Raw genomic sequence first — 72,089 nt, forward strand, 5'->3', positions numbered from 1 at the left:
TCAGCTACACCATTCAGCTGTGGTGTCCTGGGAGGTGTCAATTGTGAGACAATCCCACACTCCTTAAGATAGTCGAGGAACTCAGTACTAAGATACTCACCACCTCGATCGGATCGAAGCATCTTAATGTTCCTGCCCAATTGATTTTCTACTTCCTGTTTAAACTCTTTAAACCTTTCAAAAGTTTCTGACTTATGTTTGATTAAGTAGACATAACCATATCTACTAAAATCATCAATAAAAGTCACATAATAGCGATTAGCGTCCCTTGTGGCGGTTTTGAATGGTCCACATACATCAGAATGTATAAGGTCCAACAAACCCTCACCCCTTGCACAAGTACCAGTGAAGGGTGATTTTTTCATTTTTCCAAGTAGACAAGACTCACAACTATCATCCGACTTGAGGTCGAACGACTCCAAGACTCCATCCTTTTGGAGCTGGCCTATGCGTTTCTTGCTTACATGTTCAAGACGACAATGCCACAAAGATGCTTTATCCAAGCTAGTAGAAGAATCAATACACAATACATTATTCCCTAAATTATCTACAACCGATACAGCTTCATACACACCATTACAAGGTAATGCTTTAAAATAAAGAATATTATTAAAGAAAGCATTAATACTACCAACTTCATTATCAAAAGAAAAGGTAAAACCTTGTTTGTACAAAGCATGAAAGGAAATAATATTCCTCGCCATTTCAGACGAGTACATACATTTATTCAAATCTAACTTTAACCCACTATCTAGCAACAAAGTATAAACTCCAATCTTGGTAACATGTGCAACCTTCTTGTTCCCCATGATTAAGTTTATCTTTCCGTGCTCCACATCCTCACTTCTTCTTAGGCCCTGCAAGTCACAACAGATGTGAATACCACAACCTGTATCAAGAACCCAAGAATTAGAATATGGTGAGTTATTAGACAATATAGTGTAAATACCTGCATGGGATGGTTTCACTTTCCCATCCTTGACATCTTGCAAGTACTTTGGGCAGTTTCGCTTCCAGTGCCCATTATTTTGACAGTAGAAGCATTCAGCATCCTTAGGGATGGCAGAAGGAGTGATAGAACCACCTTTGGTTCCAGATGAGGAGCCTTCAAGGGACTTTCCCTTGGTACCCTTCGAAGGGTGCTTCCTCTTTTTCCCTTTGCCTTGCCTGATACCCAAAACAGGGGTAGTGGTAGGAGTAGGAGTAGCAACCGACTTACTCTTAAGACCACTTTCGGCAGTCTTCAGAAGTCCTTTAAGCTTACTGAGTGTGACTTCCTCCTTGTTCATGTGGTATGTCATACGAAATTGATCATAACACGATGGCAAGGAGTGCAAAATGATATCAATTGCCAACTCCTCAGGGAAGTTCACATTCAGTTTCATTAGACGGTCCATATACCTTTGCATTTTCTGCATGTGGCTCGTGATTGGTTCGCTATCCTTCATACTGGTAGTGATCATGGAGGAGATTATTTCATACCGCTCTTGACGAGCACTCTGATGGTACCTTTCCATCAGATCCTGATGCATCTCAAAAGGGTAATAGTCCTCATAGGACTTTTAGAGTTCAGCTGTCATGGTGGCCATCATGATGCATGCCACCTTGGTGGCATCTCTTTCATGTGCCTGATACTCAGCGACCTCCTCAGGAGTAGCAGTGGACTCATCAAGCTCCTTTAGCTCCTTATCGAGGAAATATTCCTTGTCCTCGTAACGAGTAACCATCCTGATGTTCCGGATCCAATCCATAAAGTTGGAACCATCAAAGATGACCCTCCCACAAAGGTTCATGAGGGAAAAGGAGCCAGTAGGGTTAGAGCCCGAAGCTTTGTTGTCGGAAGACATCTGAAAAGAAGAAAACAAGTTTAGATTAGATATATCGAATCCTTAATAATACACCCAAATGTAATATTAAGGCTAGGATCCAACACAATATATTATAACTTAGAAGAGGGATGTCGTAATCTAAGCTATAATATATTTGAAGGTAGGTGAATGACGATTCACCAATTTCCACCATGAAAACGAAATGAATTATTAGGTTTAATTGGTTTTGAAATTCCTAGATTCCTTTGAGATTCATTGAACTTTTCAATGGCATGTTTCAATCTCGATTGTGCCCTTCAAGTTTTGTGACTGGGATGCCGAGGATCACAAAACAAGGTGTGAATAACCATGCAAATTCACTTGGTACCCTTAATATTATCACCAAATCAATGTGCCGGTTAACCACACACGCTCCACCGATCTATGATAAACATTAAGTCACCCTTCGTGATCCTTACTAGTCCAAGTTAGTGTGCCGGTTAACCACACACGCTCCACCAACGACTTGGTAAGGTACAAAGTGTGAATTTCATGGGTTAGCACCATATTCACATTTTCCTAAAGTAACTAAGATTGGGAATTTATATAAGGTTTAGTTACTTTATAATATTCATCATACTTTTAATGAGAATTTATAAGTCCTTGTCCTACCCGTTCGGCTAACGACCCTCCACCAGTCAAGCAAGCGGTGGGTGAGAGTGGACACCCATTAAGTTGCCATTTTATAGGCAACAACCTTATACCCACCTTATAGACTGGCTTCGTGAATGAGGCGTACTAGCGGTAAGACGACTTTGATCTTATACATATATATAATAATTAACCATTAATGTTATAAATAGTATAAGGGTTGAATTTTAACTTTTAAAACTCTAAGGGTTTGGAATTAAAGTATATTAAAGTGTGTGTAACTTTACAAATTCCAAAACTTGAGGACAAGTTTTGAAACTATTCAAAACTTTTCATTTCATAACTTATGAATTAAAGGTTCATAAAAATGAAGACTCTTCATTTCCATGTAACTTATGTGTTTTAAGTGTATGTTTAAAAGAAGTGACCTTTGGATATCCATAACTTGAGGACAAATTATGGACTCCATTAAAACACATAAATGATCAAGAATTAATCCTAAACAATTCAGCAAATAATTCCTATCATCTTCTAAATTCATAAGAACATGAACATGATCATCAAAGTTTCAAGAATTATATGAACACATACAAAGCATGAAATTTTGATATAAGCTATTGTAAATGGATTAGAACAACCATTACACCAACTAAAACAAGTTTTAAACCACCAAAACAGTTTAGGGTAATGTTTCTAGTCCATTTCCAGCAGCAAAAGTCGAAAATCTGCATTCTGAGGCTCCTACTCGCCGAGTGCACGAACCTACTCACCGAGTAGGATGAGTTTACACATGAACTCGGCGAGTCCCCCCATGGACTCGGCGAGTTCATCAGGCAGACAGCAAAAATTCGACTTTTTTTCACTATTTTGCATCAAGTATCAAACAAACAAGCCTAGGCTTTGATACCACTGTTGAGTTTTGAGCATTCTAACACTTCCTAAGTGTACATGCAACCCTATTAAACCTTGGATCTATGTTTGTCTAAGATACATGCAAAATATTATTTTCCAAGGTTTATAACCTATCTAGCATGGCATGGGGTACTTTTAACCATAAAAGAACTAGATGAATTACATACCTTTTGTTGATTGTTGATTCCTTGGAGTTTGAGAGCCAAGCACCAATAATGTGAATGCCTCAAATGGAAATCACAAATCACCACAAACTTGGAAAATGTATGAGAGAGTATACTAACTCTTGATTTTGGCCACCACACTTACACACACACTTAGTGTCTTTTTCATGCAACATAAGCTTGTTTATATAGTGTACATGGTTAGGGTGAAACCTTAATAACCCATGTCTTTTCCTCTTCCAAGGATCCATGGGTAAAAGCTCCATGGATCATCCATGGACTTCCATATAAGCTTAGCCCATTCCAAATGAGTGTTGGCCCACACCATATAAATATAGTAGCCCATGATTTAATTAGTCTTCCTTTTAATCACTAAATTAATTCATAATTAATTCAAGATTAAAACTAATTAAGTAACATGACTTTATATTAATATATTATAACTTATAATATATTAATAAATCGTAAGTATACAACTCTCATAAAATTATCCATAACAAGTTCGGGTGAAGTGCAACCCAAATGGACCATGCCGGGTCGGGTCAAGTATATACCAAATAAGTTATGGACTTAGACACCTTATCCAACACGTATCATCTACACTTTTCTCAAATCATGCGACTCCAACTGGTAGTTCACCCGTCAAACTCCTTGGGATCTAAGCTCAATTTTCCTCGCAAGGTACACTCCATCGAAGCTCAACTGACATAGCCCTCTGGCCCCACATTTTACCATATCCTTTCTCAGTCTGAACACCCATCGTCGGATAACTGGTAAATATGGAAATACACTCTGCCACGAATCATGGTACCCGAACCATATTATCTCCCCTTAAACTGCTATTTAGAACCTCTGGGATTCTCCATGTTTCGAGTATGTGTCCTCTGCTTTCAGTAGTACGGGCCCATACTACCTGTCACATCTACCCATACTTTCCACACGGATCGTCCCAGATTTCCTAAGTAGCTGCTCAACCTTCTCGATCACCAATCCCGTTACACATGGTCTCTCTCCAGCAAATACTCTCCTCTATCAACGTACTCATTCGACTAAAGTATCTCCCTAGGCTCTTCCTAGGTTCTTACACTTCTCTGCCATCAGCTGCTGAAGAACTCCTTATGATGCCAACCATCTACCTCCTGAATATCGTCATATTCACTTAGTAACTGACTCCCATCATCAATAGTTCCACAAAGCACGAAGCAAGCAGCATCCGGGCATCGAATAACCTCCAGCGGCACATAAAACCACTCTAGCATACAACTCCACTTGCTCTATCCACAACTCAAAAGGCATTACCAATCTCAGGCAACCCTACCTCTCGTGGGTATCTAACTACTCTCTCAGTAGATTCCTCAAATGCACATCCAGGTGTCTCCCCTAGATTACTCCTCTACTTGAAGTTCTCTCTAAAATATTCATGCTAGATACTCCTACTCAGCATATACTCAGGGCGAATAACAGATAGCAACAACTCCTAGGCTAATGCATTACAAATCAGGAAACTTTAGCCCTAAAATATGAAATACCTAGCCTATCCTCTAGCATGCATCCCTAATATCTCATGAATATCTCATAACACAAACAAGTAAGGGTATTTTGGGAAATCACCATTCGGGCTCTGGCTAATTGTACACACTGCTCTGTCTCGTTTTCTCTTTAAACTCTTACTCGTTTTTAGTAAAATCATTTCTTTTCTGAAAAATTTCTCAAATCCTCAGTTTGAGTTCGGACATACCCGAGAGTACATCCGAATCCCTCAAACGAAGGCTCTGATACCAACTTGTAACACCGTTAATTTTCAAACAAAAATTTCATTTTAAAATCACATAAATCTCATTAACACATTTCACAAAATCCCCAATTGTCAAATTATCGAAAACACATATTCATAATTGTTTGAATAAAATCCAGGATCCTCAAAAACATAACTCCATCCTGTATGTACAATCAAGTCGGCGCCTTTCCGTGATCCTGAGAAGTACCTGAAACACATATCACACAACACGGTAAGCACAAAGCTTTGTGAGTTCCCCAAAATACCACATACACAGATATTAAGCCTCTCATGGCTATAACTCGGCATGGACCCTCCGGTCATGCGTCTCTGTGAGGACCCTCCAGTCTCACGGATCGGTGTGGACCCTCCGGTCATGTGTCTCGGTGAAGACCCTCCGGTCTCACAATTCGGTTTGGACCCTCCGGTCCTATCTCATTAAAACACAAAATAATATAGCACATATCACAAAGACAAAATGCATAATATCACATAACTCAGTATAAATACATAAGACCCTCCGGTCGATAATTCAGGTAAGTATAGTGAGAAGACTCACCTCACAGAGTAAAGCAATGTATCCCACACTCGAGCTGCTGGTCTAATCCCCGCCCCTCCATGGCCTCCAAAATCTACAGTTGACCAAAACCCTAAAGTCAACGGAAGTCAACAGTCAAAACTGATCCAACTCTAAAAGTCAACGGAAGTCAACACCCAAGTCAACAGTCCATGTTGACTCAACTCGCCGAGTACAGCTCATGAACTCGTCGAGTCCCTCAGAACTCAGTAAATCGCAAAAACCCGGTTTTACTCGCCGAGTTGCTAGCCAACTCGTCGAGTCCATGCAGCGTCCAGAAGACCAGGGAACCCCACCTACTCGTCGAGTTGTCCTATCAACTCGTCGAATCCACCCTGAATCCAAAGACGGGTAAAACCCTCTCAACTCGTCGAGTTGTCTCACCAACTCGCCGAGTCTGTAACGCACCCAAATCTTGACAAAGGTCTTTACGTTCATGCATGGCATATAAGGCTCAAAATGCCAAAACAAGCTCCATAAAGGTCTTTATGCTTGAAAACTTACCCAAATCTTGACAAAGCTCGAATCTTTGGGCTCATAGGGACTCATATAGCTCAGATCTGTAGTCTCAACTTCCATGACCAGCTCAACAACTCCAAACCAAAAGATGGATGGGATAAAGCCCTAAAACTCTCTAGAAAGAGATCTAACAAAAGGAATGATCAAGGAGATAGCTTTTTACCTCCAATTGACAGCTAGCACCGAAAGAACACTGGATCCAAAGCTTCTTCTCGTTTCAAACCTTCTTGCTCTTCAATCCTCTTCTAAAAATGCACTTGAACACAAGATATTTATCCTTTCTCTCTCACATAACGACTACAGATCGTCTAGGGTTTCTCTCAGTGTGTCTAAATGGTCAGGGAGGTGGAAATGAGGGCTTAAGGGCCTTTAAATAGGGTGCAAGCCCTAAAATTAGGCTTTTCTCAATACAGACTCAACTCGTCGAGTCCAGCCCTTCGACTCGACGAGTAGGCTTCATAATTCGTGTGGCCAGCACAGCCCCTACACGACGAGTCGGAACCAACCAACTCGTCGAGTAGGTCCCCCAAGGTGCATTATAACTCTTAAATTTCTCATCTAGGATTTGGAGTGTTATAGTCCAAAAGCCAAAACCTTACTTATTAATCCATTAAGACATCATGACACTTTCACAGAAGGAATAAAAGGATCAAGATCACATTTTTATGGATCCTAATAGCTCCATAATGGATAAAGTTTCTAACTTTATCCATTAGAATGGTTCAAACCACAAAAATCCAGACTTTAAGTATCAAAAGGACCAAAAAGTGCATCTTTTCAACTTAATCCATTAAGTCTAAGTCTCCAACCTTCAGATCTAAATCATAATGATGTTTAGATGGATAAAGTTTCCAACTTTAACCATAAGAAGTTCACAAACTTTCAAGATCTAAACTTTATGCAGTAAAATGACCAAAAGCTCATAACATCCAAAACTAGCTAGATCTAACAAATGCATCATCAAGATTTAAACTTTATACCTCTAGAAGATAGATCAAGGTGAATAAGGTTCGGATCTACAAGCTCCAAAGCAACCAACACTTCTCCAAGAAGTTACTTCTTCTCCAAGGTGCATCATGCATACTCCAAAGCACTCAAAAACACCTTCTTTTAGCTCACAAGCCTCAAACTAGGGTTAGGGTTTCATGGAAGGGTGTTGGAGAGGTGGAGGCTGAGAATGGAGTGGGTTTGGGGAAGTTAAGGAGCTTAAATATGGCTCACACCACAAAAATAAGGTTTGGGAACTGATTGTGTACGCCATGCGTACTCCTGGTACGCCCAGCATACTTAGGATGCCCCAGTACACCCAACGTACTCAGCTTAACCCAAAACCGTCCAAATTTCAAACGGTCATAACTTCTTCGTTTCAACTCCGATTTCGACGATCTTTATATCCACGGAAAGGTATTGAGGAGCTCTACAACCCTATATAACTACTTTTGACTTAAAACACATCAAGCTAAAATCCATAATTCATAAAAGAAGTCTGAAACACTACGTTTCCATTTTACCCTTTGACTTCAAAGCACAAACCGAACTATTGGATCACATATTTACATCACCCACATCCAATTGGGCCTAAACCTCTATTCCCTAAAGCCCGAAGCCTTATGATAGTTGATCTTTGGGTTATGGCCCAAAATTATGAAACGACCCGAAACAGGGTGTTACAACTCTCCCCACTTAAATTAGATTTCGTCCTAGAAATCATTCCTTACTATCTCTTCTGCCGAACCAAACGATCTTAACTGAACTCACTGAATCACGAAGATGACTGGGAAAGTCACCTCATTCCGATAACCTTTAACCCTTACTACTGTCGAACCCAAAATAGCGGAAATCACAAGCCTTAACAAAGAATGAACCTCAACTTTTCTCTAAGCCCATGAGTGTCCAACCGCTACGTTCTCTATATGCACGCTCTTAGTTTTGCGATTACTACGACTTTTGGCAAGACTATTTATCCTAAATAGTCTTCTATCAAAATAGTTTATTTACGCGACTGGTCGTTTATACTATAAGGCAAAAATGAGGTGTTACGGAAAGCCTCCTAGTTGCTTATAAGGAAAGGATTTGAATTGGGATTAAATCTATTATTTAATCAATTCAAATCTTGCTCTGTCTGTAAGTTACCTAAAATATAAATAGGATCCCATGGCTTGCAAATTTCGTTCATGACATTCCCTATAGGTATATGAACGAAAATTCCATCATCTCTCCTCTCTCCTCTTCATTCTAGGGTTTCTAGTTTTGGGTGTGAGTCATTAGAGGCATCATCCTTTTGGTGCTAAGCTTTCCAAGACCAACAACTACAATGGATTGAAGTGATTTGTTTACTACAACAAATCAATGGTATGTAACCCTAATTCCATGATTTCGATTATATTAGGGTTCATCTAGTTTTGTTGTTCATTGTATGCTTTCTTCAAAGTGTTATGACATAGATCCTTTAGGTTGCATGTGTCTTTAAGTGTTAAGTGAAATTTCGCAAGCATATTGTTTTGTAACCTATAAAACTCATCAATTGGGTCTTACAAATCCACCATTAACACCTCATTTAAAAATCAAGATAAATGCTTAAATATTCTTATCTCTTGTTTCATAGATTTGTCCCATTGAAGCAATCCATCGTTATTTGACTTCGAACTTCACAACACCTTGCTTCCGCCATCACTAAACCAATCAGAAAATTTTAAAATTTGCGCTAGAAATTTCACCAATTCCCTTCAATACTTACAAAGAGAGAGAAAGAGAGAGAAAGAGATAGAAAGAGAGAGAGAGAGAGAGAGAGAGAGAGAGAGAGAGAGAAAGAAAGAGAGATTGTCCAAAGTCGAGAGAATGTTGCATAAGGAGTATCACTATCCCACCACCGCGAGAGAGATTTTTCGAAGGAGGAAGTGTCGGGGATGAAGTTGTCGGTGAGGATTGTTTACGAAGCAGATGAAAAATGAGGGTGAGGTTTGCATAACTATTAACTAAAAAATAAATAGAAATGATAAAACAAATAAATATTATTTGTATAATTTAAAAATAATTAAATAACAATAAAAATATTAAAAATAACAAAATAACTATGTTATATTAAAACCAAAGGGAAAATGACTCTTGAGGGTAACTAACTCTTGCGTTTGTTTTCATTTGGTCCCTTTCCTTTTTTTTTTGTACTCAATATTCCATCTAACTTGTTGTTTGTGTTCACCATAACCCTTTTGACCAGCTTTTGACCTGTAATAGCCGGTCAAAGTGTTATGGTGCACAAACAACAAGTTCGATGGTATATTAAGTACAAAAAAAAGGAAATGGACCAAATGAGAACAAACTCAAAAGTTGGTTACCCTCCTGAGTCATTTTCCCTTTACTCATTTACAACAAATCCCACGTCATCTCTTGCTGATATTAATGACTTTATGAGATTCATTCTTGCTTCTCTTCAAAACATAACCCACGAAAGAACATTATTCATACATGTACAACTTTGTAATGCACTTGAATATTTATTAGGGGAATCTTGACTAAGCAAGTGCATTTCATGACTACATTTACATTTCCAATCAAATGATTTATCGTATCATGGATTCTAGACAAGTCTACAAAGGAGTGGAATCACAAGTGCTGTGATTTTTTAGTTTACTTAGCTTTAAGATCGAATTCATGGGATAAGATACAACATCAATATGTACAATATCATGCAGCTTTTGCAGACTGTAACACCCAATTCTGAAAGTATTCGTTGTGGTTTCCAGAGGCCAAGGGTATGGACGATTCAGTCTTTTATGGGTCTTGGGTTTTATCCGAAAGGTTTTAGGCTTGGGGGTGTGGCTAGGGGCGTAGGGTTTCTCGCCACCTTTTCGTGGATATAAAGTTCGTCGGAAACGGACTTGGAATGAAGGAATTACGGCACTTTGAAGTTATTGGCATTATTGGTCCTTAATGGAGAAAGATGGCAAGGAAATGATCATGTATGCAAGATGGTAAACGCGAGTGTATACCCAACATAATTTGGGTTACGCCCAGCGTATAAAGGAGAATGGTCGCGGGTGCGGAAGGGCGTACGCCCAGCGTACGCTCAGAGTTCCTAAACCCTAATTTTTAGGGCATGTCACTATATAAAGAACATTATGCTCGAGATATCAGCCTCCCTCTCATCTCTAGACAGCCACAACGAAACCCTAACCTCCTTTGAGTGTCCTTGGAGCTTTGGAGGCCATTAGAGAGCATTTTTTGAGTTGTGAAGCCTTTCTCTAAGCAAGTAAAGAGCATAGCAAGGTGGGGGATCAACGGAGAAACAGTAGATCCAAGATTGTGGTTCCATTTCAGATCACCTTGAGGTATAAAGCTTCCAACTTTCCTCATAGAAGCTTAGATCTTGAGTTATGGAGCTTTGGACCTTTTTAGGTCCAAAGAATGGATCTTTATGAAGCATAAACCATGTTTTAACGAAGTTACCCCTCCGAAACGCTCTTCATATACGTTATGGCCAAAGAACGTTGCAGTCTTTGATAATTTTGCAACTTCAATTTCATTTAACTTTTCGGAGAAAATGACTCAGGAGGGTTACCAACTGTTGAGTTTGTTCTCATTTGGTCCCTTTTCTTTTTTGTGTACTCAATATACCATCAAACTTGTTGTTTGTATTCACCATAACCCTTTGACCGACTATCACAGGTCAAAAGCCGGTCAAAAGGGTTATGGTGAACACAAACAACAAGTTCGATGGTATATTGAATACAAAAAAAGGAAAGTGACCAAATGAAAACAAACCCAACAGTTAGTTACCCTCAAGAGTCATTTTTCCCAAACCAAAATTACCTCCCTTGTGAAAGCAATAGTTAAAAATTGAGACCATCACTTTTTGTAAACCGAATAATTATTGAGAAATTAAATATCCTCCTACTTTTTCTTCCTAATTTTTTTTGGGGATTTTATTAAAATAGCAAGAAGCTAGAAAATAAACATTACAAACTAATAGTAGCAGAAATAGGATTATGAAGCCAAGAGCTCCAGCTAATCTTAGCTTTAGAACACCTATTAGAAATCCAAAAGAAAGACCTGTAAACAACATCATCAAAAAGTAGAGATTTCCTAGGGGTATCTGCTCTAAAAATCAAGGAATTTCTAAAATGTCATATACACCAAAAGCAAGTAGAAACCACAGCATCAAAGGCCTTTCTCTGCACAGGTCTCATGGAAATAACATCCGACCACAAAATAAGAGACTCAACAGAAATTTGGTTGGGAAGCTGTAAACCCCACCAAATAGAAATACGAGACCATAAAACAATCAACTCAACACATCCGGCAAAAATATGGTCAATAGTCTCCATATTATGAGAACAAACGGGACAATTAATCGAATCCAGCATAATACCCCTAAGGGATAAACACTCCCGAGTAGGAATACTGTGAAGCCTAATCCTCCACATAAGAATGTTTATCTTAATCGGAATCCAATTATTCCACCGGGTGGTGGGACCTCCCGAAGTAAGCATAATACCATCCAAATAAATCCAGGCCGAAGAGACAGAGAAACAGTCTGAAGAATCGATATTCCATCCCAACCTATCAGGAACAGATCGAAGCTGACAACCCTGCAATTGAGACATCAAATTATCCCATTGCTCCCTCTCTGCTCCTCCTCTAAGAATACGCCTAAGAGTATTATGATCCCATCTCCTAGATAACCGATCACTAACAGAATCATGTCTAAAATTATCCAAAGAAAAAACTCTAGGAAATATAAAACACAATGGCTCATTACCCAACCAAACATCCTGCCAAAAAGAAGTAGAATTCCCATCCCCAACCCTAATAGGACAAAAGGATTGGAGATCTATATTCGTTTCTCTCAAGTGAATCAACATGCGAAGGACCCCATTCCAAGGGCTACAACCTGAACCCCGAGGGGTAAAGGATCTACAACCACCACTAGAACTAAACGTAGATTTTATGAAACGGACCCACAGAAGATGAGGATTATGGAAAAAATCTATACCACCAACGAAAAACCATGGCTCTATTAAAAGAAAACAAACTCCCAATCCCCACTCCACCATTCTCTCTGGATGCTAAAACTTTATCCTATCTACCCAGTGCATCCTTCTCTCTTCTAAATCTGCTCCCCAAAAAAATCTAGCTCTCAATGCCTCCAAAGAAGCCAAAACCGAGATAGGAGAAAGAAAAATAGACATCATATAACTCCCTAGCGATCCCAAAACAAACTTCACCAAAGTGAGACGACCTCCAACCGAAAGACTCTTAGCTTTCCAACCCGACAATCTACTCCGGAAACGCTCAAGGATATGAGACCAAGCAGCAACACGATTCATCGATTGCCCTACCGGAACACCAAGATGAGAAAAAGGCAACTCAGAGGCAGCACACCTAATTCTTTCTGCAACACTAGAAACCTCAGTAAAAGGAACTCCCACACCAATCAATTTACTTTTAAGCAAATTAATTTTCAGCCCAGACGCCATGTAGAAACACCGAAGAATCCGAATAAGACAATTTACATTCTGTGGATCCCAAGAAGAAATCAACATGACGTCATCCGCGTAAAAAAGATGTGAAATCTCGACCCTTGAGATCGAAATCCCCCTAAAAGCATTAGTTGAACGGGCCGTAACCAAAGCAACATGAAGTCCTTCCATAGCTAAAATGAAAAGAAAAGGAGATAAAGGATCGCCTTGTCGTAAACCACGATGAATTTGAAATTCATCAGTCGGAGAACCGTTAACCAAAACTGAGGCCCTAGCAGTACATAATAACTCCTTAATCCAGCCACACCATATCTCCCCAAATCCCATAATCATCATAATCTCCAAAAGATAGTCCCACGACAAAGTATCATAAGCTTTTTCGAAATCCACCTTAAATAACATCAAAGGATTTCGAGAGGTCTTGCTCCAGGCAGCCACTTCATTTAGAAGAAAGGGACCATCTAAAATTTGTTTACATTTAATGAAAGCAGATTGTTCTATAGTAACGACACTATCAATAACCTCCGCCAATCTATTAGCTAACAGTTTACCAATAATTTTATATTGGCAACCAATTAGACTAATAGGTCTAAAATCTTTTGCAGTCTTGGGGTCTCTATTTTTTGGAATAATAGTGAAAAAAGAGGCATTACACCCCTTTGGAATAGAAGAGTGATGAAAAAAATGTGTTGGGTTCGGTTCAACCCATTTATTAATTGGGTTGAAAATTTCAACCCAACCCAACCTGTTTATTTAAATGGGTTGATATTTCCAACCCAACCCAACCTTTCAGATAAATGGGTTGTCACCGGGTTGACCCGTTTATGTAATTCACAAACCAACCGATTAAATAAATTGGTTAAATTTGGGTTGACCCATTTAAATTAAAAAGAATAAATAAATTAACTAAAGATTACACCACTTAAATTAGTTATAGACTTAAATAAAATTTCAATGTATGACAAAAGAAGAATCACAATTCACATATACAAACAAATTATTCAAATAACATTAAAGATATGTAATTTCTAAGAGATTTTTTAGAGTGGTTAGTGTTGTCGGCGCCAAGCAAAAAGGTAGAAATTAGGATTCTATTTTTTAAAAACATAAATAATAATACAAACATTGTAATTTATAAACTAATGCGTAGATTAATACATGATAATATTTTAATAATTATTAAATTTAATATAAATTAAAGTTAAATGGGTTGGTGGGTTGAAAACGGGTTGATAGTTTTTACCCGACCCAACCTATTTAATTAAATGGGTTAGACGGGTTGACCCATTTAATATAAATGGGTTGAAAATCTCAACCCAACCTGCTAATTTTGGGTTAGGTTCGGGTTGGGTTAGTGGGTTGGGTCAGTTTTTGCCAGCTCTAGCCACTTCATTTAGAAGAAAGGGACCATCTAAAATTTGTCTACCTTTAATGAAAGCAGATTGTTCTATACTAACGACACTATCAATAACCTCCGCCAATCTATTAGCTAACAGTTTACCAATAATTTTATATTGGCAACCAATTAGACTAATAGGTCTAAAATCTTTTACAGCCTTGGGGTCTCTAATTTTTGGAATAATAGTGAAAAAAAAAAGCATTACACCCCTTTGGAATAGAAGAGTGATGAAAAAAATGTGAAATAAACGCCTCAACATCATCTGCTATAAGATCCCAAAAACGCTTAATAAATCCAAAAGTGAAACCATCATCTTCCTACTCATTTGAAATGATGACAAGTGTCCTAAAATATCATTAGTTTTATCTAAATATGACACTAATCACAATTTCATATGGGTAGGAAGATAAGTATGAAGAAAAAGTAGGAGAATATTTAATTTCTTATAATTATTTATGTAATTTTGTAAAAAAAAAATTGGAAGAAGGATATTAGTTGAATAAAGACACCAACTTAAGCCAACTTTCTTACCAATGCATTTAAAGTTTAAACCGCTCAACTACGTAAAGGACATTTTAGTCATTTGCATATGATCTTCAGGGGTACTTTGGTTATTCCACGTCTATACCACTAGGCACCAGTCCACCACATTTAAAACCTCAACCTTCCCTCTCCTGCTTAATTCTTCTGTTACAAGCTCTCAGACATTTCTAGAGAGAGAGAGAGAGAGAAAATGTCGCTGCCGAAGCCGGAACTTGGCGACAAAACCTTTCCGCCGATCTCCAAATGCGAATTCTCCACCGTCAGCCACCGTTCGATTGCCGCCGACCTCGACGGAACTCTGCTGAAGGCGAGTTCCGCGTTTCCCTACTACATGCTCGTCGCGATTGAGGGAGGCAGTCTCCTTCGAGGACTTGTTCTGTTACTATCCTTTCCGATAATTGTAATCGCGTACATATTCATCTCAGAAGCGTTAGCTATCAAGATGTTGATATTCATCTCGTTCTCTGGAATCAAGGTCCGCGACATCGAACTTGCCTCACGCGCCGTCCTACCGCGGTTCTACGCGGCGGATGTGAGGACTGACAGTTTTGAAGTGTTTGATAGGTGTCAGAGGAAGGTTGTTGTGACGGCGAATCCGACGGTGATGGTGGAGGCTTTCGTGAAGGAATATTTGGGAGGGGAGAAGGTGCTTGGAACGGAGATCGAGGTAAATCCGAAAACGAAAAAGGCTACTGGATTTGTGAAGGAGCCTGGTGTTTTGGTCGGGAAATGGAAGAAGTTAGCGATTTTGAAAGAATTTGGTGAAGAGTCGCCTGATATCGGGATTGGTGATCGGAAATCAGATCACGATTTCATGTCTGTTTGCAAGGTTAGTTCAATTTCAGTTTCGATCTCTATATCTATAACGCATATATTGCTTTTGATTTTACTTTGATAACAGCTTACAATTGCAATCAATACACAAATTTGGCTAAAATAACAACATTGAATACGGATTCCTTTGAACTTGATTTTAATTAGTGGTTTGCATTCTAAAATATTAGCTGGAGAAAATGCAATTGTAACAATGACATACCATGAATTTGATTTTAATGCTCAATATAACATAAAGTACTGGATAGAAGCTCTCCCACATGATCTTGTCCTTGTAACATTCACATGGCTTAGATCCATTTAAAAAAAATTGTTATTGAACAAGTCAAAATGAATCCTGGATTTGGTTAGAAGTTTATGTACTTTCATACCAAGTTTATGTTAAAATAGGAATTCGTCATGCTTTTGCAATAGTTTGTTGATAACTAAACAAGAACATGAACATGGAGTTCTTAAAAAGGATCAAAATAAAAATATGCTGGCATTTTGTACATCAAACTTGATTTGATCTAGCAGTAAATGTCAATATAGTCCTAAATGGTAACTGATAACACTAAATTTTCGTTAAAATTTGCTGCTTATAGACACTTTTTTATGTGCTTCCCAATCACTGCATTCAGCCTTTTCATGATATTTATTCCTTTTTGTGAAGAAAATTTTGGAGTTTTACAATAAACCGGTTAAATTTATTACAAATAAATCTTAGAAAAACCACAGTATATTATTTATAATTAATTAATTTGATTGTTTTCCGTATCACGTGAACAAATTTACTTCACAAGACTCTTTAGTATTATTACATATGGTCCCAACTACCTTCATTGTCCATCATGCTTTATAACACAAGGTCCAGTTGTTTATTTATATTTATTTTAATCCTGTCAAAAATTATGTGAGTTTAACTATATGGTAGTATAATAAAGTGCAAAATTGCATTTTGGTCCTTGAGTATATATGATATTTGCAATTTTGGTCCGAAAAGGTTCCCTCTTATATTTTTGTTTTTATTTGAGGTTTTTAACATTTTTTTTTTCTCTTTTCTTGTTGTTCCAAGTAAAATAAAAACCAAATTGCAAAGAGAAAACTTTCTAAACCAAATTAAAAAATCAACTATACTTAAGGTCCAAATTTCTTATTCAATCCTAAAAGGTTTCCTCTCACATTTTTTTTGTTACTGTTCTAAGTAAAATGACTATCTTTGTGATGGTAGGGTATAATTGTATTTTGCAATTTTTGTTTGAAAAATATAGAAGGACCAAAAATGTTTCAAGAACTTTAAATATAAACCAAATTACAAAGAAAAAAACATCTGGAACCAAAATTGAAAAAACCAGCTAGCTATGCTTAGGGTCCAAAATTATAATTTACTGTATAATAAAGTAAAGGTAGAAATAATGTTTACAATAAAGGGTTAATCCTATGAAGTCTTAAATTTCTTGTAATAGACTATAGAGAATTGATTAACAAAAGATGCCTATTTGCCTGTGATATCTGTTTTTTCGGTGCATATTTATGTGTTATCATCCGAACTATACAACACATTAATTAGAATCAATATATTTAGCGTAATGGTTGGTGATCAGACAATCATAAATTAATTTATGATTGTCCCTTCTCCCAAGGGTCATTTATGAAATATAATACAGATTGAGACGTCTTGGTGTTTCACTTTTGTTAGCCGATTGTTAAATTTTATGTTTACCTTATATTATATTTTACTATCGTTACCAAAAATAATTCTGTGTTTAAGAATTTTTTATATTGATCATTTTGATGTCGTATAACAGGTTATACATAAAATTTTATTAAAGTTTAATAGATTTCGTGACAAATTTAGACACTAAAACCATTACACTTGGCAAAATTTTGTATTATAATCATATTAAACAGATTAGGTTATGTTTGTCATTGTATCTGAAAAGCTTTATAATCGAGGTGATAAAAATGAAGTTTGATAATAATAATAATAAAAAAACTAGTTTATAAGCTAATCATATAAAATGACAAAAGAACATTTATGATAATATGTTTCTATAATTAATTAGGGATATATTTAAAAATAATTTAAAAAATCCCTAAAAAGCTAAGTTTTTTTAATAAACTAGCTTATAAACTGTTTTTTGGTTTCTCAAATTTAAAAAATCTCGAAAAATACATTAGTTGGGACTCGTTAAACTCAGTCTAAAATTGACTGATAATTTATTTTATTTTAGTGTTTTTATCGAATTTAGATGGTTTTAAACTGAAATATAATGGTTATACCACAAAGGGTGATGATAACATATAATTGCTTTTATATATTTTACCCGATTTTGAATTAGTCAAAGCCGATTCAAAGTAGGAATGATAGAAAGAATAAATATGATACCAACAAAAAAAAAATTACATAAAGAAATGTAACGTAACAATTTAGCATATATACTATGTCCATATGTAAATTAAATAAAGAATTGAAATACACACAATGTGCAAATATCATATAATACCCATTTTGTCACAACCATGCTATCTTGTTTTAGGGTGTGAAAAATTATGCATTTAATTTACATCTCGTTATGAAAAATTATGTAATTTTATTAAGATGCTTTAATGCAAACATACCCATTTTGTCACAGTCATTTCTCGTGTCTAATTTTATAGATTTAACGAAAAATATTTATTAAATATGATTTAAAAAATATAATTAATGACATAAAAAGATTTTATATATTAATTCTTTTAATTAAACATTTATTTTATTTTATATTTTACAAAATAACCTGTATATTTTTTATTTTTTACATTAAACTTCAATTTTTTTTTTCTAAAAGCCTTATTTGTCCACAATACAGGAGGGGTACATGGTGCCCAAAGACAAGTCCGCCGGAATACTACCACCGGACCGCCTAAAAACCCGGCTAATCTTCCACGACGGCCGCCTAGTCCAACGTCCAACACCTCTGACCGCCCTAATCACCTACATCTGGCTCCCATTCGGATTCATCCTCTCCCTAATCCGCGTCTACTTCAACCTCCCACTCCCGGAGAAAATAGTCCGGTACACCTACGGCATGCTCGGAATCAAACTCATAATCCGCGGCAACCCACCACCAGCACCATCTCCGGGAACCCCAGGCAACCTCTACGTCTGCAACCACCGCACCGCCCTAGACCCCATCATCATCGCCATCGCCCTCGGCCGGAAACCCTTCTGCGTCACCTACAGCGTAAGCAAACTTTCACGTTTCCTATCTCCGATCCCGGCCATCGCCCTGACCCGCGACCGTGAAGCCGACGCCGCCCGGATTAAATCGCTCCTCCAAAAAGGCGATTTAGTCGTCTGCCCGGAGGGGACCACGTGTCGTGAGCCTTTTCTGCTACGATTCTCCGCGTTGTTTGCGGAATTAAGCGATAGGATTGTTCCGGTGGCGATGAATTTGAAACAGAATATGTTTAATGGAACAACGGTTCGTGGGGTGAAATTTTGGGACCCGTATTTTTATTTTATGAACCCGAGGCCGACTTATGAGGTGACGTTTTTGGAACGGTTGCCGGAGGAGATGACGGTGAAGGGCGGTGGTCGGTCGTCGATTGAGGTGGCAAATCATGTTCAGAAGGTTTTGGGGGCGACGTTGGGATTTGAGTGTACGAATTTGACGAGGAAAGATAAGTATGAGTTGCTTGGCGGGAATGATGGGAAGGTGGAATCCATGTATGGGAAAAAGTGATGATTAGATTTCTTTAAATTAAATGGATGGATGCTTCATGTTTCATGTCGTACTTTTATATAACAGATCATTCAAGTAAGATTTTATATAGGAAATGACTATATATTAACATTTGCAAGGTTCATGAGGGTTATTTTAGACAAATGCATGTTATGTTATATATTGGGTTTGTTTATTCTGTGGTGTAACTTAATTGGTGATTTTGCATATCAGATATGACTGAACCTAAAGTCACAGATGAGATAGCCAGAATACCGAAGCAAAAATATTTTATAATGGTCTAAAAGTTATATTGTGATATGATTTACAAACTCAAAATAATTAGACTGAATTTCACCACAATATGAGGCATCCATGAAATTGAAATATATGTCTTAGTTTATTTTTTATATTATTTTTTTTTCAAAATGTTGCCTAAAAGCTTAAATGTATTGTTAGAAAAAAAAATTGTCATGTGCTAATTATTAGTAACTTACAATTTTTGCAATTGTTCAATTCCAATATGAGGCATCCAATAACATTACCACCACAAACATTATACTATATCGTATTATTTTAGGATATATACACTAAAGTCTCAATATTTTTATCGAGTTGACAAAAAAGTCCTAAACTTTATTTTTTTTACAGTAAAGTCCAAATTACTGGCAGTTTTTTGACACTTTTACCATTTTTTCCCGGTTAGCCGGTAATTAGGACTTTTTTGTCAAAAAAATAAAGTTTAGGACTTTCTTGTCAAATCGTCAATTGGGATTTTACTGTCAAAAAAATAAAGTTTAGGACTTTCTTGTCAAATCGTTGAAAATATTGGGACTTTAGTGTATATATCATTTTTTTTGGTTGGAAGTTTAATGGTATGATACTCTTTAAGCATAAGAGTTATTGAAACATTCTCTAATCAGCTAGATCCTATTGAAATCTTTAACGTTTGCTTCTTGTTAAATCGTTTTTTTAATCTCAACAAACCGACATTGAAAAAAATGGAGAATGGAAAGAATGACAATTTCGTTTTTTTTTGGTTTCTTATTTCTCCATTTTTTGGACTGCAAAAAGTCAACACAACCCTGGTTCTTTCTTTCTTTATTAATTATCTCAAGTTTTTTCAATGTCGGTTTGTTGAGATTAAAAAACGATTTAACAAGAAGCAAACGTTAAGGATTTCAATATGATATAGCTGATTAGAGAAGGTTTCACTAACTCTTATGATTAAAGAGTATCATACCATTAAATTTCTAAAAAAAAATGAAATATACACTAAAGTCCCAATATTTTTAACGATTTGACAAGAAAGTCCTAAACTTTATTTTTTTTACAGTAAAGTCCTAATTGACGATTTGACAAGAAAGTCCTAAATTTTATTTTTTTTGACAAAAAAAGTCCTAATTACCGGCTAACCGGGAAAAAAGGGTAAAAGTGTCAAAAACTGACGGTAATTTGGACTTCACTGTCAAAAAAATAAAGTTTATCACTTTCTTGTCAACTCGATGAAAATATTGGGACTTTAGTATATATATCCCTATTATTTTCTCAAAATAGACTGACTCAATAGCGGAAGCCTCACCAAACGACACCACAAATAATTGCTCTCAAAGGTAAACTCAAGTTGTATTCTTGTCGAACAATTCTTGACGAGTTAGACTCGGGGTAATGAAGGGCTGAGAAGACTGTTTATGACAATCATGCAAAGGATGCGATCGATGTAGGGTTTTTTTTTTTGCATCTATTGTGCTAGAACTTCAAAAGGATATAGAGACACTAGAGGCATACGATGTCATGGTAAAGTTAAAGAACATCTAGACCAAACATGTCATGAAAGGTTTGAAACATTTCGTGGCCCACTTATTTATGATGTTAGAGGGTTCTTTTATAACTACTCATGTTCCAAAGATGAAAAGTCATCTCGACCACCTTGAGGCTTGAAGGACTAGGTTTCCCTACTTGAGCCTTACTTGGAAGAGATGTATTAAGTGTCACACCCCGATCCTTGTCGGAATCGATCGAGGCGTGATATATTGTTCAAAGTCTCATGACAACTATGTTATAATATGATTAGATTCAATTAAGTACTAAGTATGCAAACAAGATCCACAACATACAAATACAAATCCAAATATGAACAACATTTATTACATCAAATTTAAATAGTCTTGTGGATTTCTAAGGCACAACCTATTTTTCATCAACTTCATTCTTCAAATCTGCATCATGGGTAAAAACAGGTCAACTACGAGAGTTTGTGAGTAATCTAATTTTAGTAGAGAAAATTGTGAAGTTGAAACCTTTATAATTGGAAATTTGTTTTCTTTTGAAGTCGGCAAACAATTGTATTTGAGATAACGGTTTATAAATCAAAAATTGATTAACAAATGATAACAACAACAATAAGTCCTCACCCTATATATACATATGTATATATATATAAATATATATAGGATGGAGCATCTAATCATCATACACACTCAACCACGTGCGATCAATCACCTTAGCGTCCCAAGGCGGGGTGGTCAACCCAATAGCGCTATTATTGTCCATAACGTACCTCAAGAATACGGGCATAGTCATGGAGATTAGACTAAAAATGGTAATGCACTACAAGTACATGTAGCGTAAACAAACAATAGTTATACAATTAATGACTCACGTATAAATGTCCCAACAATGTCTCAATTGTGATAAAACAATAAAATGAAGTTGGAATATATTAGAACCACATGATACACCCCAAAAGTATTGAAAATTATAAAGTATGGGGTAGATTACTCACTTTAGTCCCAAAACGAAATGCGTGTGTCGTACGATAGACGGTTCGGGTCAAAATGGCGTAGAACCTAATATAATTAATAGTTTTGGTTTAGGAACTGCTAAACGAGAATAGAGTACTAATACAAATAATTAGACACATATTCTTATATTAGATGAATTAACAATAATTCATTTTAATTATAATATTAAGGTATTCATTTGTTAAATGAATTTTAAATTGAATTAATTACTTTGCATAATTAATTTATATTTTCAATTTAGGCCAGATTTTAATAATTTCTTATTAAAATAATAACTTGCCCAATTATAATTATTTACAGATTTTAACAATTATTTATATGAAATAATCATTAAAATGCATTTTTACATGCTTAAATACTTAGGAAAATGGTTTTAAATAGTACACAGTATTGAAAAATTATGAAATTATTAGGAAATCATTATTCCATACAATATTAATTACTGTAAAATTTTTATATTTTTCTGAACTGTTTTAGTATTTATTTAATACTTTAATGATTAAACAACAACAAAATTCGGGAAAAATAATAAATGATTCCCAAAAATTCTGTAAAATTAACCATAGTTTTATAACATGATATAGAGCCCAATGTATAAGTTTCGGAGATTTGTGACTATGGGAAGTATTTTTTATATATTTCATTATTAATTAATCAATAAAATCATAAATAATAGTAAACAGTAATATAAATGCATGAAACTTCATAAATTATGTTTAATCAATATATTGGTCATCCCATAATTTTCTCAGAATTTATTGAATACAAAAAGTATTTTATGTGAATTATTGCCCTACTTTATTGCAATAATTATAGTAATTCAATAAAAATAAGTTATTTTCTGAAAACTTCCAGAACTTCTTATTTTATTGATGGGATTCTGAGAAAAATCAGGTTTATGCATAAAATGAGTTTTAGATATTTTGGTGGATTTAATTTGTTTCTTGTATGAATATGAAACTTTTAACAACATACATTGATGAATGCTTCAAGAGGGATGAAGATTTGAGTATAATAGATTGTTCTTGGCTGGAATATGAGTATTTCTTGGATGAATTTCGAGATTGAGAGTGAGAGAAAGAATAGAGAAGGTTTAAGTGGTGAAGAGAATAATGTGTTGGGAGAAAAAGGAAAGGAAAGTGGATGGGAGGTGTGAGTGGGAGACCATGGGAATAATCTTTTTGCTTTTGGTGGTCTTCATAATTTCCCACTAACACAAGCATCTTTTACATAATTAATATAAGAGTTTTATAAAATTTAATGTAAAGTTTATAAAAATAGAGTTTTATAAAATTTAATGTAAAGTTTATAAAAATGGAGTTTTATAAAAGATGAGTTATTATTTGATTATAACAATCTACTTTGATTTGAAGTTTAATTATAGCATTCAAGTTTGATTCTTTTAAATTTAATTAGAGCATTATACTTTGATTTGATTTTAATATGGTATCATAATTTAATTTGATTATAGTTATAACGTTGTACTATACTATGTTGCTATTAACGTCAATTTATATCGTAGTGTATGAGTTTCGATCCTATTAGCGTCAAGTAATCTTGAGTAGGGTTTGAATGAGATTGCGAGAGGTTTCGTTTGTGATCTTTTTGAGTGTCCGGCTTCGCAACGCAAGGTCCATAGACCCCGTTAAGCCATGATTTAGTGTCCTACACAATCCCGATGATTGTGCAATAGTGTTTTATCGCTTTGGTTCATTGTTTAGCACTGTTAAGGCTAAGGAAAATCAAACACATGAACTTTCCAAATGATGTTTTCTCATTAAAATAGCGAATTATACAGTGATTACATAACGTAAACCCTATCATACAAGGGTTAATGGAGTTGACCGGTTTGACTAGTTGACTTTGTTTGACTTTGACTTGACTGAAATTTGATGGTTGTCACATCATCCCCCCGTTAGAGGGAATTTCGTCCCGAAATTTGCATTTTGATTGGGACTTCAAGAGTTTGGAAAAAGATGTGGAAAACTTTTCGTGGTACAAGAAATTGATTATGGTGAGGAACAACCCTCCTGATGTCACATGATGACCTTGGAAATTTCTTATTGTAACTTGAACTGAGTCAATTTAAAATGAGTTTATTGTTTTGGGATGATAGAGTATTCTATGTGTGCTTTTATACTCTCTGTTTTATCCTTGGTATTACCACTATGAATATTTTATAACGTAGTTAGCGAGTTCCATCATTACGAATGTTTCAACAAATTTTGACGAAATTTGCATTATAAGTCCTACAAGTTCTTTTATAGTCGATTGACGTAAACTAGTCGTATATCATTAAGATTGCAAGGGCATTTTGGATGGGTGACCCCGCCTTAAGCCCACAACCAAACAAGGAACAGGGAATGAGGCGGAATCACACATTCTAAGTCCATAGAATCTTAATGATATATGACCATAATGTTTACACTAGCCCTCATAGATTCCAGGGGCGTAGTATTATTGGGCTAGAAGTAGGAATTGTAGTTCAAAATAAAATAGTTATAGGCCTGCTATCTTCAAACTTGGGCTTTGGCCCCTCCCGATTCCTAATCAGAATGGTCCAATACTCCCAATTCTCCAAGCGACCAAGCGGTATCAAGAAATCAAAATCGATTCATCCCCATTTTCCCAATTCGCTGCCTATCTCGCCTGCTGTTCGTTTGTCGCTGTCTCGCCAAGTCAGTCGCCTGGTCTCACTCTCGCCAATCGTCATCGCCAAGTGCCCAAGTCCCCATTCTCACTTCACAGAAATCAGGTATGTAATCTCGAGACCTAAATCCTGTTCCTGTTCAGATGTTCTTTCTTTTCTGATTGTAAGATTGTTGATTGTTGGTGTTGGCGTATTGCACTGCTGCTGCTGTTTTCTGTCAATTTGTTGCCTATTTATGCGTTACTACTGTCTTACTGAGTTTCCTTTTAATTTGGCTGTCATTTGCGATTTGGCGATTTGCCAATTTGATTTATAAGTTATGAACTTATAGATTTGGTTATTGATTTGGTTATGCTTAACAGCTTGTCAGCTTCAAACAAAACTGAAAAGTGACAACAAAGATTGATTTGGTTATTGTTAAATGAGTTATTGGTTATTGTTCTAATTTTGAATTTGATTTTGTTTTGATTGGATCAATTGTTCCTTCATTTTGATTTTTCTAGATATAATCATGGGAAAGATGAAAACATTGAAAGAGAAATTGTTGTCTGCTTACTAATATATCATTCATAATCTGTTTTTAAAGACATTAAAGGCTGTCGGGCTGAGTTGTAATTCTTTTTCTAGGTGTTTTTGGTGTTTATTTGTAGAAAACAATCTGTTTTTTTTTTTAATTTTAATTTCAGTTTATAATATTTTCGCCCCCCCCCCCCCCCCAAGTTAATTGTTCAAGCTCCGCCACTGATAGATTTACCCTGAGTTGTTTTTTACATAGATGATAAGACTTATTTGGGTTTTGCCGTGTTCTCAAGATTCATGGTTTATATACTTGAATCGATGCTAGTTTTAGTAATAAAAAGAAATTTTGAATTTAAACGTCGAGGTTAGAAGCTTGTACTGATATTTAAGGGGTTAAAAAATAAAATTTTATTAGTTATCTATAGCGACACACAAGTCATAATTTGCATGTGTGAAGACTTGGAGTACTTTCTAATTGGTTCGTGTGTGAAGACTTGGAGTACTTTCTAACTGGTTCATGTGTGAAGACTTGGAGTACTTTCTAATGAAAAGTGTGCTACTGGGGAAATTTGAAACTGGTACGTAGCTTCAAAGTCAAGAATCTGCGGTAGGCATGTGATGTATTAAATGCATGAGGCACATAAGTCATAATTTGCGGCAACATATACGTATATGTGTGTGAATTGAAGAAGAAGGTTACAGTTCAAAGACCATATATATTCATTTCCTCTTTATTTGTTATTAATTACTTCTCCCACTTCACTTATATAAATCATCACATTCTTACCGCAACTTTTAACTTCTCCCTCACAAATGGATCCACCTGCAGATCATCAAAACCCCATAGATGACCTCGATTGGTTTCAGTACTTTGATCATCAAGATCTTTTCAGGTATATATAAACGTCACTCATTACCCCATCTTTCGCACAGAAAAGTGATTTTGTCTATATTGATCAAAACATGGTTTGGATTTGTAGTGATCAAAAAGAGTCTTTCATCGTGTTGGATTTGATTATCTTGAGTTTTTTTTTTTTTTTTTTTTTTTTTGGATTTTTGCAGTGGTGACATGCTCGACCATCATGATTACGAGTTGTCGGAAAAATTGCATGAAGTGCTCGATCAGAACGTTTCCACAGTACTTAACAAAGATCAAAACATCATTTCTAGAAATGAGTTTAACGATTTGGATCCCCTTAAAGACATAAGCTTATGGGATTGTTGGGAGGATGGTAATTTACCATTGGTTAGTTTCAGTGAAGACTGTAAATCCGGTGGTGAGGCTACAGGTAGTTCTAGTGCTGCCACCACTGATCACGGTGGCCGGAAGGTGGCAAATAGATTGAGACCATTGGAGTTTGAAGAGATAGCGAAGTACTTTGAGATGCCGATAATCATGGCAGCAAAGGAACTAGGGATAGGGTTAACATTGTTGAAGAAAAGATGCAGAGAGCTAAACATAAACAGATGGCCTCATAGAAAAACTTAAGAGCCTTCAATCCCTCATTCAAAATGCCAAGGTAAACTACGATAATAACCTTCTATACATTACTCATGCATGTATGCATGCACTTGGTAACCAAAGTTGTTTTGGTATTTTCTAAAATTTTAATTATTAGTTTCTTTATAACATAAACATAGGCCCTAGGCATATGCCACATCGAATCAATTGTTTTACTACGATTTCTGATTTATATTTACATAAACTTAACTCATTGTAAATTTTATGAACTCACACGAAAAATATATTGCATCTACCTAAAAAAAACTAGGAGTTGAGATTAAAGGAGGAGGTAGAGACGTTAGCAGGGCACAAGAAGATGATGGAGAAATTGCCAGGTATGGAATTGACAGAAAGAACAAAGAAGCTTAGGCAAGCTTGCTTCAAAGCTATTTATAAGAAGAGAGGACTTAACAATCCTTAGTCCTTACCTTTTCTTTTAGCCATTTTGTTATAATTAGTGGATTTTAATCTACATTGTATGTGTTTTTCTCTTGATAGATTGATACCCTTTTTAGTTTCATTGTGTTTGTCTATTGATTTTTTTATGCAGAAAATTTTGTATAATTTGGGTATTATAGTTTGTATTATGTATTTAGCTATATTCTAGATTGCCGACACGACTACGCTGACGACTCTATACTAGAGGTCTATATAAATAGACTTATGAATTTAGTAGGAATAACTTGATTATAATCTTGTGATTTGTTCCATGTCTGATCCACTCCTAAGATTCACTCGACATGCCCCCAGTTATGTGTAATTAAAATTTTATTAGACTGTTGATCCTAATGAGTCTACCCTAAGTCCACAACCAAACAAGGAACATGTCAACTATGAGAAACACGCATATGGACTTGTGAGTTATTTGTAAATTGATTAGGGAAATAAAGTTTTTTTTTAGACATTGTTGGGTAAAATAATTGTAAAACACTTGTTGGGCCATGGTTAGGAGTGTTGGGCACCTTTTGGGCTTTCCATGGTTACTAAATGTGAAACATGTAGCACTTGTGTGGGCCCCCACAAAACTAAGTTTTCACATTTCTTTCCCACTTCTAGGCCCATTAGGGAACTTAATAGTCCAATGAGTTGGCCATTTTGGAGTGTATCCTTTCGGATACGTTTGATAAGGTCGGGTATTTTGATGGCTCACAAGTAATGTGAATGACGCGCTTTGGCCTATAGGTTTGGGAACTCTCGCCTTTGGTCCCCAGATAAGCAAACTGGTCCCTCGATTGATTGGGATGTATACGAATGCTTACCTAGTCAGGACTTTCGGGCTACCGGCACCTCCCCCTTCCAGTTACTACGCGTCCATTACTATGATCCTACCCAACTAGAGTGGATGACTTTGAATTTCCTATGAGCTCTAAGGAATACATATATGTATATACATTTTGTTAAACAACTTGAGTATGTGTGTGATTTTCAGAGAAAATGGAGAATATTCACAAGTGTATGCACACATATAAGTGTCAGGAGTAATACGTATGCACATAAGGGAGCAATTAACACACAAAGGTATTCCTAGGATTTTCTAAGTGCGAATTGCATGCAGTTGTGTGTGCATTTTATAAACTAGCATACGAGAGGACCCTAGAGGCTATAGACTAGGTCAAGGCAATTAACCTAATTCCCTATAGTCAAGGGCTCTGATACCAATCTGTCACACCCCGATCCTTGTCGGAATCGATCGAGGCGTGATATATTGTTCAAAGTCTCATGACAACTATGTTATAATATGATTAGATTCAATTAAGTACTAAGTATGCAAACAAGATCCACAACATACAAATACAAATCCAAATATGAACAACATTTATTACATCAAATTTAAATAGTCTTGTGGATTTCTAAGGCACAACCTATTTTTCATCAACTTCATTCTTCAAATCTGCATCATGGGTAAAAACAGGTCAACTACGAGAGTTGGTGAGTAATCTAATTTTAGTAGAGAAAATTCTGAAGTTGAAACCTTTATAATTGGAAATTTGTTTTCTTTTGAAGTCGGCAAACAATTGTATTTGAGATAACGGTTTATAAATCAAAAATTGATTAACAAATGATAACAACAACAATAAGTCCTCACCCTATATATACATATGTATATATATATATAAATATATATAGGATGGAGCATCTAATCATCATACACACTCAACCACGTGCGATCAATCACCTTAGCGTCCCAAGGCGGGGTGGTCAACCCAATAGCGCTATTATTGTCCATAACGTACCTCAAGAATACAGGCATAGTCATGGAGATTAGACTAAAAATGGTAATGCACTACAAGTACATGTAGCGTAAACAAACAATAGTTATACAATTAATGACTCACGTATAAATGTCCCAACAATGTCTCAATTGTGATAAAACAATAAAATGAAGTTGGAATATATTAGAACCACATGATACACCCCAAAAGTATTGAAAATTATAAAGTATGGGGTAGATTACTCACTTTAGTCCCAAAACGAAATGTGTGTGTCGTACGATAGACGGTTCGGGTCAAAATGACGTAGAACCTAATATAATTAATAGTTTTGGTTTAGGAACTGCTAAACGAGAATAGAGTACTAATACAAATAATTAGACACATATTCTTATATTAGATGAATTAACAATAATTCATTTTGATTATAATATTAAGGTATTCATTTGTTAAATGAATTTTAAATTGAATTAATTACTTTGCATAATTAATTTATATTTTCAATTTAGGCCAGATTTTAATAATTTCTTATTAAAATAATAACTTGCCCAATTATAATTATTTACAGATTTTAACAATTATTTATATGAAATAATCATTAAAATGCATTTTTACATGCTTAAATACTTAGGAAAATGGTTTTAAATAGTACACAGTATTGAAAAATTATGAAATTATTAGGAAATCATTATTCCATACAATATTAATTACTGTAAATTTTTTATATTTTTCTGAACTGTTTTAGTATTTATTTAATACTTTAATGATTAAACAACAACAAAATTCGGGAAAAATAATAAATGATTCCCAAAAATTCTGTAAAATTAACCATAGTTTTATAACATGATATAGAGCCCAATGTATAAGTTTCGGATATTTGTGACTATGGGAAGTATTTTTTATATATTTCATTATTAATTAATCAATAAAATCATAAATAATAGTAAACAGTAATATAAATGCATGAAACTTCATAAATTATGTTTAATCAATATATTGGTCATCCCATAATTTTCTCAGAATTTATTGAATACAAAAAGTATTTTATGTGAATTATTGCCCTACTTTATTGCAATAATTATAGTAATTCAATAAAAATAAGTTATTTTCTGAAAACTTCCAGAACTTCTTATTTTATTGATGGGATTCTGAGAAAAATCAGGTTTATGCATAAAATGAGTTTTAGATATTTTGGTGGATTTAATTTGTTTCTTGTATGAATATGAAACTTTTAACAACATACCTTGATGAATGCTTCAAGAGGGATGAAGATTTGAGTATAATAGATTGTTCTTGGCTGGAATATGAGTATTTCTTGGATGAATTTCGAGATTGAGAGTGAGAGAAAGAATAGAGAAGGTTTAAGTGGTGAAGAGAATAATGTGTTGGGAGAAAAAGGAAAGGAAAGTGGATGGGAGGTGTGAGTGGGAGACCATGGGAATAATCTTTTTGCTTTTGGTGGTCTTCATAATTTCCCACTAACACAAGCATCTTTTACATAATTAATATAAGAGTTTTATAAAATTTAATGTAAAGTTTATAAAAATAGAGTTTTATAAAATTTAATGTAAAGTTTATAAAAATGGAGTTTTATAAAAGATGAGTTATTATTTGATTATAACAATCTACTTTGATTTGAAGTTTAATTATAGCATTCAAGTTTGATTCTTTTAAATTTAATTAGAGCATTATACTTTGATTTGATTTTAATATGGTATCATAATTTAATTTGATTATAGTTATAACGTTGTACTATACTATGTTGCTATTAACGTCAATTTATATCGTAGTATATGAGTTTCGATCCTATTAGCGTCAAGTAATCTTGAGTAGGGTTTGAATGAGATTGCGAGAGGTTTCGTTTGTGATCTTTTTGAGTGTCCGGCTTCGCAACGCAAGGTCCATAGACCCCGTTAAGCCATGATTTAGTATCCTACACAATCCCGATGATTGTGCAATAGTGTTTTATCGCTTTGGTTCATTGTTTAGCACTGTTAAGGCTAAGGAAAATCAAACACATGAACTTTCCAAATGATGTTTTCTCATTAAAATAGCGAATTATACAGTGATTACATAACGTAAACCCTATCATACAAGGGTTAATGGAGTTGACCGGTTTGACTAGTTGACTTTGTTTGACTTTGACTTGACCGAAATTTGATGGTTGTCACATTAAGGGCCCTTGGTTTGACACTTGGACCTAGCAAAACTCATGGGCCTGCTCAGATATATTGATATTTGTTAATTTTAGTCTGAACCTAATCTCGATCGAGAAACATAAGCATTGAGCATTTGAAGGATGGTATGATTCATGACATATGTTCAACATAGACATCGTGTTTAAAATGATGAATAATCTTAAGCAAACTTTTCATGTTGAATGCATTCATTCATGAAAAACCTTATCCCCCATTTGCTCTTGTCGTCACTAGAATGTTACTATTTTGTGCAAGTTAAGAGTGTAGAATTATGTGCATATGACATAAAAAGATGAACTTAATAGGTCCAAAGAGAAAATAGTCAACAAGTACATGAAAAGACTTTGTGAGGGATTAGTTAGATAATAATTAAGGGGCAAAAGGAGTTAGGATCCTTGGTGTCGCCTATGACAATAAGGGCGTGAACTCCCTAAGCACCTAAGACTCGTATGTTAATTAGCGTGCCGAGAGAGTCTAGAGTTTGGTTCTTCAACAATTATCCAGAGTACCCATCACTAACCATTAATATGGTGGGTGTCACCCCATCATCACATCCAACCACTAAACATATCACTAAAACATCACTACACATCATTTTTTTAATTAAATTTAAATAAAAAATATAATAAAAACATAGATCTTTTTAAAAAACTATTTTTTTCATTCAATAAAAAAACACATTACATTAATTTTAAAAATACATTAATTAAAAAAAAACATGAAAAGAAAAATTACCAAAAAACATAAAAATTCCATACATAATCCCCCTATTCTTATATTTTGTCCGGACAGATTCTTTCGGTGCGTGAAAAATCTCAAAATCTTCGCTCTCATAGTCATCCGCTTTCATTTTCAATATTTCCAAATCGTTTTTCGTTTGAAACGTTGTTTGTGCCTCTTGAAATGATGTTTGCGAATCTAACATTTTTTGTTCCACCCGACTCATCATCGCCGCTTTGCTCTCTTGTAGTTGGACTTATCAATCAAAATTTTCTCCAAAATGATCGATAATGCCAGATCCTAAAGCCGCTTTCTTTGCTTTATTTCTTCCAATCGGCCGATGAAGAGGTTGCTCATTTTCAAGATCTACCAGATCATCATTGATGTCAATGTGTGTTCAGTTGTCCGATCGTTGTGAAGTTCCATCAGGGTTTCTTGAACGTTTCGAACCGGAAGAGGTTTATGAAGTCTCTTTTAACTCTTTCCCTTTTGAAGCATCCTTCAACTTTAGCCAAAGTTTGAGCTATGGAAAAGGTTTGCGGGTTGCCGTTGTTTTTTCATATTGATCAATGGGCACCTTAAACACATCGAAATCATTTGACCCGCTTTTGTGTAGGTTGCTAAGATTGTTGTAAATTCTGCCGAATTCGCCATTTTACCCTTAAATCACGTCACTTCGAACTAATCTGGTCGGGATTTTCACTTTCACTTCCCCTTAACCGTAGAACACGCTTTGAACTTTTTCCCAAAAACAATTAAAGGTTTGACTATCTCCTTCTGTGGTGTCTTGAGTCGAACCCCATGCTTGTGCTAACTTATCTTCTTTCTCTTTTGTCCCTCTTTCACTTTGATTTGTATGAGTGGTTTTAATGGGTTTTTTCCTTTCTTTTTTTTGGTTGGGATGGTGGTCAAGGTTGTGTTTTGGCTACAAAATCAGGTGAATTAGGGGTGAAAAACATAGTTGTGAAGGTTGTGGTTGTAAAGGTTGTTGGTATACGAAAGAGTTTTGAAATTGTTGTGGAAAAGGTTTTTAATAGGGTGAGAAAGCTTGATATGGTTATTGAAAGTTGACTTTGTTGGATAGGAGAATCACTTTGGAGCAAATTCACAAAACTACCATGTGGTGATTCCTAGGTATTTGCAATGAGTTGTTCCAACACAAAAATGTTATTGAGCTTGCGGTTTCGATAGTTTGATGGGGTATTTTGATTGGGATCCATGGTTTTTGGATTTTAAAAAAATACAAATTTGTATATGTAAATAGAAGAAGAGAAAGAATGATCTAAAAAATAAGTTGGTATGTATGATATCTATAGGCAAAACGGCTGATCTTCAGAGTCGGAGCAAATGCATTTTAATTGGTCGTAATTCATCGTTGGCACCACAAATCACCACGAACACGGACCACAACGGACACCCGGAGTGGTATTCATGGCCATGGTTCATAACCAGCTAGACCACGACGATGTTCGTTATGTATATACCGAACGACCTTACAAATCCATAGATTGGTTGTATGTGATCATCTAATTAGTTAGTTGATCACTAATAAAATAATTTTGTTTAAAGATAAAACAAAAAGACCAATAGACTATAGATGTATTATAATCTTCTGCCAGTCCTACAAAGTAGGAACCAAGAGATTTGTTGAAACCACCTTGTTTCATTTTATTTTACTTTGCTTTGAACCAATCCAACAAACCAGGCGAAATCAGATTAACAAAAATAACAGATAAAAATAATAATGAAAGGTAAATTTGTCATTTTAAATCGATTATGGACCAAAATTGCAACAAAAACATATATCATAGCTGACAATCCAAATGAAAAATCCTTTACAAAACCTGCAAACTAGACCAAACCACGAGATAATAAAATTATAATGTTATCATCATATCTTTACACATCATTAACAAGATTCCCACCAAAAAAAAAAAAAAAAATTAAATATTAAATATGACATAAACAAACAAGTGTAGCTTGTTTTGGTTTCTTCGGATTTTCTTATAGAGATTATACGGCCGAAACCAAATTTGCTTCCATTCCATTTTTCGTCATCATCATTGACCTCCAGTTTTAACTATAGCTTAGTGGTCTCTTGTGGTGCTACCTCTAATGGAGAATCCTCTCCTGTTGCCACCTACTATTGATTCTTTAATACGGGATAAAGGCCCCAACATCCTCCCGAATTTCTGTCATGTCAACAATAATCTAATATTATTTATACATCTAATTTCACCACTACATCCTTCTAATCTTAATCTTAATACTTCTAAATTCTAATAGACTTTGTCAAACCAAACTAACATGATATTCTGTTCTAACATGACATGACAGACTGTGTACTTGCATATTGCATGCTTTGGACAAGGACAAAATGTCAATGGGACAAGAATTACAATTTACTTTCATATATTTGTGTATTATATTTATAGCATCATTTCTTCACATTGCAACTTTTTCGTATTATGTATACTACTTTATGAAATCCTCCACATTTTAACACTCCACTTTCATTTTTCTTTTTCTTATTATAAAATCGACTTCTATTTAATATCTCACACCTAACCTATAAATGAATGTTGAATGGAGAAGGCATATGATAAACAAAGGCCTAGATGCAAGAAATGGCAATCTACTTTCATAAACCTGTGTATTATAGCATCAAAGTAAAATACTTTCATTTTTCAAAAAAAAAAATTCTTATTGAGGCGCTATACTTCGAAAATCTATCCATTTATAGCATTGTACTTCCAATTTTTTTTTCTTATTAAAAACAAAAAAATGAAAGTACATTGCTATTTCATGCATTTAGGTTAGATGTTTCAAAGTAAAATGCTCTAAATGGAAGAAATGGAAGTAGGATGCTATAACAAACAAATAAATGAAGGTACATTCCTATGTATTGCAGATTATCATATCACAATTTACACCTAAAAACATAAGGATAAGATGCAAAAAAATAAAAGTAAGAAAGAAAAAGCAATTGCATACCTCATCATACACCCCAGAATGCCACTTATGATGCAAAACTTGCCATCTTTCTTGTTGCCATTGATGACCAATAATCACAAGCCCCATAACTGCAGCAGAAATAAAAATGGACCAAAAAGTATTCGCCTCTTTTGCATGAGAGTACAAAGAAACCGCTTGTTTCTTCCACCATGTTGCATATGGAACCCCAGATCCATCATCATCTTCCATACGTTTAGGAACATTCAAAACATCTGAAGTTGATGAAGAATCAGAAGATTCAACAGAATCCACCAACACTCTATCTTCATCATCTATGTTTGGTTCATAATGAAACGTGGCAGAATTGTAAATACTCTGCTCTTTTTCTAAACCAGGCAAGGTTGTGGCATCTTCAAAATCTGATCTTTTCCCATAAGACTCTGTTAATTTACTTATGTTCCAGTTGTCTTCATCTTTAGCAGATGATTTCTCCCCTTCTTCTTTAATACATTCTGAAACATCACCATCATCATCATCATCATCACCATCACCGATCTCTGTTTTTTCACGTTCGAGTGGTAGATTCTCATGCTGACTTGGCGGGAAGACAAAATGACCAGACACGAACAATGCATCTGAAGTTCCACTTTTATCTGTGTCAACTACTTCACTCTTTTCATCATCTTTAGGGTCTTTGACTTTCACATCAGGGCTTGGAGCAGCTGCATATGTTGATGCTGTTAGTGATACGACTTCCCAATCAGCTCCTCGTGGGGCAGTTTCCTCCCCTTCCTCTTTATCTGCCATCTACCACAAAATAAGATCCTGATTTTGTATATCCAGTAGTCAATGTTAGTAAAAACGAATGAAACAATCCACTTTCTTCATCAAATATAAATCGATTATAACAAACAGCAATATATATCTATCTTCACATAATCTGTAAATCAATGTCTATTGAATTCAAGGTCATCCTTTAACTTTATATTTGCACATGACTGAGGGATAAAAGAGCTTCGTACATGGGGTTACATCTACATGTATTAGACAGAAATCTATTATTAGGTCAAATTCCAAATCTATTCTCAGCTCATATGACAACAACAGCTTACCAACACCCCTAAGTTGGGACCAGAGCACCATCGGACCTACAGGCCGGATGGTGATAATCTGAAACACTGTTAGGTAAGCATTTATTATCAGGTCAATCTTATTTCAGTTGTCTCATCATTCACAACAAGAAGAAAATTCTAAGAGATAAACTGTCAAATAATCGGCGAGTAGATTTCTGGCGGAGAACAAACATAGATCTAATCAATTAAAAATAACCGACATACGAATTCTTCATCGAAGAACGAACAAGTTGAGTCAACTGAAACTAAAAAATTACACAAAACTAACCAAGTTTTTGAACTTCCTCCCTCTAAAAAACGAATATTCCACAAACTAGGTCAAAAACCTAGATCGCATCACATATTTACACACGATTGAAACGCTAGGATCACGATTAAAGTTCGAGATAGCAAAGCCGATCGATGAAAAACTAACTTATTAACTACATAATGATCAGATCGTCGTGAGCAGAGGTGCAGATGTACTTACAATAGAGAGAGCAAGTTTCCGACTGAGAGATCGGAGACGGTGGGGGAGTAACTCCGGTACCGGCGATATGATTGAAAATGCGTTTTTCGTGACAATATATAAGTTGTACACGATGGTAAGGGGTAAAGAGATAAAGTGAAACCGGGTATAGCCGGTAATGTCAAGAAGATAAGAGAATCCGTTTACCGGCGATCGTCGGTTACTAACGTCGTATAGCGGAGATTCAATAATAGAGTGAATTACAAATGTAGTCCCTAGGCTGTACACTAAGATGCAAAATCTGTCCCTTCAGTTATTTATTTTGAATGTTACAGTCGCTAGATTACAAATTGTTAAACCTTTTCGTTTTTCCCATTCATTGTTAAACAATTCTTGTTAAGAATTTCTTTATATATATTTTTTCGTTATATGTTCTTTTATTTTATAAGTTTGTCTTCATTTATAATAACAACAAGTAGATCATACTTAAAAAAATGCATATGTATATATGTTGCATAATATGTAAGTGAGATCCATAAAATAATGATAATCATTTTTCAAAATAAGTTGTAAATAAGATAAACAAATATAAATTCTATTTGTTCTTCATTGTGATATCAATCTTATCTCTTCTTCTTTGTATTGTTGGTCTATTGTGTTTTTTTCTCATTACATTATAGTTTCAAAGATCTATGAAGTTATGTCAATGAAAATTGCATTATGCTTAGATAATATAACTAGAATTTGTTAAAATTTTCAAATTTCAGTTGCATAATAAAAAAAATATAACATTATAATAAACAAATCATCAAAAATACATTGTTATTTCTTATATTTAACAATAATTATCAAATACAACCAACTCACACACACCCTAAATCTACTCTTGATAAAGTTAGATCATAATATCATATTTTGTTGGGAGATGAAAAACTTGCCAAATGACAATAATAGTTTTGTGGACCATATTTCCAAATGAGTGTCTATTGACAATAGTAGTTTTGTGGACCATATTTCCAAATGAACAACTTTTACATCTCCCTTTAAATATGCTTTATGGATAGTTGTAAAGATTCCAATCCAGTTATAGTAGCAGTTATCTTTGTCTTTCTCTAACTAAATTTTAAACATTAATGATCTCTAAAAAACTCAAAATAAGTCATGATTGTCTTAAACTATTCGATGGTAAAAAGTTTAACAAAAACATTTACTGAACAACTTAATAGTTATGAAAATGCAATAAGCATCATACAATAATCAAAGCATCTCTGGTCATTCCAAAAGTATGGTAAAATATGTTTTTTGAACAAATAATTTATATTAGACTAACAAGAAGCTCAAAATAGGGGGGGGGGGGGGGGGGGAATATAAAAAACATAGATAGTCAAAATCGGATTTTGTAACCACATAATCGAGTTGAATCTAAGTTTAGTTCCTCTATTAAAAATAAAACATTACAAAATATTAAGTCTTGTCTCTGGAGACATTTGCATGGCTATGATTACATAAAGAAAGTGGAGGACAAAGTAAATGACGGGTTACGAGGTCTTGTAGTAGGAATAGGAAATGTAGAGGGTGTTTAGATGTGCTACAAAACTAGTTTTATTTATGATATTAAGAGTTAAAATAATTGAATTTGACGAACAAATATGTTGCTATTGCTAGATAACAAAATTTTTAGAGTATATTATAAAGTATAAACTGACATGATTACTTAAAAGAAAATTTGACTTTTAATAAGTGTTATAAAGTATTTTATTTGGAGGGTGTTTGGCAAAGCTTATTTAAAATAGCTTTTAACTTTTTAACTTATAGTTTATTAACTTATATAGGTATCAAAACGGAATTTTTAAAAAAAATATTTGGCTAAGCTTATTCGGTGTCAAAACATTATAAACTTATTAACTTATAGCGTATGATTTTGTGTCGATTTAGGTATAGGTTAATAGGTATATTTGTCAATTTTCTTTAAATGGTGAAATAATAAGTTTTTGATAAGTAATAGATAAGTGACTTATTAAAAAATGATTTATTGGTGATTTCAAACAGCTATAAGCTGTTTTTTTAAAAAGCTTTTACCCAAACATTTTTTTTAACTTATACCAATGTAGAATCGGTAATAAGTCAAAAAAGTTTATTTTTTAAGCTTTGTCAAACACCCTCTTAACTATAAATTTATAAGTGGATTATTAAACGTTGATTCTGAAAATATGTTTTTTAAAAATTTCTTATATACACTTTAATGCTTTATCCTTCTTGAAGTCACTTTGACTTAAAACCACACACATATATATATTTATCACAAGCATGCTTAACCAAATTGGTTCAACATTGTCAGGCACATAGACAAAAACGTTAACTCAGTTTGGTTGAGGGACTGTAAATGTAATATACACAAAAAAAAAAGTTTGCAAGATATAGAAAGTCGAAGGACTATTTTTGTTGATTTATCGTCAATATAATATCTAATGCAGTTGCTGTACGGATAAGATGAGTGGGTTTGCGTGTGTTTGGAGAGAAAGTATTTACTGTGACGCGTTGCTTTTTGCATTTTTGTGTCATTGGTAGAGTACAAGTATGAGATGTAGTAGAGTACAAGTATGAGATGCTTCATAGAGCACGAGTACAATAATACAATGTTGAATGACTATGGTATTATTTTTTGTGTTATTATTTATCAAGCATTTTATGAAAAAATAAAAAAAGAGAGGTTATTTTAAAGATATAGTCAAGCTTGAAACATATAAAGAATTGAAGTTGAGCTAATTACAGGGACTCGTATAGTCGTATTCTTATCAAAGTTTTGAAGTCATATCTAATAAGTAAGTAAGTTTTAATATACACGTAATTAGGTTGCAAAAGAGTCTTGCATTTATCCAATTGTTCGAAATCATTCGAATTAAACTTTATTTAGCTCTCAAATTAAAAACGGTTTTGATCTCTCGAATCGGGGAATCAAACTCGGGCCTACATGATAAAAGCTCGTTAAAATCATCGTATTGAATTCATGCTTGATTACAGACCTACTTTAGACCAATTACATAGGTAGTAGAAGATAACTTTAATTTTGCTCATTTATAAAGTAACATATTGGTTCTATATATTTTATAAACTAAATTAAATAACAAAACCGACCTTAGCTCAGTTGGTAGAGCGGAGGACTGTAGTTTGTAGATTGCTGAAATCCTTAGGTCGCTGGTTCGAATCCGGCAGGTGGGATCTTTTTTTTTTTTTTTCCTCTTTTAAATAAAAAAAGTCATTTATATATATTATTAATTGCTAAAAACTTGAGGAACAACAACTTTTCCTCTCTTTCTTATTTGCACACGGAAGTATTCTCCTTTCTTATTTTGGCCACTAGAACTTCCGATTTTACTGGTGATTATCTTCTTTTCCTCGCTGGAACTTCTGCTTTGCTTCGTGATTATCTTCTTCTCGTCTAGGTCGGTTGCTGCCTTTCTCCTCCAATGCGGTTCGTTTCTGTTTTCTTTATATTCTTCTTTGCTTCTTTGATAGTCGTAAGCTAGAGGCTTCATTTTCTCAATTCTTTCCCACATCGTCTCTCTCCCTCGGTGACTGACGTTCGAGCTGTTGCTGGTGATCGACGAATGATAAAGGAGCAGCAGTCGGCGACCAGTCCCAAGTTACCTCCGACCACGTATTTCTTTCATATATCTCAATTTCGACATCCGTGTTTTCTTTCAAGTTCCGAAATTCATCCAACCAAGCCTGTGAGATCCTCGACGCGACGAAGACGATCGAATTCCAATTGATGCAGATGAAGATATACCGACCCTTATTTTCTTTTCTTTTTTTGATTTTGCAGTCTACATATGATGTCCACCGCTTCTCTCTCCGATCGTCAACCATCTACCTTATTTCCTTCGATTCAACCTATTCATCGTAATTATAAACATGTGTTCTCTGCAACTCCGACACCCAAAAAACCCCTCTTTGTTTCGGGGTTTTTTCAATTGCTGAACATCTGTTCTCTGTGCAACATGTCCACCAACTTCGCACAATCTTACAAGAACTTCAATTGCTGACCATTTGTTATGTATCTCTGTGTGTAGGTATGTGTATCTGTGTGTTCGTCTCTTATATGTAGGTGTTTATATATGTGTATTTGTGTCCTTTTCAAAATTTAGTTACTTTGTTGTTTTTTATTGCAAGCTGGTATTACACAACTGCAAGCATCGAGACCAGAAGATTAGAAGAATTCCCAATTGAAGGTTTCTACTTTAAGGTAGCTATACCTAATTTATCTTCTCTTATATTCTGTAATTTGAGTTCTTGAAAAGATAAAGCTATATCTCAAAGGTCTATGCCGACTCCCCCTTCATGTCAGACCCTAATCTTGAACCATGTTATTATCTCCACGAAATCAAATCAATGACTTTACTTGCCTCAGGAACAAAGGGGAAGCAGAAAACACCGACTCCACCACACCGGTTAATTTCGAGTGTTAAGGTGAACGGCTCCGTAATACCCACAAACTTGATTCAGTCAGTTTTCTCTACACACGTTGACTAACTCTATGTTTAACATGTGATTGAATTATGTAGCATATTGTTTTGTCGCGGTTGAATTTGTTGCTAGACAGGTTCCTGTGACTTTTCTTGAGCGACCAAAGGAGGATTTCACTAAGAAATATGGAGGTGGGAAAGTTGCTACAACTGTTGGTAACAGTCTTAACAAAGAATTCGGGTAATATTCCATTTTGCTTTCATTCTCTAATCTCTAATATCCCTCTTGTACAACTAATAATCTAAAATATACTCACACATCATTGTCTCCGCTCCCAATCTGAAGTAACAGACGCAGTATTGTGTAGACCATTCAGAAGATATCAACAACCTTGCAACGGTGAAAGCCTAGGTTTCAGAGGTCAAGGATGTGATGATGGAGAACATTGAGAAGGTAAAACTTATTAGTTGTTTTATCAGATAATGGAACACATTACCCCTTTTTGATGTATTGTATCATCATCATTATTATTATGATTATTAGTGTTTGTATCATTTTTAATCTGTAGGTTCTTCATCGTGGAGAAAAGATTGAACTTCTGATGGATAAATCAGAGAACCTTCACTCTCAGGTCAGTAAATCTATACACATATTATTAAAATCATGCCTCAAATGCAAAAACTGAATCTCACGAGTCGTGTCATGTAAAGAATGTTAGGGTCGATTGAAGAAGAGACGATGAGGAATTGTTAATGATTATGGTTGGTGACTCAGTTTTCGCATTACTTTCGTTTGAAGTCTTGTCAGAAAGCTGATCCATCTTCTTAACCAGTACCATGTAAGTACAATTCAACTAGTGTTTGGGTGCAAAACACTATAAAAAGGTTTTTATGGGTGAACAACTCAATTGAAGGTTTCAAAGCTTTATTAATATTTATTTTCTTAATTTACAGCTGGTGGAACTATGCTCAGGCCTTACCTTTGGCTTTAGCTAAGCTTTATTTATGTTTGGAAGACATCAATAACAAAATAAGCACACCTCTGTTCTATTGAAGTTTTCATTTTGATTTTCTTCTGAATGCATTTTAGTTAGACTATAATTAGGGCCAGAAATCTACAAGTGACAACTAATTTCATATTATCAGATAGGGGCGAGCAAGGAAGAGAAACAAAAACCCCATCTTCAGAAATCATAATAATTACTTCTCGGGATTCCTGATTTATTATCTAATTACTCCATTTAAACGGGATGTTACAGCTCGACGAGTCTGTCATGCAGATTGCATGAAAAACGATTTTAAGCAATGGAAAAACATACCAAGCATCAAATACAATAGAAACCAAGCAAGGCTCTGATACCACTGATGGGTTTTGAGCAAAAGAACATCTTATGTGCACATGCAAAACCCTAAAGCTTTGGATCTAGGTTTCTCTATTGTACATGCAAATTTATCCAAAGCTTGTAAACCCTAATCTAGCATACAACAAAACTAATTGAATATCAAATAAACTAGTTAGATGAATACCTTGATTGTTGATTGTAGATCTTGAAGCTTTGAGAACCTTATCACCCCAAATGATGTGCCTCTAATGAATCACGAACACCAAAAGCAATTGGATGAAGCAAGAGAGAGAGGGGAGAGGGAAAAATCGGCTCCAAGACTCCTAGGGTTTCAGTGTAGCCGAAATCTCATGCCCAAGGGGTCTTTATATAGGTGTGGGAATTAGGGTTTCAGTGATTATCCTTATCTGGTTACTTAGCCACCAAGCAGCCCATGGATAATTCTAGAACCCCCTTGGATGAATTCCTAAGGCCTTATCCTTAGAATTCGTCCACCCTATACTCTAGGGTTTCCTTACCCAACTTTGCAACTATCACATAATTACAAGTTCAGTCCCCTTTAATTCAATTAACCTCTTTTGACCACAAAACTAATTCTTGACCAATGTTAATTAAATAAATATGATTTCTCTTTTAATATATTATTCTTATAATATATTAATAAACCATAATAACCTCTTTCTCTATTATTCATCCAGTCAAGTTGCTTTGGTGAAGGCAACCCAAAAGGACCATGCACAACCGGGTCAAGCACATACCAAATATAGTTACGGGCTTAGACACTAATCCAACAATTACGCCCTGCGTAACCTAAGTTACGTCATGCATAACACATTAGAAACGCGATCCACACTTAGCAAGTTGCGCCCTGCGTAGCGGCTACGCCCTGCCTAACTTTCCTACACCCTATGTAGGATAAAACCCCAATTTCCACTTCAACTTCAAACAGTCATAACTTCTTTGTTTCAACTCTATTTTTGGCGTTCTTTATATGCACAAAAAGGTATTGAAGAGCTCCACAATTCTGTCTAATTACTTTTGACTTAAAACATACCTAACTAAAATCCTTAATTCATGAAAGAAGCCCGAAACATCATTTTTCTCAATTTACCCTTTGATTCCAAAACACAAACCAAGGGCTTGGATCACATAATCAATATTATCAACATCCAATAGGGTCTAAAACCTATTCCTTTGAAGCCCAAGGCCTTTACTTGATCCATTTATTGTCCAAAATCTTGGAATAAGAACTTCTCAAAACAGGATGTTATAGTTTCACTTTTAAAGCTCATATATTACCCCAAAACCACTCCACTTACCATCTATTATGAAAAAACCACAATTCTCGTTAAATGAGACTCGTTAATTCATGAAAATTCATAGCATATTTTAGCAAGTCTTTTTGTTGTAAAAAGCAAGTTTTTTTCAAAAAAAATAAATAACTTCGAAAACTTGCAGGTTTCATACTGTGACATCCCCATTTTCACGGCCAGAAAATACCGATTTTGTTTATGCTTTATATAAAAATCAGAGTAACTTTTTAAAGAAAGTGTTGTGGAATTTGTTCCCAAAAATATGATAAAGATTTTATCAAAGATTTTCCGAAGAAATGTATTTCATTATATTAAAACCTCGGGATGTCATTGTCAATACAGATCAAAAGCATAAACCGAAACAACATAGGCCTTACAACATTTATTTATATCTACTTACCTATAATCCATAAACTCTCATCCGATCATCACATCTATGCTCTTGTGCCACTACTTGTAATACAAGAAACTGAGCCAGTCAGGCTTGGGAGCCTGGTGAGCACATAGGGTTTTCAACCCACTATAATTAAGTTTATTAGTTTCATCAAATCAATTAACCCAATTACTCATTCCCGTTATCCTCAATTTATGTCCCTAAAGCATCTAATTCAAGGGACCTAGTCTAAGGATTTTCATCGGGATGGACACTACTGCTAAGGGGATTCCTCAACAATATATGTCTGCAAGGCAACCATGAGGGGGGATGGATTATACCGGTGAACACATCGTTCACAAACACCTACATGTTGCGAGTCTGCTAGCGTTCCACTAGACTGTCTAGAATAGTCCGTGATCATCATCTAAACTCCGCTTGCCGACTGGATCATCGTAAACATCGAGGTCTCTCATCATTTTATTCCATCACACATCAACTATTTCATCTACCTATGTTCTACCCAACATATTCGTAGATATAAAATACATATACAGTTTAAATCATTTAAAACATGTATAAATCGTTCATCCAACATAGATATCAGGAACACAAATAATATGCACACATAGCACGTAATTTATATTAAATACTTCATATCTATGTGTAAGATGAAAGTAACTATGCACTCACTTGTTAAAGTGATGATTCCCAACTCGGGTAGCGCTTCGCTTCTAATAATTTGTTTTCCTTCGACAAAACCTGGTATTATTACCACTAGATTTTAGTCTAATATTTATCGCGACTATTTACGAGCGTTATTATTTTATAAGTGTTAAACAATACTTTTCAACCACTATGTACAGACAGGGGCCAGACATGAAACACCGGAGGACAGGACCATTTTGGCATTATATCACTTCTAAAATCCAACAACCCTATGCAACCTTTCAAACCAGATTCTCCGTACCACGAGTAGCTAAAAGATATTATAATAACACTTTATATTCTATAATACTTAGTACATATGTCGTTTATAGGTTCATAATAACGACTTATGACTATAAATATAAGTTATACTGAAAACAGAATAGTGTAGCTTAACTTACCGAGTTTTTAACGAAAATCGGGAAATTACGCAGGCAGAACTCCGACTCTAAAAACTTCTTTCGTCGGCTTTTTGACGACTCGGAGTTTCTCTATCGCACCCTAAAACTAAGAGAAATTTAACAAGAAAGAAAGAAGGATTCTAGAGATAGTTTAGAGGAATGGTGTAAGAAAATATAAAGAATTCATCATTTATTTATAGGGGTTTGATCATAGAGTATGCCCTAAGTTTCGTCCGTATCTTCCGCGTATGAGCTCCGTTTTCTACGTTCTTTATATCCACGCGTTGGTATTTACGAGTACTACAACTTCATTTAGACCCGGTTGGCTAATTCTCATTCTATCTTAGATTTACATAACTGTATCAAATTTATCGCGCTCGAAGAGTAGACATTAAGTTTCGTCCATATCTTTAACATATGAGCTCTATTCTCGATGTTCTTTATATCCACGCGTTGGTATTTACGAGTACTACAACTTTAATTTAGATCGCTAAGGCTAAAAAGTATTTTATCGTAAATTCACTTTTTACGATTCCCGGTACCGTGTCGGTTTTGCCGCAAAACTTCGACATGTCATAACTTCTTCGTTATAAGTCGGATTTCAGCGTTTCTTATATCCTCGAAATCCTTGTTACGACTACTTCAACTTTCTTCATAGATATTGGGTCTATCTATTAGTTTATTTTTGATGCTTATTTTTATTACTATTTTATTATGTCGTTATAAATAAGTATAATGCACATAAAATCATATAAATCATATAATACTCAAATAATTCTTCTTTATTACTTCAAAATAGGTTACAATTGTTGACCCTAACTATTACATCATCATAGTAATGCTTAGCCAGAAACACGGACACTACACGCACTTTTATTGGTTATTTTGCAATAGAAGATAAAAATGTTTCACAGTGTAGGGTGTATTTGATCCCACCCGTACTTTAAATTTCTTTTAAACCATCTAATGTTCCTTTATAATCAACTGTACTGTAAATTTCTTGTTTCTTTCATTAGTTCATACCAAATCCAACACAATCATCATGTATAAAATGATTTCGAAAATATGTAATTTCAACCACAATGTTTTGGATAACATAAAATCACATTTGAGATAATCCAAAAACAATATCCTAATTTACGACAACGAAATTAATACGTATTATTTGGGCACTATCATGACACAATTTAGAATAATTGTTGGACCTTATTACCACTTTGACAAGTCAAATTAGCAACTACTCTTCACTTTTTTACCTAACAATTAAATCTACAGACAAACACAATAACTAACATGCAACAACAATCTTCATATAACAATTAGTCACTTACCACAATGAAAATACATAGCACAAATACCATGATTAACCATGTATGACCATTATAAAAGTGGACTCATTTGATATGAATCCTAAATTTTCAAGGTTTACTATCCAAATCCAAAAAATCGATTGTCTAAGAACAACTTTTAAGATTCATATATTTTCTGGCTATCTTAAATCAAGTTTTAAAACTCATATTTCTAACAACCTTGATAAAATCCAAACAAATATCATATAGCCTAGAGACAATTCCGAAATGAGGTCATAAATGATACGAAGCAATTCAAACACATGTAACCACTATACAGGATTTGAAGTCAGATATTTGGTACTTATCCTTTATAAACATATCCAATTGTACATACCAATAAGAAGATTAGAACTAGTAGACGCATATCATATATGTTCCTAGGTGCAACATAAACCTTCATGTAGATACATCAAAATAAACTAAAGACTTGTGAAAAACCAAATTAACCAAAAACATCAAAACCACAAATACCTCTTTCCATGTACATTAATAACCATAAAAGTTCAAACACTTAAACCCTCTTTCTTCCCTTTTCAATTGAGTCAAAATCTCTATAACAAAAAACACATAGATTCATGCCAAAAAAAAACCAACAAACTTACACTAAACACATTTAAGAAAACATCATCTAGCATTTAAATGCACCTTCTTTGGGGAACACAAGATCGAACCCGTATCATTCTTGTTTGCTTCATTCTCAATTTTCTCAAACTCATCATCATCACTATCTATATTGTTTGGATCCGATCGATTCTGGTGGGCCCTACGCCTCAAAAGATACACGTTGAAATAGTAGCTCACCATAGCCCGCATACTTTTGTTCTTAAAATTGCGCCTTAATTCATCCCAAAAACTCCTGCCCGTAGAAGACGGAGTTGATTTTATTATCTCCTCAAACTTCTTTTCTTCATCTCGTGTCCAACTTATCGCGACATTTTCACCCATCTCATTAAATTTCCATTTATAGAAAGCGGACCCGAGTTCAAGTTTGCCTCGGTTTCTTTTTTCGGAAATATGAAACTTTACGCATTCTAGCGAGCCTTGAAACTGGCAGCCACATGAATCTTGCCTGCCCTTTCCGATTCGGTCAAGCTCAAGTAAACTACTTCTTGTTTCGCCTTTTTGTAAGGGCCAAATTTGGGTGCCTAGCCATTTAGGGTCGGGTGAGTAATCGGGTTCGGGCAGTTCGGGCAGTTTGGCTTGAAATGACCGGCCCAATGGGGTGCGTTTTCGCCTTAAGTTGCAACCGTAGAACGAATGTTCTTCATCTCGGTCACGGTCACTCGGGCTGCCCGAAGATGACTCGGGGGAATCTTGTGTTGGGGGTTTTCTTGAAGGGTGGATTGATTGGGTTTCTTTAGCTGTAATGAGCCTTTGACTGAATCTTGATGTTGACTTTTCTGTTCGGTCTTCGTACATTGCCGGATGCATATGATTTTTTTTCTGCAAAAGATACAAGGGCATTTTAGGAATTTTACAGACGTCAAATACTTTTGTTAAACCATGTGGATGTTTGGATGTGTGTTTAACAAAAACGAATTATAGTGAAAATTTGCAAAAAATATAGTGGTTTTCTTTGTAAATCATTTAGGGTTGCAATAACTAGAATTTGAAGCAAACAAGTTGTAGGATATTTGATTTTGAGATAAATGTAAATTTGCAAAACTATTGTATGTATGTATGTATGTATGTACACATGTGTATACTAGTCATTCACACCGAATTGGGTGTTAAAATCTACTTTGTAATGTTTAAAACTTGTAATATTATAATATAAATTAAGCTGATATTAATTTATGATATATGTTATATTTTATTTTTATGTTTCAAACTTATTTAGAACAGTAATGCTATTTTAATAATTTATAACACAATACATATAATAATATACAACACATAATTGAAAAATTACAATTCGTAATTCAAAATTAATTATACATGAATAATTTCTTTTTGTTATCATTGTCTGATAATAATAAAATATATAGACTACTGTATCAAAAAGACGTTAGTCAAATTTTAAAAACCTAGTAATTAATGCATAAAATAAGTATATTATATTTAAAGCCTAATTTCCAAAATTATTTTCACCGACTACAGTTTTGCATTACACTATCTACATACATAAGTACATTATATTTAACAAATGAACCATGTAATTAAATACATAATTTTTATTTTAATGATATAAATATTTTGATTATATTAGATACATTAATTATTTATATAAATCAAACAAAATGAAGACGCCAATCTATTATGTCGCTTCTAGTCATGATCAATGTCAATTGACAAAGATAGATAAAAGCACCCCTGCTTTATACAAAATGATTAAAAGAATAATAAAAGCAATGACAAAAAACTTATTCTTAACAATTTAATAAAATTCAAAACATTATCTTAATTTAAATACATTGTTATTTTTTTGCATTTAGACATAGTCAATATCATAAAATCACTTCCAAAGAACACAACCAAACACCCTTCATAAATTTGTAATTGTGGAAAAAGGCAAACAGATCATTTATTCCACCTTAAACCCAATTTAAGAGGTCATTTTTGTTCCATTTTAATGAGACTTTAAAACAAGGTTTTACACTTTTACCTACTACAGATTATTTATTCCACCTATACTTTTTCTTTTTTCCCAATTTAGAAATTGCTAATCATATAATCTTTAAAGGACAGTTTACAGGAAAAAGAAAACCATTGTATTTTCTGCTTAACCACTGATACTTTATTTTTCCAATCAAACCATAAAAATTCATACATTTTCCAAATTAACCATTATGACCTATTATTACATAATATCAACTCAAAATGGTTAAATTGGAAAATGTAAAAAATCTTAATATGGTTTTGATTGGATAAAAATAAAGTATAAGTTGTTAAACCAGAATAATGGTGTCTCTGTAAATTGCCTTATTAAACACTAAAGTGTCATAAATTCAAATAGCAAAATTGATATATATCAAAAACAAGAAAATATTAAAATTAAATCGAAAAATACCTGCCATATAACTTTAGCCTTGGAATCAAGATCAAGTTGCAAAAGTCTTGCTTCACGAGCTGATAAAACCTGCTTCCAAACATGTTCACCTCCATAAGCCTTCCATTTATTCCTTTCAGGTATAATCCCAATTGCAGGGTCACAAGGGTCTTTTGCCACTCGTTTCACCCAATCCAACAATGGCAAATATCTTTCTCTTTTCCTCTTTTTACTTGACTCATTTTCTTCAACATCAAATCTTTCAACAATATTCTCCAAATCTATAACTTCTGATTCTTTCTTCACATTTGTATCAACAAACTCGTTGTAATCTTTCATCTCAACATCCAAAAAGAATTTCCGAGGATCAAAATTCATATCTGAATTCTTCACTGAATCTTTATCTTTAACAATTTTACAAAACCATTGTTCCAATGACTCAAGATACTTTAAGTAAACCACCTTCAAGTATGCAGAATCATTCGAATTGAACCCGATTTCTTTTGCTACCAAATCCCAAATCCCATATCTGGAAACACTCTCGTATCCACCTTTTTCTCTCACACACAAATAAAGCGTCAACAAATCAATAGGTTTACCATCTCCAAGCATTGGGGGAAAGGGTGTGAAACAATTATTTTGACAGATCTCTTTTGAGAACCTAGAAACAATTTGATTGAATGATTTAGTGAACTTAGTATCGAATTCACCACATTTTATAGAAACCCCAATTTTGTGAATCTCTTCTAGGGTTCTAAAACAATCTAATGCACACCCATCTGCTAGCTTTGACCACCCTGCCATTATTCAAGTTTTTCAAACCCTAAACAGACATGATAATAATAGATCGTTTGACATATAACAGGATTACGAGAAGCAAAACAAAATTCTACAAAAAAAATAATAAGGAGTTACCCAGATGAGTTCATTTACAAATCTAAACAAAGCGTATAATAGATCGTATAGAAATCAAACAGGATTGCATGAACTAAACAAAATTCTACAAAAAGAAAAATGAAGTGAAAAACAAAACAAAGAGTCACCCAAATAAGTTCAAATTAACAATCTAAGGGTTTTAAATCTGGTTTTTAGGGCTTGAGATGAAACGAGGGAGGAAAAAAATTTAGACGATTTTGAACTCCCCGCCCTTTCTCTCTCTCAAGAAACGCAGGTGGGAAGAGAGAGAGGGCTAGAGGGGAGGGTGGAAGAGACATTTCAAGTTTTTTGAACAGAAGAAGATACGAAAAAAAGAAAAAATTCAAAGAATTTTGTCACGAATTTTCAAAGGGGAGAAACATTACCAGTTTTTTGTGCTGCGTAAAGGGGCCTCGTCTTTGTGTCTTTCCTTCTCTTTAGCCCCTTTGGGTTTTATTTATTGAAAAGGGGCTTTTAAGGGGAAGATTGAAAGAGGGGTGAAGAAGAGATGTGATGGGAAAATTAAAACTAGGGCTTTTTTTTTTTTCAAGTATTGGGCAACAAAGAATGTTTATTTATAGTGGAGATGATGAATCTAATCATCTTCTTTGTTTCAAAAAGAGGAAGGGTATTTTGGTATATTCACTTTGAGTATTTGGCAAAAACATAATTGGCAAGTGGAAACAAAGGTTATAAAACTTATAAAATACTTAAAAGCAAATTATTAGGCTATCTTTTTATTTTTCGGATTTGATCTATCAAATAACATCGTTTGTTTTATAAACTGTTATTGATCATTGATTTTTCCAAAAAGAATTATAACTGTAATCATAAGTTCATGAGATGGTATGTCCCTTGTCAAAATAACAATTTTCAAACTTAACAAGACGTATAAAATTATTGTCTTTGTTATAATTAACATGATTTTTCGTAATCTATTAGTACCTTATAAATTATGTTTGTGGTTAAAACATAGATTTATTATGTTAATGATGATGAAATATCCATATCTAGCTTCATCTTTTGATGTTGAGAGCAATATATACCTCTTACTTATAATTAGACAAGGTGTTCACACATTACTAGTTATCATTTTTTCCACCCAAACAATATTCTTTTCATTTATTAGAGATCTTTCTCTTATTTGGGAGAACCAACTCTACTCCATCTATCTGATGATATGATCTAACTTGATCGTTATAGTATGCTCCTAGGACATATGTTATAGGATAGCTGCAACGATCTATTTTGCTAATTTGTTGGTTTTGTTTGATGATGACGGTGTTAAATGTGTTAAATAAAAGTAGGTTTGGCCATTTCCCAAAAATAGGATTTTTCCCATTTTTTTCAACAATATTACCGGCTTTATACATTCTAAAAATAAAAAAATGTTATACATTTATATTCTCTTTTGTGGCATCTTTGTTCTGCCATTTAAAGTCCAAAACAAACTTTAAATGAATGAGAAACTAATTACCAAAGTAAGACATTGATTAAGCGACTAAATGTCTTTTAAGTCATCACATATATATGGGAAAGTGAAAAGAAAATGGTTTTACATATGGTATGTTCGACATGGAGCGTTTGAGAGTTTCTAGCTTCTAGTGTTTGACAAAACGCTACTTTTTGAACAGAAAATCTCGTTTGACACCGCAAGCTTCTAGCATTTAGTTTAAACAGAAAGTTTCAAATCTAAATGCTACTTCATGTAGTGTTTAACAAAACATTACAAGCTACAAACTACCCACTACAAGCTACACGCTACCAGATAGTTTTGTCGAACACACCCATAGACTTCTAAGTGTTGTAAGACTCATAAATGTGAACCATAATATACCTCTTCCTCTCGTTTACATGCGATGAGGTTGCAAATGTATGAACAAATTGACTTTATGAACTAGATGTATGCAAAAAATCATACAAATTGCCCGCACCGCATAATGTGGTTTTGAACATTTGCGGTGCAGTTTGAGGTTCATAATTTTTGTAAACCGCATTATGCGGTATGGTTTGTGGTTTATAGTTATAAAATCGCGGTTCAAACCGCAGCACACCGCATAATTAATATTAATATATAAATTTTATTATTATTATTATTATTATTATTATTATTATTATTATTATATATTAAAGTTATGAAAGATTTTAACAGTAAAGTGACACCTTTTTTGTCAATTTTGGTCCTCCAACTTACAACATTGACCCTTCATCTTTATGCTTTTGTTCACAAACAACCCTTTCACTTTGGTTTGAATTTTTCATGACCCTCGCATTTTATTACATATTATTAGTATTTAGTCTTTTGGCAGAAATGGTCCCTCATCATTATTATTATTATTGTTAGACAAAATTACACGATTGGTCCCTGTGGTTTACCAGATTTAACATTCTCTTTTTGGTTTTAAATTAATGTTTTATTTATTAGAAAATATCCACCCAATACCATAAACTCACCCACCATTTGCCATCACCACCACCGCCAAAATTACATAAATGGTCCATATGGTTTACCCATGGTGACAAATTCAGTCCCTACTACCTGAAAAGACCAAATTACCCTCACATTAACGGACAAAAAACAACCAACATGTTACTTTACTTTACAAAGCAATACCTTCCGACCCGGCAACGCCGGTGAATCTTTTCTAGTTATTATTATTATTATTATTATTATATATATATATATAAATTAAAGATAACATTCTAGATCAATATAATTTACATGGTTATGATTGATCATTATACTTACTCTTTCCTTCTTCTTGCTTGATAGGATATTTTGCATCATATATAATTAAATTACCATGAAAGTTAGGTATAAAAAGACTATTAAGTCATTCCACCAAAAAGCATGGGGGCGTGAGGAGTGGCAAAGTAGACAAATGTACACGACCTAATAGTATTTTTTATAAATAAAAAACTTCATAGCGATAAAGGCTATTTTTCTCTGACTCGTCCTGGACATTTGAGGATATTTACATCCTCACGACCGCCCCTATAAAAAAAACATTTAAAGTAAAACACAAAAAGTACGCACCTACCTAAAACAAATTTTAGGTTCTTCTTTTTTTAACCCATTTAGTTGAATATCTAATGTGTTTTAATTGTATCAATCGCCTTAAAAGAATATAACTTAATTGTTACTAGATTTTAATTGTATCAATCACCTTAAAAAATATAACTTAATAGTTACTAGATGGTTATTCATAATTGGTAAATAGCCGCTGTCAAAGAATAACTAATGTAAATAATTAAGAATATGATTCAACCATGTACCATATCAATTATCATCTTCTCTACTATTTCTTGAAAAACTAATTTTACTAACTTCTAAAAATGGTTTTTTTTCTCATTTTTGAACATGAATTTCAGATTCTAAATATAATCAAAACGGACTAATGAGTATATATTTGTATTATCTTCCGTGATACATTCGTTTTGATATATTACACATTCAAAACATATTAAAAATGAATGAGAAATTATTCGTCAAAATAGGGCAGTTGGAAGAGATTAATAAATGGGTTAAGTGGTTTTTAACTCATCCCACATTGGTGGGAGTATGAAAAGAAAATGAGTTTATAACTATAAAGACTAGCATTTGTAAGACTTATAGAATCAACGCACTCTCTTACGCGCGCAAACAGAGGTACAAATGCACCACCGATCGACCAGAAAAGTTCAAGGACATTTTGCAATTATTTTCCTTTTTAGTTAACAATTACAAAACAAAATTAAAAGTTATTAATCATGATTTTCAATTTTGATTTCTCAATTAATTATGCTCTTTAAATTGACTGTTACGATTTCGTTTTTAATACATCAGTTACATATTGTAGTATATACATTGTTGTAACGTCCGTATTTAAGGTATAATTGTAACATCCATAAAATTTCAATAAAATTTAAACTTTTCAAAACAACCATTTCTCTAAAAAGTGTTTACAAAACCATTGTGTCCAGAAATATTATTCAAAATCAGAGTCATTTACAACATAGTTTTCAAAACATTTCGTTATCAGAGTATCCCATAAATCATAAGTCCCCAAAACACGAGGATGTGTACGATCACGTCTTCACCTTGCCACGATCTACTGAAGTACCTGAAACCATAAACCAAAACTGTAAGCACGAAGCCTAGTGAGTTCCCCCAAAGTACCAACACACAAACAATAGCACATATACAAAATAGCATACTATGGGTCCAATCAACCATCGGGTTGGAATACCAACATACTATGGGTCCAATCAACCATCGGGTTGGAATACCCTCGGCCCTCAACCATTAGGTTGGAATGTCAACATACTATGGGTCCAATGTAACATACACGTTCAGTTATCGTGTTATGTAATTTTAAAAGTGAATAATATTATGAAATATTATATAATTATGAGTATTGAGTTCTAACGGATAGTTTTTACTAGAAATGAAGTAAAACTATGTTTAGAATCATCCAAAATGTTTTGGAAGTCTTATGAGATTCCAAACATTATATTGAAATTTAACGAAAATATAAAATTTGAAATAAGTAAAATTTTATTATTGAAAGTTGTAAAGAATCTCGTTAGAAACATTTAGGCGAAGACCTCATCGAAATTCGAGTTATAACGAAGAAGTTATGACCAATCGAAGATCCGCGACAAACCGGCACGGCGTCGAATGACGTAAAAAGTGAGTTTTTGATAAACTACTTTTTAGCCTTGGTGATCTAAATGAAAGTTGTAGTATTTGTTAAAACCGAGAATTTTGATAAAAAGAACGCCAAAATCTGACTTCGTATGAGGAAGTTATGATTTTTCTAAGTTTCAGCCTAACAGTAGACAACTAAAAACTCGAATTTTAGATCGAGTGATTTTTAGCCGACACAACCTAAACGAGAATTGAAGGTCTCGTCAATAGTAGTACAACGGTAAAAAGACAGACGAAAACGGACGTCGGATGAAGAAGTTATGAATTTTTAACGAATTTTCCTGTCCCGGTCTATTAAAAATAATAATATTAAAAATGAAGTCAAAATTAGCCGACAAAGTCTAAACGAAAGTCATATAGCATAATTTTCCCTACGCGTGCATATAAATAACGTCAAAAACGGAGCTCGTATGCGAAAGTTATGGATTTTAGAAGTTCGGGGCACAAAATTCGAGAAAATCACTAAAACCGAGAAGAATCGCATGGCACAGCTTCGGCCACGTCGCCCTTCTCGCATGCAGACGCGTGTCCGAGCCGGAGAGCCAAGCGATGCGAGGTCCAATAGCCATCCGACGCGTGTGCACCCCCCCCCCCCTGTGTCCGAAGTTGCTGCGTCATCTGAGACGCTGGACCAATCCGAAGCACACCTGTTCTGACCCTCGCATCCGAGCCTCGCAGTTTCACAGCCACCTGCCCTCTCCCTCTTGCTTCGGATCCGAGGCTCGTACCTATATAAGGGGTGCGAGACCTCCCGGATAAATGTTAGAAAATGTCTCTTTTTCACCCCTAAACTTATATTTCTACTATTTCAACTTCCCCCGAAGCCCCGAGATTATTTCCAACGCCCGAAACACGCCCCGAAGTTCCCGAGAAGCCCGAAAAATTTATCTTTTTGATTTTGAAGCCCAACCCTCGCAAGGCCCGGTTATCAAGAAAACTCCCGGTTTTCAACGATGAAAGCTAATTATAGTAACGAAGTGTTGCCCAAATTACTATTTTAACCCCCGGTTATTTCACGGTGAGTTCAATATATAGGAGCAATTGTATGTTATGTTTTATATGTGCTATGTGCTTTTCAGTGTTATTATTCCGGGTTATTTTCCCGTGTTATTTTTATTTCTGCTATTTATGATAGCAAAGCTTTATCTTTGACCATGTGATCAGTGAAAGGACTTAGGTTCACGGTGGTACTGGTTTGTAGCCTCTGGCCATGTAGAGCATGTCTCCGTAAGAGAATGACTTCTATTCTATGACATTGGCAGATGGTTAGACAGGGCTATAAGCCTGAAATCTACCGAAATGTTTAAATCAAAGGCGTATGTCTTCTGTGCCATTTGGGCCGAAGCTTTATTGGTGTATATCAAGTATAGAAATTGTCATGTCTCATTGATCGTATATCTTTGAATCAAATCATTGATTGATATGGAAAGTTTGTCACATGATTCACATATGCCTTTGTTGTTCTTTGTTCCTCTTTGCTTCTGCCATATTAAAGTATATATATGGCATAACGTTATATTGTATCTATTGTTGAACTCACTAAGCGTCACCGCTTACCCCTCTCAGTGTTTAACAATTGTAGGAGATAAGTAACCAATATGGTTATATACTGTCGGAAGATGTAGAATAGTTTTTACAATTACTTCTGTATTTCGGTTTAGGTTTGTATAAAATTACAATATCCTGGGTAGTTATGTAAAATATTAAAATATAGTCGGTTTGTATCCAATCTTTTGTAATCACTTTATCAATGTAAGATATTGTTTTATAAATATGCATGTAGCATGTTTTGGAGTGACAATGTCTTTAGTACGAACGTTTAGAAAGGGGTTCTTTCAATCATGGTATCAGAGCACTAGTTTAAGCGAACTAAATATCATGGATTAGTATTTAGACTTAAACTGTCTAACGTTCAATATATGAACGGAGTCATTTGTAAGTATATGGATACAAACCATAGGAAAGACTTAAGTGGGGTATTGGGTAGTGATAAACCCTAGTATTTTAAAATATTAAGTTACTTCAAAATTCTTAGAGAATTAGTTCAAGTGAACTAGGAATTTTGAGAATTTCTAGACTTAAACATGGTTTGTTAAGTGATGATGATATGATGTGTGTCAAGTATACTTTAGGTTGAATACCTAAATGGATAAGCACTAGAATATTAGAGGAGATATGCCTTATATTCTAATATGTGCTAAATGATAAATGAATATAGCATGCCTTAGGTTGCTTACTTATATTGCTATTACTTGAGAAAGTTTAAGGTCTGTTGCCGACCTTGGTCTGGAAGTGAAATTCCTTTCGACTTAGGAAAAATATTAGGATATGCTAGATCGAGCTTATGCATAAAATAATTCTAGAAAATGAATTTAAGAAATCCAAGATATGTTTGATAGAAACGTGAAATCCCTAGTTGAGTCTAGGAGAAATTGTTCTATGTACTTGTTTGAAAACATTCATGTGTGATAAGTTGCTTTGTGATTTTGAATGATGACTTGGGAACTACGAGACAATACTTGGGACGAGTATGAGTAGGTGTGAATAGTAGTAGAGGCCTATAAAACTGGAAGCACATGACTCACACTTAGATCAGGGAAAGTCACAAGGTTACCAAGAAACTAGTAATCAATTCCGTTTTTGTTCAAGTACGTCATTACCTTCGTTTCGGTGATGACTAAGAAGATGATTTTCATTCAGACCTAAATGGTCGTAAAGAATCGAGTCTGACTAAAATAGATCTGCGAAGTGAGGTGATTGGTTCAGAGAACCATGTCTTGTGTAGTGACGAAATTTTAGTCAGAGAATTGAAGAAGGAGATGGTCAGACGGAGAGAAAAATCCAAACAGTAGAAGATATGCTTTGTGCATATGTTTTGGAGTTGGTGCACGTCAAGTGGAAACACCATCGAGGCCCAAATTATAATTAGGAAAATAAGAATGAGATAAAAGCGAAATATTCCCAGTCATTTATATCGTTATGATTTCCGGGACGAAATCCTCAAAAGGAGGAGGTATTTGTAACATACACGTTCAGTTATCGTGTTATGTAATTTTAAAAGTGAATAATATTATGAAATATTATATAATTATGAGTATTGAGTTCTAACGGATAGTTTTTACTAGAAATGAAGTAAAACTATGTTTAGAATCATCAAGAATGTTTTGGAAGTCTTATGAGATTCCGAACATTAGGCAAATATTGAAATTTAACGAAAATATAAAATTTGTAATAAGTAAAATTTTATTATTGAAAGTTGTAAAGAATCTCGTTAGAAACATTTAGGCGAAAACCTCATCGAAATCCGAGTTATAACGAAGAAGTTATGACCAATCGAAGATCCGCGACAAACCGGCACGGCGTGTAACATCCCAAAAATTCAAGCCAATTTAAAACTTTTTAATGCATTTAAAAACCATTGAGTGATTACAGTTTGTTTTCAAAATAGTTTAAACATCAGAGTATTCCCAGAACCAATTCATAAAACCATGAAATAGGAGGAGCTGTACGATCACGCCTTTGCCTTCCTACGATCATCTGATGTACCTGAAACATAATCAACAACTGTAAGCCCGAAGCTTAGTGAGTTACCCCCAAAATACCAACGCCATACACATATAACCATATCATATAACAAATACAGAACAACATGCATAATGAGTCATCAGCCTGACTGGACCGCCTCACGGGCCTTCAGTCTATCTGGACTGCTCTTCGAGCCTTCGGCACGTCTAGACCGCCACGCAGGGCCTACAGCCTATCCGGACCGCTAGCCGGATATGTTGGCCTACAGCACAAAGCAGGACCGCCTCAACCCAACCCCCAATCAAACAAACATGTGCACATAAATATCATACGCTAGCTCATTTCATATAACAGTCAAACCGATCTAACATATCACCAATCATAGCAACATCCCAATAACCGGGATACAGACCTAACCGGTCACTAACATAGCATCATCCTATAACCAGGACAATCATGTGCACATAGACATCATATAACACTAGCATGTATATATATAACAGTCAAACCGATCTAACAGATCACAAAGCATAGCAACAATCCTATAACCAGGATATCGACCTAACAGGTCACTAAAGCATAACATATCACCATCCTAACTACCAGGATATAAATCAGTATGCATAACATGCAATAATCCGAATACAATCCATAAAGGGCCGGCCTTGGTGCCTTAGACCCTGTTGATATAGTGAGGAGAACTCACCTGGCATTGCTGAAGTCCCGCAAATAAAACTCCAGCTGCTGGTTGACAGGTTCCTGAACTGTCAACATCAAACAACACCCAATTAATAATTGGGTTCCAAGCCCAAGGTCCAACTCACACTACAAAGGCCCAAAAGTCCAATAATGGGTCAAGGCCCAACATATGGCCCAATCTTCCAAATTGGGCCCAGACCTCTTCATGGTCTTTCCTTAAGGCCCATCCAGTTATTCCAATCTAATTCCCATGGCCCAATATCACATAACCATAAAGGCCCAAACTATGGCCCAATTTTCCAAATTGGGCCTAACCCCTCATATGGGCCTTACCCTAAAGCCCATCAACATATTCTAGTCTATATGATCATTCTTGGATGGTCCATTAATAATCCAATTACCAAAGCCCAATAAAAGGCCCCACACAAAGCCCAAGTCAAATTAGGGTTTCACATAAAATGACAAGTAGGGTTAAGTGTTTCTCACTTAACCCATTAAGGACTTAATCCATTAAGTCTAATATTGACTTAGGCTAATTTGCCAATGATTATTATTTAATATTTCAAGTTATTAAATAATCTCGTGTGTGTGTCCCGATTAATTCTCAAAATTAGGGTTTTATGCCATTAGGGTTTTCCAAACCCTAATTAAGGTTTTCCAACCCAATACTAGCCCATTAGTCCATTGGTTGGGCTTTTAGGTCACATTGGGCCTTATTGGCCCATTAGGGTTCCATTGGCCCACTAGGGTTTCATTGGTCCCACATTGTCCAAACATCCCCCAAACGAGGTCCAAACGCAATCAAAGCACACCGCCACCCGACACGGCGGTCGGTGGCGGCAACCACCACCTAACGGTGGTGGTAACGGATTTTCTTTACTATTCCAATGGATTACAAAATTACAACATGATATTCAAATACACACACACTCACGAGAACACACTACAACAGAAACAAACACCCACATGCCTTCTCACTTGCAAACGGACCCAACCACCCTCCTAGTGGCGGTTGGCAACGACAACAGCCACCATGGCCGGCTGCCATGGTGGTTCTTCACAACGTTACTCGACAGAAACCCACACACACAACACAAGATCGCCACCATACGGAAGCAGATAACAAACATACTTGCCCGAAACAATAAACCCAACACCCACTGAAGTGGGTGGCGACAACATTAGCACAAGAAAACGGCAGCCGCGGCGGCCCTTGGCGGCAGAGTTCCCCCACGTCGATGGGTGCTTCGAATCGACAGCAACAACGGAAAGGAACGAAGAATATAGAGAGGGGAAGAAGAAAACACGGAGGAAGGATAACACAACAACAGTAGTGGTACCGGCTCCGTCTCACGGATTCCGACGACCCAGGCGAAAATCCTTGCTGTTCACGACATCACTGGCGCCCGAAGGATGGTGGCGTTCTGACATCGGCGTTCACAGCTCCAAACGAACTTCGGCGATTCACAGCAGCGACAGAACATGGCGCGGTTTGTGGTCCTTGTCGGCGGCGGAAACAGCTATGGGTTGGATGGTCGATGACTCACATCGGCGGTTATGGAGGGGTGACGGCTGGAGAGACAAGGTGGTGAAGGTGGCGGCTGGAGATGGTGTTGTTAGGGTTAGGGTATGAGCAATGGAACAGTTATACCCGTCCCATACATACTATGAGCTATATTGATGGAAATAGTCCCTTTCCTCCCTTTTCTTTCAAAACAAATCCTTAATTTACCCTTTAAACCCTTGCTCTCATAATTCTTTTCAATACAAGTCCAACAATTACAAAACAACCCCTCCTCTACAAATTATTCTCAATTAAGATCCATAAATTACCATTTAACCCCTCCTTCTGGAAATCCTTACAATTCAAGTCCAAATTGTTACCAATCAACCCTTGACTTATGAAAATATTTACAAATTAAGTCCTACAATCACATTTTAACCCCTAGAGATTCAGATCTTGTCATGTGGCTTCCCGAAACCAACACCCCACCAATTATTATTTGATTTTGGACGATAATAATAATAATAAATAATAATAAAAGTCACTTCTCGGGGTTCCGGGTTTAATATTAATTATTCTATTTTAAACGGGATGTTACAATTCTCCCCCACTTAAATTTGATTTCGTCCTCGAAATCGTTTCTCCTCATTTCTTACATGTCAAACAACCACGAACTACGATCCCGAGCATAACCCTAGCCCTTCCAAGGCAATCGTAACCAACCCTCGTAGGGTTCTAAAACCAGGAAAATAAACGAATCCCTTAACACATGATCATATTTACTCAATCCAAAATCTGGAGTCTCTGGCTTCCTGACAGACTGCTGATACTGAATCATCTGTAACATCCCCCACTGGCACGTATCACAATATTGTCTGCTTTGGGCTCCCGGCATGAAAATTGAAGTCACAGACCCAATTATCCCTGCAAGTCACTTAGCCCAACCCAAGCAGTCTATTATTCCGTCCGTATTTGCAACCCAACACAAATACCAATACTGCCCAAAAGCGGAAATTACCCGCATACCGGTCTGCCTGAAGCAGTATGTTGCCACATGACTGCTTTCTAAAATCTACTGAGGCCTGCCTGGCCTCATCTCGTTCGCCAATCATCTGAAATACCATATTCCGGCCCGGTCACTGAGCTAAAGGCTCCCACCTAGTCGTCTCACACGACTTCTGAATGAAGTCCTTCTCTGGAACTAGTTGCCACTAGTTATCATGTCACTGAGGCTCTAATAACCTCCTGATCCAACCGATCGGATCCATGCGTCGAATCCTGTCGCTACCAACCCATGGCTAAAAGCGATTGCTACATGACCAGTGGTAGCCTTATATCACACACAACCTTAAGCAATGCATTGCTTCCTTAGTCTCATAATTGTTGTGGCGTTCCTACAGTCTTATTATTAGCTTAACCAGGTCTAATCCGGTTCCCAGAACCTGAACGACAGAACATTCTAATCCCAAGCCTTCCCAAAACTGACGGATATCCATTCAGATCTACTCCCGGTCCCCAACTGGAGTATTACCCGATCCAAGCAGATTAATCCTATGAGACACTCCGAACTGATGAGATCACCAGGATCCTCTGTACTTTATCCGATTTCTAATAACAACTTCCGATCAAACCAAAATACACCGGAGTCTTTAGCCTACTCCAGCAACATGTTAAATACTTGGGAACAGACCTACTGATTGATATAGCATAACAGCATACTCAATACCCGCACATAAATCTACAAACACATACAAAGTCTTCAGCATGACTGGACCGCCTCACTAGGCCTTCAGTCATCTGGACCACTCTAAACTGTTGAGCATCTCCTTGGACCACCCCCTGGTGATCTTTCCAATACAGATTGTTCTCACCCACTTGGGGTTCCGAACTCCTGATCCATTTCGTGGATTCTAACCCCGACCTAGCCTTAGGCCTCATGTCGATCGTCCATCCTCTCGGAAATCCTTGGTCTGTTCCCTGACCCGCATGTCTACCACATATGCTAATAACCCGCACACCCGTGCTGAAAGTATTGCCAAGCCCTGGCAGCTTACAAAACCCTCAATCTATCAATCCAAAAACCTTCAGAGTCAAGTACACCCTCGACCGACTACTCGAATTGAACTCAATTCATGAATAGAACTCCAACCTGATTCCCCAATTCCTGTTATCATCAACCGAGAAGACGTGATAGCCATGCTGGGGAGTTTTTACCGAACTCCCAACTCACACAACCCTCAAACCAAACAGCCACTTGGGTTGTCTTCCTTCCTGACAACGATGCGAAACTTATCCCATTTCAAAACCGATCCTGCTTCTGCATTCCGGAATGATTCTCCCCCACTTAGATTCAACTAAGTCTTCATCGTACATGAAAATTTGAGAAATTTCCAATCCTTCTCACTTTCCAACGATCGATCTGATGACAACCAGACCTTTCCAACTAGTACTCCTTTACTAGCCAATCGCATATGATTGCACGCTTCTAATAACTAGATGAACACTTTTTGAATCCCAGGGACACCAACAGTCCCCAATGCTCGAATGATCCCACTCCCAAATCTTGAAGTCCAAAGATAGGTACTCCAACTAATGTCTCAACAACGAGCTACTTCCCTTGGCGCTTTCCTCCGCTAATCAATAACGCTTACTAAAACCACTGAATCCTAACAATGCTGAATAACCATCATGTGAGACCCTGTCTGCAGACCTCCCATATAATACCCTTCTTCCCAAGGTGCTCCAACAAATCTCCCGCTCTCGGCTCTATAAATCATATCATTCATGGTCTCGCACTCTAACTCACTCACCAGCTTGATCATGCACAACTGAACTGCAATAACTGAAACAACCTCTGCCCTAAACCGGGCTATAACAACTCCCAGACATAGTCTCTAATCCCCAGAAGTGCAATAGATCGCACAATCAATCCTTACCGTCAGATACAAGAGATCCAAGATGAATCGGATCTTAGATCCTATGGTTCGGAACGATAATCGCGTACGCCTCACAAGATACTCATGCCACATCGACCCACCCGCGCTGAAATACTATCGTCAACCCCTGCGACTAACTGACCCGAGCTGGAACACAACCTGATCCTGGGGTCCCAAGTCTGCTCACTCCTTCGAGCTCGAAAACAGAAAGGGCACAATCCTTGCCTTATAAAACGACCTTCCAAACCACCAATTAATCATTCTACTTCCAGCTGCGAAACCCCAGCTGGACATAAACATCACTCCTTTCCGGAGTCCTTGCGACTCACATTTCGGCCTCAAGCAAAACCCCCGAGGCCTCGAATCTAGAAACTTATGTGCTAGACTCTCCCACTCAACCCGTGGAAATATAACGAGTACAGATCATCTTTCTGATCCCAGGTAGCTGCATCCCTCTGCTTATCAGATCACGTCCCAGTAACAAGTTCCCACCAGTCCTTCGCCCCGAACCTTAGCAGGTTCAGAGCGTGCCTGACCTTCTGGTCAGTAGGACACGAACATGTGAAGCAACATCCCTCCATATCATATGGCCACCTCATGGCTATAACCGGGTCCTAAACCCTACCGAAGGTCGGGGCTTCGCGCTATCGAAGTCCCGATACTGGAAAGCCCAACTGGCTCTTCCCCCTGCCGACGTTACAGCTGTTGAAGCTGCTGCGGCAGCCGTCTCAACAATGGCTGCATAGCGCTCGTCGAAATACTCTACCATGGCGGTCTTAATAGACCCACACATCTCCGGTAACTATCCCCAGACAAACTCGATCACCTCCTCCCGGATGATCTCACTAACATGGTCCTCTGACAATACGGGATCCTAACCTGGATCCGGTCTCAAGACGTCTTGTAACCACCATTCTGGTAAGAGACCAGAAAGGTCTCTGATAACCCATATAATGATAGGGGACCTACTCCCAACAAAACCCTAGGGGTTGTGGCTTCCTTGCTATGCGTATGGGTCATGGGCTTTCAGTAGTACGGGCCCATACTACCTTCCACACCTACCCATATTTGTCTCAAGTATCACCACAACACCCTAACAATAAACATAAACATAGTGAGCGCTCGACCCTCACCCTTAGAGGAATGCCAAATATCTCATAACTGGTCTACTGGTCCCACACAACCCACCCATACATGAAACTTCCACCAACCCTGTAGCACTAGTGTATGCTAGATATACATAACGCTGGACCCTATAGACTTTCGAATATCCAATCTTACCCTAAGCCCCAATCAATAAGAACAGAACATAAGGCCAAATCAAACATTCTTGGGCTATAAGATCTTAGTTATGTACAGCTGTGATGCATACATTAAACAACTACAGTAATGATGTCAATCTCATATAAGGAAACCCTAGGCTAGCAGGCATCATGTAATCAGGCAATTCGATCATGCAATTCCTGAAGATCCCTAGCCTAGTACTAGCATGCTGTTCTAACATATCACATAATAAAATAATTGTATGGTATTTTGGGGTCTACTTACTGGCTCTGGCTGATCGTACACCCTGTATCCTCCTTTACTTATTTTGAAAACCATTTAAAAATCCATTTTAAAATCCTTTCCTTTATTTGAGACTGGATTCACACAAGTGTTCCTCCAATTCACTCAAACCAAGGCTCTGATACCAACTTGTAACATCCCAAAAATTCAAGCCAATTTAAAACTTTCTAATGCATTTAAAAACCATTGAGTGATTACAGTTTGTTTTCAAAATAGTTTAAACATCAGAGTATTCCCAGAACCAATTCATAAAACCATGAAATAGGAGGAGCTGTACGATCACGCCTTTGCCTTCCTACGATCATCTGATGTACCTGAAACATAATCAACAACTGTAAGCCCGAAGCTTAGTGAGTTACCCCTAAAATACCAACGCCATACGCATATAACCATATCATATAACAAATACAGAACAACATGCATAATGAGTCATCAGCCTGACTGGACCGCCTCACAGGCCTTCAGTCTATCTGGACTGCTCTTCGAGCCTTCGGCACGTCTAGACCGCCACGCAGGGCCTACAGCCTATCCGGACCGCTAGCCGGGTATATTGGCCTACAACACAAAGCAGGACCGCCTCAACCCAACCCCCAATCAAACAAACAACCCCTCCTCTACAAATTATTCTCAATTAAGATCCATAAATTACCATTTAACCCCTCCTTCCGAAAATCCTTACAATTCAAGTCCAAAATGTTACCAATCAGCCCTTGACTTATGAAAATCTTTACAAATTAAGTCCCACAATCACACTTTAACCCCTAGAGATTCAGATCTTGTCATGTGGCTTCCCGAAACCAACACCCCACCAATTATTACTTGATTTTGGACGATAATAATAATAATAAATAATAATAAAAGTCACTTCTCGGGGTTCCGGGTTTAATATTAATTATTCTATTTTAAACGGGATGTTACACGACATCGAATGACGTAAAAAGTGAGTTTTTGATAAACTATTTTTTAGTGTTGGTGATCTAAATGAAAGTCGTAGTATTTGTTAAACCGAGAATTTTGATAAAAAGAACGCCAAAATCTGACTTCGTATGAGGAAGTTATGATTTTTCTAAGTTTCAGCCTAACAGTAGACAACTAAAAACTCGAATTTTAGATCGAGTGATTTTTAGCCGACACAACATAAACGAGAATTGAAGGTCTCATCAATAGTAGTACAACGGTAAAAAGACAGACGAAAACGGACGTCGGATGAAGAAGTTATGAATTTTTAACGGATTTTTCTGTCCCAGTCTGTTAAAAATAATAATATTAAAAATAAAATCAAAATTAGCCAACAAATTCTAAACGAAAGTCGTAGAGCATAATTTTCCCTACGCGTGCATATAAAGAACGTCAAAAACGGAGCTCGTATGCGAAAGTTATGGATTTTAGAAGTTCGGGGCACAAAACTCGAGAAAATCACTAAAACCGAGAAGAATCGCATGGCACAGCTTCGGCCACGTCGCCCTTCTCGCATGCAGACGCGTGTCCGAGCCGGAGAGCCAAGCGATGCGAGGTCCAATAGCCATCCGACGCGTGTGCACCCCCCCGTGTCCAAAGTAGCCGCGTCATCCGAGACGCTGGACCAATCCGAAGAGCACACCTGTTCCGACCCTCGCATCCGAGCCTCGCCCTTCTGCCGCGTGTACCGAGCCTCGCAGCTTCGCCGCCACCTGCCCTCTCCCTCTTGCTTCCGATCCGAGGCTTGCACCTATATAAGGGGTGCGAGACCTCCCGGGTAAATGTTAGAAAATATCTCTTTTTCACCCCTAAACTTATATTTCTACTATTTCAACTTCCCCCGAAGCCCCGAGATTATTTCCAACGCCCGAAACACGCCCCGAAGTTCCCGAGAAGCCTGAAAAATTTATCTTTTCGGTTTTGAAGCCCAACCCTCGCAAGGCCCGGTTACCAAGAAAACTCCCGGTTTTCAACGAAGAAAGCTAATTATAGTAACGAAGTGCTGCCCAAATTACTATTTTAACCCCCGATTATTTCACGGTGAGTTCAATATATAGGAACAATTGTATGTTATGTGTTATATGTGCTATGTGCTTTTCAGTGTTATTATTCCGGGTTATTTTCCCGTGTTATTTTTATTTCTGCTATTTATGATAACAAAGTTATACCTTTGACCATGTGATCAGTGAAAGGACTTAGATTCACGGTGGTACTGGTACGTAACCTCTGGCCATGTAGAGCATGTCTCCGTAAGAGAATCACTTCTATTCTATGACATTGGCAGATGGTTAGACAGGCTATAATCCTGAAATCTACCGAAATGTTTAAATCAGAAAGCGTATGTCTTCTGTGCCATTTGGGCCGAAGCTTTATTGGTGTATATCAAGTATAGAAATTGTCATGTCTCATTGATCGTATATCTTTGAATCAAATCATTGATTGATATGGAAAGTTTGTCACATGATTCACATATGCCTTTGTTGTTCCTTGTTCCTCTTTGCTTCTGCCATATTAAAGTATATATATGTCATAACGTTATATTGTATCTATTGTTGAACTCACTAAGCGTCACCGCTTACCCATCTCAGTGTTTAACAATTGCAGGAGATAAGTAACCAGTATGGTTATATACTGTCGGAAGATGTAGAATGGTTTTGTAACACCCGAAAAATTCAAGCCAATTTAAACTTTTTAATAAACATTTCAAAATCATCAAAACATTACAATCTGGTTTCCAAAATGTATAACATCAGAGTTTTCCCAGAAACATAAACAAAACATGAGGAGTTGTACGATCACGCATTTGCCTTGCCACGATCCGCTGATGTACCTGGAACAATAAACTGAAACTGTAAGCCGAAAGCTTAGTAAGTTACCCCCAAAATACCGATACACATACAGTCCACATAACCATGTCAGCAACATCATAACATAACAAACCGAACAACATATAATGGGTCCACAGCTTTACAGACTGGATTACCCCTGGTCCCACAGTGTGAGTCTGGATTGCCTTCCGGGCCCACAACTCACATCTGCATTGCCATCGAGCCCACAGTACGAGTCTCCCTTAGCCCGTATATGGAATGCTTCTAGGGTTTGTTGGTTACCGCATGGATTAGTACAACCTAAACCCATCCCACATAGCATATAAATCATGTAACATACCTACTAAGCATGCAATAACCATATGACATCACCGGTAGTCCTACAGATCTACCTAACTGGCATAACCACTAGCATGCAACACTAACTCATAATCAACATAACCACTGCTAGGATAACATATCCAACAGGCCGGGCTTGGTACCTTAGACCCCTTAGTATAGTGAGGATAACTCACCTCACAATGTCGTACTGAAAATGATAGGCTCAAACTCTCGAATCACCAACACGAACTCCACCACCTATAGTTACCACAAAACCCTTTTTCCATAAATTTCCAAATTACCAAAATGCCCCCAAAGGTCAACTGGTCAACCCTTGGTCAAAGTCAAAGTCCACAGTCAAGGTCAACAGTCCATGTTGACTCGACTCGTCGAGTGTAGTTCACCGACTCGTCGAGTCCTTCCTGGAATCAAGAAGTCGTGAAATCCTTGGTTGACTCGTCGAGTTTTCCTATATATCGTCGAGTTCATGCATGTCCAAAGGTTGGGAAAACCCTAGCCGACTCGCCAAGTCACTCGACTGACTCGCCGAGCCCACAACAACCTTCATCGGACTCGCCGAGTCGTACATACAACTCGTCGAGTCTACGACAATCTTCATTGGACTCGCCGAGTCGTTCATACAACTCGCCGAGTCTCTTCAGTCCTTTATTCAAAGAGACGATCTCAAGCCATGCTAAGGCTCCAAACTGTAGATCCAGCTTCCCAAGGCATGTTTATCACATAAAGTTGCAAACTTTATGTGCATGCATGGATCCAAAGGATCTTAATGACAAATCCAAGCTTACAATGGAGTTTTTACACTCAAGGAAGGCTTCAAACATGACCAAGCTCGAAACTTTATGAACCTAGAACCCAAGAAGAGTCCAGATCTGAAGTTGCAACTTCAGATCTAGCTCATACACCACAATATCATCATAACCAAGCCAAAACAACCCTAAACCTCACCCAAATGAGATCTAGAAAGAAATGAGGTAAAGGTGACGAATTGATACCTTCAAATGATGCTAACTGAGGTAGATTTCTGATCCCCCACACTTTCCTTGCTTCTAGCCTCTTGTCCTCCAAGTTCTTCTTTCAAAGATCCACTTTCCAAAGCTTAAAACACACAAGAATGAAGCACCACACAGATTAGGGTTTTCTGGACTCTCAAGGGACTGTAAAGAGGCTGAAGGAAGCTTATGATTCCTTAAATAGGATGCAAAACCCCGGGATTTAGGGTTTCATCTGCCAGCTCCTACTCGTTGAGTCCCTTCTTGGACTCGGCGAGTAGGTCACTAAACTACGTGGACCAACCCGCTTCTACTCGACGAGTAGGGTGACCAACTCGTCGAGTAGATCTTGGAATCACCGAAATTCTTATTTAAATCAATACCTGATAATCGGGGGTTTACAATTCTCCCCCACTTGAACTAGACTTCGTCCTCGAAGTCTGCCACTGCGAACAGTTCCGGATAGTGCTCCCACGTTTCTGCCTCTGGCTCCCACGTCCACTCGGACCCCCTACGATGCCCCCACTGTACCTTCACCAAGGGTATCTCCTTGTTCCTTAGAACTTTCGTCTTCCTTTCCAGTATGGCCACAGGCCTCTCCACATAATTCAGGCATTCATCAACCTGAATATCATCCAGTGATACCACTGCCTCCTGATCCATAATGCACTTTCGCAACTGCGAAACGTGGAAAGTGTTGTGGATCCGACTAAGCTCCTCCGGTAGCTCTAGCCTGTAAGCCACCTTGCCAACCCTGGCAATGATCATGAACGGTCCAATGTAACGGGGACCCAATTTCCCCCTCTTCCTAAAGCGGATCACACCCTTCCAGGGTGAGACCTTCAGGAGAACCATATCACCCACCTGAAATTCTAACTCAGATCGACGCCTGTCGGCGTAACTCTTCTGCCGACTCTGAGCGGTCTGCAATCGCTGCCTAATCTGCTGAATCTTCTCGGTAGTCTGCAACACTACCTCCATCCGTCCCATCACCCTGTGTCCGACTTCACCCCAACAAACTGGGGTGCGACATCTCCGTCAGTCTGCAAGCGGTAGGTGGGAATCCCAGCTCCCACCGAAATCAATGACACACGCCCTCAACATATCCTCGAGGGTCTGAATGGTCCGCTCGCTCTGACTGTCAGTCTGCGGATGGAATGCTGTGCTGAAGTGCAACCGCGTGCCCAACTCCTCGTGGAACTTTTGCCAGAAACGGGAGGTAAACCTGACATCCTGATCGGAGACAATGGAAACGGGAACCCCATGGCGAGACACGATCTCGCGAACGTATGTGTCGGCCAACTTCTCGGCCGACACAACTCTCCCGAATTGCCAAGAAATGGGCACTCTTGGTCAATCGATCCACGATGACCCATATAGCATCAAATCCCTTTGTCGTCCTCGACAACTTGGTAATGAAATCCGTCGTGATTTGTTCCCATTTTCACATGGGAATCTCTAGAGGCTGCAGCTTACCATGCGGCCTCTGATGTTCGGCCTTGACCATCCTGCAGGTCAAGCACCTCTCAACATACCAAGAGATTTCTTGCTTCATACATGGCCACCAGTAGCTTAAACTCGGGTTTCTATACATCTTGGTGGCCCCCGGGTGAATAGAAAAATGAGACTTATGAGCCTCCTCCATGACCGTCTGCCTGACCCCACCAGACATCGGAACCCAGACCAGACCGCATCGGGTCAATAATCTCCGACTATCCTGCATGAACCGGGTATTCTCACCCTTGATCCTCTCCAGCTTCCAATTCTCCGGTCGCATGCCCTCAACCTAGGTATCTCTGATCAAACTCACAAGCAGAGAATCCAATGCTATCCTCATACATACCGCTGGGGTGGAAGACCTAGCTGACTTGCGGCTCAAAGCATCCGCAACCACATTCGATTTACCAGGGTGGTAAAGGATCTCGCAGTCGTAGTCCTTGACTACATCCAGCCACCTGCGCTGTCTCATGTTCAGGTTCGGCTGATCCATGATATGCCTCAAGCTCTTGTGATCCGTATATATGGTACAACGGACCCCATAAAGGTAATGCCTCCATATCTTGAAAGCGAACACCACCGCCCCCAGTTCCAAATCATGCGTAGGGTATCGCGTCTCGTGCGGCTACAACTGCCGAGACGCATAAGCTATCACTCGTCCCATCTGCATGAGGACTGCCCCTAGACCTGTGATGGATGCATCACAGAACACCACGAAGTCCTCAACTCCTTCCGGGAGTGTCAAAACTCGAGCCTCACACAACCGCTGTCGGAGGGTCTCAAACGCCCTCTGCTGCTCAGGGCCCCACCGGAAATCCACCCCCTTCCTTGTCAGACGAGTGAGGGGTACTGTAATCTTGGAGAAATCCTGAATGAATCTCCGGTAGTATCCCGCTAATCCCAAAAAGCTCCTGATGTCCGAGGGAGATTTCGAAACCTCCCACTGCATGACCGCCTCGATTTTGGCCGGATCGACCAAAATCCCCTCTTGGTTAACGAGGTGTCCAAGGAATTGGACCTCCCGTAACCAAAAGTCACACTTCGAGAACTTGGCATATAGCCGCTCTCGTCTCAGAACTCCCAATAGCTCCCTGAGATGCTCCTCGTGCTTCTCTCGGGTCTTGGAATACACCAAGATATCATCTATGAACACGATGACCGAGCGATCAAGCATCGGTCTGCAGACCCGATTCATCAGGTCCATG

The 72,089-nt window shown here is 36.5% G+C and overlaps 3 protein-coding genes and 1 non-coding gene across 7 annotated transcripts; 2 read left to right on the plus strand and 2 right to left on the minus strand.

Annotated features, from left to right (window-relative positions):
* Nucleotides 1–14,965: 14,965 nt before the first annotated feature.
* Nucleotides 14,966–19,514, plus strand: GPAT8 (glycerol-3-phosphate acyltransferase 8). Its single transcript, XM_079087093.1, has 2 exons — nucleotides 14,966–15,658; nucleotides 18,495–19,514. Exons 1-2 carry the CDS (start codon nucleotides 15,020–15,022, stop codon nucleotides 19,368–19,370), a joined length of 1,515 nt encoding a protein of 504 aa, XP_078943219.1. The 5' UTR covers nucleotides 14,966–15,019; the 3' UTR covers nucleotides 19,371–19,514.
* Nucleotides 19,515–33,741: 14,227 nt separating this feature from the next.
* Nucleotides 33,742–36,647, minus strand: ATI2 (mesoderm induction early response protein). 2 transcript variants are annotated; one of them, XM_079087094.1, is made up of 3 exons: nucleotides 36,512–36,647; nucleotides 34,949–35,734; nucleotides 33,742–34,146 (listed from the first exon to the last, which is right to left on the minus strand). In XM_079087094.1, exons 2-3 carry the CDS (start codon nucleotides 35,714–35,716, stop codon nucleotides 34,042–34,044), a joined length of 873 nt encoding a protein of 290 aa, XP_078943220.1. In that variant the 5' UTR covers nucleotides 35,717–35,734; nucleotides 36,512–36,647; the 3' UTR covers nucleotides 33,742–34,041. The 2 variants fall into 2 exon arrangements, with proteins under 2 accessions (XP_078943220.1, XP_078943221.1); XM_079087095.1 differs by having other exon boundaries at nucleotides 34,949–35,716; nucleotides 36,512–36,602.
* Nucleotides 36,648–39,620: 2,973 nt separating this feature from the next.
* On the plus strand, nucleotides 39,621–39,709 carry TRNAY-GUA (transfer RNA tyrosine (anticodon GUA)). The gene is given in 2 exon segments: nucleotides 39,621–39,657; nucleotides 39,674–39,709. It is a non-coding gene; the product is annotated as a tRNA-Tyr (tRNA).
* Nucleotides 39,710–46,888: 7,179 nt separating this feature from the next.
* On the minus strand, nucleotides 46,889–50,881 carry LOC145167840 (ARID/BRIGHT AND ELM2 DNA-binding domain-containing protein). Of its 3 annotated transcripts, none has more exons than XM_079087099.1 (3): nucleotides 50,737–50,881; nucleotides 49,457–50,096; nucleotides 46,889–47,889 (listed from the first exon to the last, which is right to left on the minus strand). In XM_079087099.1, exons 2-3 carry the CDS (start codon nucleotides 50,045–50,047, stop codon nucleotides 47,071–47,073), a joined length of 1,410 nt encoding a protein of 469 aa, XP_078943225.1. In that variant the 5' UTR covers nucleotides 50,048–50,096; nucleotides 50,737–50,881; the 3' UTR covers nucleotides 46,889–47,070. The 3 variants fall into 3 exon arrangements, with proteins under 3 accessions (XP_078943225.1, XP_078943224.1, XP_078943223.1); XM_079087098.1 differs by having other exon boundaries at nucleotides 49,457–50,232; XM_079087097.1 differs by lacking the exon at nucleotides 50,737–50,881 and having other exon boundaries at nucleotides 49,457–50,713.
* Between the last annotated feature and the right edge of the window lie 21,208 nt (nucleotides 50,882–72,089).

This window comes from Lactuca virosa, chromosome 3 (genome assembly GCF_052849685.1).
Source record: "Lactuca virosa cultivar CGN04683 chromosome 3, Lactuca_virosa_CGN04683_v6, whole genome shotgun sequence".
Taxonomy (NCBI): Eukaryota; Viridiplantae; Streptophyta; class Magnoliopsida; order Asterales; family Asteraceae; genus Lactuca; species Lactuca virosa.

Bases quoted from the DNA above. Each gene is read 5' to 3' on its own strand.
- GPAT8 (XM_079087093.1), top strand. From the start codon at position 15,020: ATGTCGCTGCCGAAGCCGGAACTTGGCGACAAAACCTTTCCGCCGATC. The intron at 15,659-18,494 runs GTTAGTTCAATT...TCCACAATACAG, and splicing joins ATTTCATGTCTGTTTGCAAG to GAGGGGTACATGGTGCCCAA.
- ATI2 (XM_079087094.1), bottom strand. From the start codon at position 35,716: ATGGCAGATAAAGAGGAAGGGGAGGAAACTGCCCCACGAGGAGCTGAT. The intron at 34,147-34,948 runs GTATGCAATTGC...TTGACATGACAG, and splicing joins ATTCTGGGGTGTATGATGAG to AAATTCGGGAGGATGTTGGG.
- LOC145167840 (XM_079087097.1), bottom strand. From the start codon at position 50,239: ATGGCAGGGTGGTCAAAGCTAGCAGATGGGTGTGCATTAGATTGTTTT. The intron at 47,890-49,456 runs GTATTTTTCGAT...TATCTTTTGCAG, and splicing joins AGGCTAAAGTTATATGGCAG to AAAAAAAATCATATGCATCC.